Here is a 70,498-nt window from a genome sequence, read left to right on the forward strand (position 1 = left end):
CTATGCATAATACTTCCTTAGTGTGGTCTAAACAAATTGCTGTACAAGCTTAACATCTCTGATTTTCAATTCCAAATATGAACTTCAGTGCTAGGATTGTTATTTAGGATTGTTTATTAACCTGTGTGGCTGATTTTACTGATATGTGTACATGTACCCTTAGGGCTGGACCTTCCGCAGGCTTTGGGAACCCAATATCAGGATCAAATGAGGGTCTTGAGCCCGCACTAACTGGTAGCATGACCTTCCACAAGGCAGTCTCCTAATTCCCCAACTCTGCGCGAGATGTCCTCTAGGTGGACAGTCATGTTGCTAGCACAGTCAGAGGGCTGACAGCTCTGGAGGCGTGGCACCCCCACTGGGAGAGATAGGCACTGCTGAGACAGTTTGAGGGCAGAATCAAATGGAGGTTTGATGCGCGACAATCAAGCACGAGGTACAAGGCTTCAGCGATTGAAGGCTTTTATTGACAAACAATGGAACTATTTAAACATGAGTACACCATTCCAGACTGGAGGGGTCCCGCCTGAGCAGAGGGTCTTATACCTCTCCCAGGAGGCGGGGCCCGACCGGGATGTGCCATAACAGCATCCACCACAGGTATATTAATCCCACAGTGTAAACACCCTAGCCCAACAACAACATTATAACAACCCCACAGTGGCAACACCCTAACCCAACAGCAACATTGGAATAACCCCACAGTGGTAACCAACGATGGTTCACCACATTCATCCCTCCTTTGAAAACAAAGGCCGGCGGGGTGCGAAAACAGACTACATATATACAAAAAAATCTACAAGTCCAGACGGTCTGGAGGACCGCACCGTCGCTGTGATCTCCTCAACACCGGTTGTGACACCGGAGCAGGTGCTTGCGGTGGCGTTCTCTCCAAAACAGCGTCCGGCTGTCCCCTCGAGGACTCACGGGCCGGTTGACCCTGGTGAAGCGGTGGTGCAGGGGATCCCGGTACCTTCTGTGGTGGCGCCGATCTCCGAGTCTCAGGCAAGCTGTACATGGGAGTATAACTGTTATGCACTGGTCCCGGTGCTGACCGGGCCACGTCCGGGGAAGAAATAAGTGATAGGGGATTCGTGACAGGGGGTATGGGAGCGACAGGAGTTGCTACGTCCCCTGCGGGCGCCAGGTCTCGAATCGAGACTGTGTCCTCTCGCCCGTCAGGATATGCCACATAGGCATACTGAGGGTTGGCGTGGAGGAGTTGGACCGGTTCGACCAAGGGGTCGGACTTGCGGGCCCTTACATATCGCCGCAGAAGGACGGGTCCTGGGTACGTCAACCAGGCTGGTAAAGATATCCCCGAGGACGACTTCCGAGGGAATGAGAACATCCTCTCGTGGGGAGTAGCATTGGTTGCCGTACACAGGAGGGAGCGAATGGAATGAAGCGCATTTGGAAGGACCTCCTGCCAACGGGAGACTGGAAGGCCCCTGGACTTCAGCGCCAATAGGACAGCCTTCCAGACTGTAGCATTCTCTCTCTCCACCTGTCCGTTGCCCCTAGGGTTGTAACTCGTGGTTCTACTAGAGGCAATCCCGTATGAGAGCAGGAATTGCCTCAAGTCGTTACTCATGAACGACGAGCCCCTGTCGCTATGTATGTAGCAGGGGTACCCGAACAGGGTAAAAAGATCACGGAATGCCTTGATCACCGTGGCAGTCGACGTGTCCGCACAGGGGACAACAAACGGGAACCGGGAGTATTCATCTATGATATTGAGAAAGTACACGTTCCGGTCCGTTGAGGGAAGGGGGCCCTTAAAATCCACACTCAGCCTCTCGAAGGGGCGAGTGGCCTTGACCAATTGTGCCCGGTCAGGTCGGTAAAAGTGCGGTTTGCATTCCGCGCAAATCCGACAGCTTCTCGTTACTGACCTGACATCCTCCACCGAGTAGGGCAGGTTGCGGGCTTTTATGAAGTGGTAGAGCCGAGTGACCCCAGGATGGCACAGGTCATTATGGAGGGCGTTCAAGCGGTCCTCCTGCATGGTAGCGCATGTTCCGCGCGAGAGGGCATCCGAGGGCTCATTGAGTTTCCCTGGACGATACATAATATCGTAATTATAGGTGGAGAGCTCAATTCTCCACCGCAAGATCTTGTCATTCTTGATCTTGCCCCTCTGCGTATTACTGAACATAAACGCCACGGATCGCTGATCCGTGATCAGGGTGAACCGCTTCCCCGCCAGGTAATGGCGCCAGTGTCTGATGGCCTCCACAATAGCCTGGGCCTCCTTCTCCACCGCTGAATGCCGAATTTCGGGACCTTGAAGGGTGCGGGAAAAAACGCGACGGGCCTGCCTGCCTGGTTTAGTGTGGCGGCCAGGGCGAAATCCGATGCATCACTTTCCACCTGAAAAGGGATGGATTCATCCACCGCGTGCATCGTGGCTTTCGCAATGTCGCTTTTCAAAGCCTTGAAGGCCAATTGGGCCTCCGGCGTGAGTGGGAAAGTCGTGGACTTGATGAGCGGACGGGCTTTGTCCGCGTAGTTGGGGACCCACTGCGCATAATAAGAGAAGAAGCCGAGGCATCTCCTCAGTGCTTTTGCGCTAGCAGGCAAGGGACGTTCAGTAAGGGGGCGCATACGGTCTGGATCAGGGCCGATGACCCCGTTTTCCACCACGTATCCCAGGATAGCTAACCTGCGCGTACGGAATACGCACTTCTCCCTGTTATAGGTCAGATTCAGGCGAGACGCAGTGCGCAAAAAGTTCTGGAGGTTTGTGTCATGGTCCTGCTGGTCATGGCCGCAGATGGTGACATTATCCAGGTACGGGAAGGTAGCCCGCAACCCGTTCTGGTCCACCATTCGGTCCATAGCACGCTGGAAGACCGAGACCCCATTGGTGACACCAAATGGAACCCTAAGAAACTGATACAGACGACCATCCGCCTCAAAAGCCGTGTATTGTCGGTCCTCGGGGCGGATGGGGAGTTGGTGGTAGGCGGACTTAAGGTCTATGGTGGAGAACACCCGGTACTGCGCAATCTGATTGACCATATCAGATATGCGCGGGAGAGGATACGCATCCAGCTGCGTATAACGATTAATGGTCTGACTGTAGTCGATGACCATCCGCGGTTTGTTCCCGCTTTTAACCACCACGACCTGTGCTCTCCACGGACTAGCGCTGGACTGTATGATCCCTTCTTTGAGGAGCCGCTGAACCTCAGATCTGATGAAGATCCGCTCTTCAGCGCTGTAATGCCTACTTTTAGTAGCGATGGGCTTGCAGCCTGGTACCAGATTCTTAAATAAAGAGGGTGTGGTGATCTTTAGTGTGGAAAGATTGCATGCGGGGCGCTTTGGACGATTTGGAGGCTGCGGCTGATTCCCTACTGCCAGCGAAGGGAGTGGCCCACCGTACTGTAGGATCACACTCTTCATGTGGACCATAAAGTTTAGTCTGAGAAGAATTGGCGCGCAAAGATGCGGCAACACAAGGAGCCTGTATCGCTCGTAAATTGTGCCCTGCACCTTCAGAGTTACCACACAACGTCCTTGGATCGGTACAGACCGGGACCGTGATGCCATAGAAATTGTCTGTTTGGCAGGGAGAACCCGGAGTCCACACCTCTTTGCAGTGTCAGGGTGAATAAAACTCTCGGTGCTCCCACTGTCAAACAGACAATACACAGTACGACCATTTACCTTGATGTTCATCATTGAACAGTCAAGCCTGTGATGCTTAGCCTGGTCCAGGGTGATCGACGCCACCGTTGGCCCTTGGATGTCACTGCAGGCAGCTGAGGTTGATGCTGAGGACCCCTGCTGGTCGCTCCTGGTCGTCGTCGACCAAGATGGCCGCCCCCATGAATCGCACGTGGGTGAGGGCGCCAAGCGTAGTGACTCCTGGTGGTCATCCTCCTCCTCCGCCAGCCACAATGGCGTCGTCCTGGGTTCGCACGTGGTCGGACCTCGTGGGTACTGCGACGCCGATGGAGATTGTCTCCGTTCTGGAGGGTCACAGGCTGCACTGCCGTTCTTGGGCTTCGATCTGCAGACTTTCGCGTAGTGCCCCTTTTTACTGCACTGACTGCAGATCACCGTTTTAGCTGGACACTGTTGCCGTGGATGCTTGGCTCCTCCGCAAAAATAGCACCGCGGGCCGCCTGGGGCTGCCGCCGTCGTCGGGTCGATATGGGAGCGCGAGCCCGTGGGGCGAGGAGGAATTTGTGACTGCTCCTGCCACGTTGTCTCCACGTGGTCTTCTGGATACAGAGCCAAGCTTTTCGACGCTGCCTCCAGCATCTCAGCCATCTCCATCGCTTGGGTCAGGTTGAGATTCCCTTTCTCCAACAGCTTGAGCCGGATGTACGAAGACCCTACCCCTGCCACAAACGCATCTCGGGCGAGGTCGTACATGTACTGCTCAGCCGACACAGCTTTGCAGTCGCAGCCCCTGGCAAGCTGCAAGAGCTCATTGGCGTAGTCCTCCATGGTTTCGCCCGACTGCCGACGTCGTGTAGCGAGGAGGTAACGAGCGTGGATCTCGTTGGGTGGTCTCGTGTATCGCTTTTTCAAGAGCTCGAGGGCCCTCGGGTAAGTGGTGGCCGCACGAATCGCGAGGTAGACCGTGTCGCTTACCCTCGCATGGAGGACCTGGAGTCTGTCGTTATCCGTAGTAACTGCTGCAGAGGCTGCCAGGTAGTCCTCGAAACACTTCAGCCAGTGGTCGAAGGTGTTAGAGGCGCCGACCGCACGTGGGTCCAGCGTCAGACGCTCTGGTTTCAGCATTTGCTCCATACTCTCTTTACTGTCGAGAGTTTCGTGTTTGTCAATAAAATTGATGCGCGACAATCAAGCACGAGGTACAAGGCTTCAGCGATTGAAGGCTTTTATTGACAAACAATGGAACTATCTAAACACGAGTACACCAATCCAGACTGGAGGGGTCCCGCCTGAGCAGAGGGTCTTATACCTCTCCCCAGGAGGCGGGGCCCGACCGGGATGTGCCATAACAGCATCCACCACAGGTATATTAATCCCACAGTGTAAACACCCTAACCCAACAACAACATTATAACAACCCCACAGTGGCAACACCCTAACCCAACAGCAACATTGGAATAACCCCACAGTGGTAACCAACGATGGTTCACCACAAGGTTCCACTAGAAATGTCTATTTAAAGTTAAACTCACTAGGGGCGAAGAGGTTAGGCCCTATGGAATGGAGGGGCAAGCACTCCAGCGGAAGTATTTGGCTCAGATATGCAGCCCTCTCCTGCCCACATTGGTGCATGGAGCCTCTGGCTCTGATGGCCTCCTGCCATGCTATAAGAAGACTGCCTAGATGGCAGCCTCCGCACGCAATAGGAAGTCACTCACCTGGTGGTCAAATGCAGGCACACCATCAAAATCAGACCTATTTGGGTCTGTCATTAGCTTAATCTTCTGCCCGCCTCTGTGATGTGCTCATCTGATCCAGGACCCTGTGTAGACATGGAAAGCTTTCCTGGCAGAGGGACTGCGTTTGGGAGTTGTCCTGACATGGCTCCCTCCTATTTTCCCAAATCCCCCTCTCCTCCTCCAAGCCCACCGTCATTAGGGGCCCAGGAAAAATTAGCTCTTTGTCTTCCTTCAAAAGGGCCATGGAAGCACTGAACAGAATAACTGGATAAATCCTAAAAGACCAGAAAAATGATGGCCTGAATTTCAGTTGTGACAGAGCAGTGGCTGACCTTGCCATGACGCCCGAGGCTGAGTCAGGGTCAGGTAAATGAGCTGACTGGCCTAACAACTGTATCGTCCGCCATTCTACAATGAGAGAACAGCCCTGGGCCAGGAGGAGGGGATTCCCATTCGGGGGGCACACTCATTACTACAATAGAAATGGGAGGAGTTGGGACAAATGTTAAAAGAGGCACACAAGCTCTTAAGATATTCCTGGAGGAAAGTGGCTCCAAATAAACTCTCAGCTGATCTGCAACCAATAGCAGGGCTGGAGAGAGGGAAGGATTGGGCCCTGAACTAGGTTGCCCCTTGTAGCCAGCCCTCCATTCCTGCCTGGTTTCTGGGACTATTACTCACTCCGCTAGGGTTTTGGTGTGGGCTAGAAGGACAGGAGGAGGGAAATTGGACCCTTCCCCAAGCTGTACCCTTCCTATAGCAGGAAGGCACAACCTGATCTCTCTGTTGGGAAGGAGAGGATTAGGGAGAGGGAAGAGTGTTTTTATTGCCCGATTTAAGTGTGAAGATTTAGTAGTGGGTCTCCTTACACCCAATCCTCTTAAACCTCCCTGCTCCCTGTAGGGAAACATGGGAAGGAGGGATCAGCCACACCATTAGAAACAATGGCAAACCACTGCAAGACTTTGCCAAGTATAATCATGGACCAAGTGGAATTTCATGATCACTAGGTTATGGTACCATGGTACACTCCTAGCCCACTTCCTGTTGGTCACCCTCCCTAAACTGCAGCTTGTCCAAAACCTGCTGCACACCTGCTAACTTGCACCAAGTCCCATTCACCCACTCCTGGGTCAGCAATGCTGAGATTTTAAGATTCTCATCCTTACTTTCAAAACACTGCATGGCCCCCTCCCTGTCTACGTGACCTCCTCCAGCCTTACAAGTCTCTGAGGTGTCTGACTTCCTCTAACCTCTTCCACTGGTGTTTCCACTATTGGTGGCTTGGCCCTAAGCTCTGGGATTCCCTTCGTTAACCTCTCCAACTTGATCTCCTTTTCAAAATCCCACTCCTTAAAATTTACTGCTCTGACCAAGGTCGCCATCTTAATGCCTCCCTATATATGTCAATGTTTGTCTGATAATGAGCGGGATCTTCCAGCCCTTCCTGCCGGCGAGATCTTCCAGTCCTACCGAAGGTGACCCCTCTGTCAGGTCCCCCGGCAGCATGACAGGCGAGCCACACAAAACGGTGTAGATATGGGCAGGACCGGATGATTCCGCTGGTGGCCAATAGCAAGCTGCCTCCACCGCTGGAAAACACACTGCAGGGATCAGCAGAGTGGGTGGGGGCTGGAAAATCCCACCCAACCCTTCTGTCAAGCACTTGGAGCATTTTACTACAACAAAGGTGTTATATAAATGCAAGTTGTTGTTGAATCAAGAACATTTTACACAGAGGGTGGTGGGGGCCTGGAATGCGCTGCCAAGTAGGGTGGTGGAGGCAGGCACGCTGACATCGTTTAAGACTTACCTGGATAGTCACATGAGCAGCCTGGGAATGGAGGGATACAAACGATTGGTCTAGTTGGACCAAGGAGCGGCGCAGGCTTGGAGGGCCGAAGGGCCTGTTTCCTGTGCTGTACTGTTCTTTGTTCTTTGTTCTATTTCCCAGGGAGTCTGGCCTTCTGTATTATTAAGTGAAAGACATTTTCTATTACATGTGCACTCACAGGCTGAGTAGTGAGAAGGAGTAGGAAACCAAACTGACTTCTCTTAAAGAGAGATTTTAAACTTTATAATCCAGAAAAGCACCGAGACACACACACTTCTGAGTGAGAATGTTCCAGTGCACTGACTGTGGAAAGATCATTAAACAGCTACACAGCCTGATAAATGATTGCACCATTCACAGAGAGGAGAGACAGATTGGACCCGGGGGAGACACAAGGATACCCGCACCATGGAGAAACTAGGGAAATGTGGAGACTATGGGAAAGGACACAAATCCTCATCTGAGCTGGAAGCTCATCGGTGCAGTCACACTGGGGAGAGGCCATTCACCTGCTCCGAATGTGGGAAGGGATTCAGTAATTCATCTGACCTGCAGAAACACAAGCAAGTTCGATAAGAAACAATATCTGAGGTACTGGGAAAGACTGTCTCCCTCTCTGTGACCACATGCCCTCAATGATATTCCATGTCCTCAGTCATCTGACTAAGGTATCCCTGCGATTAATGAGATGTACAATATTTCATCTACCTGGAATGTGGACTGTAGGCTTGTTGGAGCAAGTTGTAACCAGATTATAATTGAGGGGTTGGAAAAGAGATGGAATGTGGGGGTCACAGCCTGTCATAGCACAGATAGCTGGGAGCCAGTATTTGGTTATGTAGATATTGCAGGATCATTCAAAGGGCTGAAAGCTTCTCTAAATTCACTCAGTCACCAGTAAAGCTGCCACTTATTGGCCATTCTGTTTTGTTTGCATCAACAACACAGACTAATATTATTACGCCACCAACATTTATGAATGAAACAGCATGGTGATAATGACCAGATAATCTGCTTTTTATGATGTCGATTGAGGGTTAAATATTCACCAGGGATAATTCTCCTTGTCTTCTTCAAAATAGTGCCATGGGATCTTTTACATTTCACCCAAATAGGCAGATAAGAGCTCGGTTTGATATCCATCCTTAGTTGCTGCTTGAGAAGATGATGGTGGGCCTTCCCCAAGAACTGTTTGGAAGGGGATTGGACTGAGCTGAGTTGCTTGCTAGAATATTTCAGAGGGTAGTTCAGAATCAACCACATCAACATGGAACTGGAATTACTTTGATTTGATTTGATTTATTATTGTCACATGTATTAGTATAGAGTGAAAAGTGTTGTTTCTTGCATGCTATACGGACAAAGCATATCGTTCATAGAGAAGGAAAGGAGAGAGTGCAGATCAGACTGGGTAAAGACAGCAGATTTCCTCCTCTAAAGGTCAGCAGCTGGATTTTCGTAACAGTTTGATAGCTTCATGGCCACTTGCAGAAATCTTTCATCCCACGGTGGAATTTGAACTCGCATTTCCCTGAATTACCAGTCCAGTAACAAAACTATGACAATTCCGCACTTTTGGTATGTTTCTGTCAGCTTGGTAGGCCTTGTTTTTGAGTAACCCTTGTCGAGCAGAGGGGAGACATGTTGCAGCAAAGGAACCCCTCGCACGATGAGACGATGGATACCGGTTTGTGATTCTCCTTGACTTTGCTCCACCGTCTCACTGGTTGAGGAGAAGGGAGGGCATTTCCTGTCGCACACAACCTGGGATCACCATGTTGACAGAGAGCACTGTGCTGTTTTTTTAATCTGTTCTTTACAGATTAAGTGTGAATGTAGGGCAGGATTGTTTAAGAACACTAGAATAATGTAGCCATGAATTATTAATTAAAGTTTCATATAAATCTCTGGAATATTTGATCAATAATATTTCAGTGAATCTGTTAGATTTTAAATGTTTGATAACACGGTGTAACCTGCATTATTCATTTATTACATACTTCTGTATTAAAGATTTAAAAATGTCAGTCCTGCCCCATAGCTCAATGAGTTTGTACACTGCTTGGCCTCAGATAGGGTCTGACTACACCAAGATGATCCCAAGTTTGGAGTGCAGCTTATGCTAAGTTTTCTGGGGCAGTGGTAGGCGAGCCTCATTGCCACTGGCTTCTGAATGCTAATCACTATCCAATTACCCCAACTTGAGATTGTGTGCGAGTTTGTGTCTGAGGGTGTGTTTCTGTGTTTGCATGTGAGTGCACGAGTGTTGACATGCCTATGTGTTTGTTCATGCATGTGTGAGTGTGTATAAGCAAGTGCATTCGTGTGTGCATGTCTGTCTATGTCTGCATGTGTTTGAGTGTGTGTCTATGCATGTGTATGTGCATCTGTCCTCTGTGCTTGTGCTGTGTGTGTGTGTGTGTGGGTGTGTGTGTGTGTGTGTGGGTGGGTGGGTGTGTGGGTGTGTGTGTCTGTTTGTATAGTGGGCAGGAATAGATCATATGGCCTGTCAATCCTTTAAAATTGGAATGTGAGCTTTGGGATATGAAGCATCAGGTTGGGCTAGCCCATCAGATTAAACAACAGGAGCATCCTCCCAGTTGCTCTGGCATGCCGCTGTTTCCCTATTCAGGCGATACGAAGGAAGAGGAGGAGTTGACCCCTAGAAACGCTCTTTGGGTTAAAAATCTCCTCGATGCTGTTCAGCTTCCTCGTCAATTGGCTGTTATTAAATGTGCTGCACACACGAAGGGGGACACTCCTGTGCAATTAGGGAATGCCCGTGCTGAATCAGCTGCCAAGGCAGCAGCTGTATTGGCCTCTGTGAGTGTTCCCACGGGGGGTAATCAGGCTCTAAATCGGGTACCTGCATTGGGGACGAAGGGCATGCCAGAGATAACTGAGGTTCAACAATTACAGAGGGACGCCTCTGATTCTGAGCGCAAACTATGTAAGTCAATGGGTTGTTCGCACTCCTTGGCGAGGGACCTCTGGCTTACTCCGGTTGGTCAAGTTTGTATTCCGGATTCTTTATTACCGGTACTTATTGACTATTTGCATTCTTGTACCCATCTTGGCAAGGAGGGAATGGTACCGCTACTTCTAAAGACTTGGTGGCACCCACATTTGAATATAGCAGCGCAAACGCAGCTGGATCGATGCCTCATTTGCATGAGAAATAATAAGGGTAAAGGCATTAAATGCCCTCCCGGAACCACTCCCTTGCCAGATGGACCTTTTGCCTGTATACAGCTTGATTTTATTGAATTACCAGAAGTAAATTGCTATAAATATTGTTTAGTAATAATCAATGTGTTTAGTAAATGGATTGAAGCCTTTCCCACCACGAATTGTACTGCACATACGGTGGTAAAGTTGTTGACAGAAGTTAGTTCCCGTACCCAAAATGGTGAGCTCAGATAATGGACCACATTTTGTGGCTCGGATCAACACTGAATTGTGCGAAGCACTCGTAATTAAACAACAACTGCACTGCGTGTATCACCCGCAGACAGCAGGAATTGTGGAAAGAGCCAACGGGACTTTAAAAGAAAAATGATCTAAATTGACTGAAGAAACTGGGTTAAATGGCTAAAGGTATTGCCCTTGGCACTGTTTCACATACGGGTGACTCCACATTCGCGGACCGGACTGTCAGCTGCAGAGATAGTCTACGGTCGGCCAATGAGGATTCCCTGGGATGCCCATGAAAAACCCCTGGATGGAGTAGACCTCCATGTGATGGGGGAACAGATGCAGAATTATTTGAAGCAATTAACACTTCCTCTGAAGTTTCTCCACTCACAGGTGAAACGGGCACACCTCCCCGTGACAGGATAGCCACCCCTCAATATCCAGTGATTGAACCCGGAGACTACGTATTGGTGAAGAACTGGGATAGAAAGAAGCTGGGACAACGCTGGAGCGGACCTTTTCAAGTACTACTGACCACACCAACTTCCGTCAAGCTTGAAGGATGTCCAAGTTGGATACACCTATCCAACTGCAGGAAGATAGTCTCCAACCCAGATACGAACACAGGATGAAGATCTTCATTATATTTTTTGGACTTTCTGGACTATTTGGCCTTAATTGCCACTCGGTAGTGAAAAAGCGAACTACCCGGGGACTGCATGCCAATACCTATCTATATATGTCATATATTTATGCTGAAAAATTAAATGTAAGCAAGTGTTGGGTTTGTACCCACATCCCCGTCCATTCGAGGGAAGGAATACCTCTCCAATCCCTCCCATTCCATATAGAAGAGACAGTTGAATGGATTCTATGTCAAAACCGAACAAGGTTCGAGGGAGATGAAAGAATGGAAATCGGCTGGCTATGAAATGACTAGGTTTTCGGCTTGGTACCAGCCTGCTTATAATCATGTCTTGCTTCCACCCTCCCTTACCGTCCCCTCGAGTGATGTGTGAGGTTCCCTATGTTTTAGTAAATCAGGGAAAGGAAAGTTGATGGGACAAAGTAGATGCAACCTTACAGCTGAGTGGCAAGGACGAGTAGCAAACCTATCCACCAAGGGTATGTTTATTCTTGATTTGTCCGGGGTATGGAATATAACCTCTAACAGTTCATGGGCACATACTTCCCCAATACCCTGGGTAACATTGGCTGATGATTTTACGGCCTATAATGGAACATATTTCATATGTGGCACTAAAGAATACTCATGGCTTCCTACCAATTGGATAGGATCCTGTTATCTGGGATATGTCATACCCTACATGCACCATCTACCCTCCCTTCAGCATCACCCCTCACGAGCCAAAAGGACCATTAGCGGAACCAAACGGTTCTTTATGATGGCCTTTCCACTATATGGAATGGGGAGGGCAGCCAACGAACTGATTCTTATGGCCTCAGCATTGGAACAACTGGCAAACGTAACAATGGCGGAAGCCAGGGCAACTGAACAGGCACTGGCCGAGGTCTCGGCTGAGCTGGTGGCTGTCCGGACCGTGGCATTACAAAATCGACTGGCTTTGGATTATCTGTTAGCCTCGCAGGGAGGAACATGCGCCATTGTAGGTCAGGAATGCTGTACTTATATCCCAGATGCTTCTGAAAAGATCACCAACCTAGCCGACCATATTAAGAGACAGGCTGATCAAATTCAAAAGATTGGCCGTGAATTTCATGATTATGACCCACCGGGTTGGTTAGGATGGCTGGGTCACAGATTATTCGATTGGATCTTTAAGGCCTTCATGTTACTACTACTACTGCTACTGAGGATAGGATTGCTTGGTTGCTTGTGCAAATGCATTAATCGGGTCATGGATATTAGTTGTCATGATATGACAAAAGGAGGGAATGTGAAGTTATACGAACTAAGGAATAGCCTGATGGGAAAATTGGTCAGCTATTTGGTACAATATAAGCAAGACTGACTCCGCATAACTTAAGGTTGTATGAGTAAATAAAACAAGATAAGATCAGGGATGACGGAGTCACCGACCTTCTTCTGTTACATCAAAGGACAAGATAAGGGTATGAATAATGAGACAAAGAGTTCTAGGAGGTCAGCAAGTTATGACATGATTAATGACATTGCTTATGATTCTATTACTAATCGAATTCCTGAATATGCTCTGGTCACGCAAACTGATAATGATTATGTATAAATACTGAACTGATTCTTTGTGTAATTGCAGACTTGAGGAGGAATTAGCAAGTTGTACCAACTGCTCTCTGAACTCAAGTTTTCAGCCAAAACTGCATGCAGTCTTTCGTAAATAAAGACAAAGTTATTTAGTCGAAACAAATTTTGTTGAGTCTTTCTATCACAGTCAAGAAGCAGGAAAGTTTCCACTTCAACACTGTCCCATACAGTGATGATTCCTGAAGCATTGTGATGATGTCCCCTACACACTAAAGGTCCTGTAATCCTCTGGGAGAGGCTGAATATCAGATCAATGAATCCAGGGTAAACTAGGGGAACTGGAACAGTTAAAAACCCGTGTGAATGTGCTGGATATTGCTGGGTGGGAGTGTAAATATTGTCTTTACTGCTTGGCAGTGTGGACCAACCAGTGGCAAAGTATGATCGCACTAAGCAGTGATGTCTTAACGGGGTGAGAATGTAGTGGGGCTTGATAACCCCACAGCTGGCCAACATTCACAAAGAGAGAAACAGGCCTGAGGCTTCCCCTGCCTCTTCATGTAATGTTTCTGAACTTCTATCTGACATTCTTCCTTTTCCAGTACTGAAGGTTCTGTCAGGCTCCAGCACAGCTTCAAAGGAACATCATGATACAACTCAGCAACACAGTTAGATATATTTCTTGGGGTGAAAAGGATCAAAGGATATGGGGGCCAGGGAGGGGGGGGGGGATACGGTGTGTGGTGTTGGGTTCAGTGTATTGGTGGATAATCAGCCATGACCATGATGAATGGCAGAGCATGCTTGTAGGGCCAAATGACCTACCCCCGCTCCTATTTCTCATCAGGCAACTAAACTGGAATTGGACTTATTTTGGAACAATAAACCAGTGGCTCCACACTGATGCCTTAGTCATAAGGTTGAGGATTTGAGTCCACTCCATAACCTTGATCGTGAAGTTTAGGCTGGTGCACATTTCTGAGGAGGTGCTGCATAGCCAGAGGTTGTATCTTTCAGAGGAAATGTTAGACCCAGGTCCTATCTGCCCTTCAGGTGGATGTAAAATACCCCACGGCTCTACTCCAAAGAAAAGCCGGGGGCAATTCACCCAGTTGTCCAGGCAAATATCTATCCCACAACTGCCATCACTGAAAGATTTGGCCATTGTCACATTGCTGATTGTGGGATCTTGCTGTGTGCAAAGCAATTGATGTGTTTCCGACATTGCAAGTGACCAATCTTCAAAAATACTTTATTGACTTTGGGTTGTCCTGAGATTGGAACTGGTGCTTTATAAAGGTTGGTCTTCAGTGTCCTGACAATTGTGGCCTGTTCCTTTAAGTTACTCTTCTTGTAATTGTTAATGTGGCATTCATTCCATTACTTTTCCAATATACTACAAAAAGCAATAACTGAAATGCCTGAAGGGTCCCAGGATGTCAACTGACTAACTGTTTTCAAAATAAACCCTTTTTTCAAAATGACAAGTTTTTGCTGGTCATGGTGAGGAATGTGATGGTGGTTATGGTGAGGAATGTGATGGTGGTTATGGTGAGGAATGTGATGGTGGTTATGGTGAGGAATGTGATGGTGGTTATGGTGAGGAATGTGATGGTGGTTATGGTGAGGAATGTGATGGTGGTTATGGTGAGGAATGTGATGGTGGTTATGGTGAGGAATGTGATGGTGGTCATGGTGAGGAATGTGATGGTGGTTATGGAGAGGAATGTGATGGTGGTTATGGTGAGGAATGTGATGGTGGTTATGGTGAGGAATGTGATGGTGGTTATGGTGAGGAATGTGATGGTGGTTATGGTGAGGAATGTGATGGTGGTTATGGTGAGGAATGTGATGGTGGTTATGGTGAGGAATGTGATGGTGGTTATGGAGAGGAATGTGATGGTGGTTATGGTGAGGAATGTGATGGTGGTTATGGTGAGGAATGTGATGGTGGTTATGGAGAGGAATGTGATGGTGGTTATGGTGAGGAATGTGATGGTGGTTATGGTGAGGAATGTGATGGTGGTTATGGAGAGGAATGTGATGGTGGTTATGGAGAGGAATGTGATGGTGGTCATGGTGAGGAATGTGATGGTGGTTATGGTGAGGAATGTGATGGTGGTTATGGTGAGGAATGTGATGGTGGTTATGGAGAGGAATGTGATGGTGGTTATGGTGAGGAATGTGATGGTGGTTATGGTGAGGAATGTGATGGTGGTTATGGTGAGGAATGTGATGGTGGTTATGGAGAGGAATGTGATGGTGGTTATGGTGAGGAATGTGATGGTGGTTATGGTGAGGAATGTGATGGTGGTTATGGTGAGGAATGTGATGGTGGTTATGGTGAGGAATGTGATGGTGGTTATGGTGAGGAATGTGATGGTGGTTATGGTGAGGAATGTGATGGTGGTTATGGAGAGGAATGTGATGGTGGTTATGGTGAGGAATGTGATGGTGGTTATGGTGAGGAATGTGATGGTGGTTATGGAGAGGAATGTGATGGTGGTTATGGTGAGGAATGTGATGGTGGTTATGGTGAGGAATGTGATGGTGGTTATGGTGAGGAATGTGATGGTGGTTATGGAGAGGAATGTGATGGTGGTTATGGAGAGGAATGTGATGGTGGTTATGGTGAGGAATGTGATGGTGGTTATGGAGAGGAATGTGATGGTGGTTATGAGGTGGTGTGAATGTGATGGTGTTATGGAGAGGAATGTGATGGTGGTTTGGGAGGAATGTGATGGTGGTTATGGAGAGAATGTGATGGTGGTTATGGTGAGGAATGTGATGGTGGTTATGGAGAGGAATGTGATGACCTACCCCACCCCACCCACCAAACTCAACCAACAACCCACATCCCCCACCCCAACACCACACCCCAACCCCAACCATATGGAGAGGAATGTGATGGTGGTTATGGAGAGGAATGTGATGGTGGTTATGGAGAGGAATGTGATGGTGGTTATGGTGAGGAATGTGATGGTGGTTATGGAGAGGAATGTGATGGTGGTTATGGAGAGGAATGTGATGGTGGTTATGGAGAGGAATGTGATGGTGGTCATGGTGAGGAATGTGATGGTGGTTATGGTGAGGAATGTGATGGTGGTTATGGTGAGGAATGTGATGGTGGTCATGGTGAGGAATGTGATGGTGGTTATGGTGAGGAATGTGATGGTGGTTATGGTGAGGAATGTGATGGTGGTTATGGAGAGGAATGTGATGGTGGTTATGGAGAGGAATGTGATGGTGGTTATGGAGAGCAACAGTTAAAGTCTTCTCAACATTGCCCCAACAACATGTCTCAGTCTCAATCTGAGAACCAGGGCCTTTATTTCACCAATGTGACTTTTGTGGTTAGTCTCTCTGAGCAACGCGGCCAAGTTACACAAAAATAAAGATAGAATTGCATTTGTATAGCCCCTTTCATGACCTCAGGGTGCCCCGAAGTGCTTCCCAGATAATCAAGTACTTTTCAACTGTAGCCACTGTTGTAATGTTGTCTACAGCACAGAGACAGACCATTCAGCCCAAATCAGTCTGTGCTAATGTTTAAGATTCACATCACCATAGAAACGTTACAGTGCAGAGAGAGCCATTCAGACTATCGTGTCTGCACTAGTCAAAGAGAAAAAGAAACTAGCCGCACATTTTAATCCTGTTTTCCAGCACTTGGTCCACAGCCTTGCAGGTTCCAGCACTTCAGATGTAGGTGCCTTTTAAATGAGTTTTAGCCTCAACCACCAACTTAGGCCCCTCCCACACTATTTCATTGCACTCGAGCAATACATTCCTTGAATCCTTTTCCCTCCTGTATTTTGTAACTGTTCTATAACAGCCTCTGTACTTTTCACCTCACCCCACTCTATGTGATAGTGACCTTCACATTCCCAACGCTCTCAAGCTAAACAAATACCTCCTACATTCCTTGTTGGATTTATTAATTATTTTCTTATGTTTATGACCCTTAGTTTTTGACACCTTCAAAGGTGAAAACATTTTCTCTACATCCACCCAATCAAACTCCTTTGCAACGTCTATTAGGTCAAGAGAATAGAACCCCAGTCTACTCAGACACCCCTGGTAGTTGTTCCATTTTAGTTCTGCTATCTGTCAGGTATTTAATGGTGTCCTTAGGGATTCACGTTACAGATGTCGAGTGTGGACCACGAGCCGTGCTTACTGGGAAATGTCAATCTGTTTGGCACAGAATGAGAATCACTTTTGTGATGTTCACTGTGGTAATTGCAATGTTTGGCCACCATCAGTTAGTATAACAACCTATAACGGTTTATTTACAAGCAGATAAATATACAGAGTACCTTCATGATGTCAACACTTCTGTAATGACCTCAACAAGGCTCATGAGGTTGGCCTCTTGGAGTATGGGTCCCTGATTGAGGTAATGATTGACTGCCCAATCAGGGAGTCTCACCTGCATATATTGTGAGGAGTGTCAGGTCCACTGGCACTCCGGGTTCTGACTTTGTACCTGAAGCAATATTAGGAGTGGAGACAAATTTGTAAATAAAGGGAATCTGGTTAAGGAACACTGGCCTCTGAGGAGTTATATAGAACATAGAAAAGCTACAGCACAAACAGGCCCTTCGGCCCACAAGTTGCGCTGAACATGCCCCTACCTACTAGGCTTACCTATAACCCTCTATCTTACTAACTTCCATGAACTTATCCAAATGTCTCTTAAAAGACCCTATCGAATCCGCCTCCACCACCACTACTGGCAGCCAATCACACCCTCTGAGTGAAAAACTTACCCCTAACATCTCCTCTGTACCTACTCCCCAGCACCCTAAACCTGTGACCTCTTGTGGCAACCATTTCAGCCCTGGGTAAAAGCCTCTGAGAATCCACTCTATCAATACCCCTCAACATCTTATACACCTCTATCAGGTCACCTCTCATCCTTCGTTTCTCCAAGGAGAAAAGACCTAGCTCTGTCAACCTATCCTCATAAGGCACGCCACCTAATCCAGGCAACATCCTTGTAAATCTCCTCTGCACCATTTCTATGGCTTCCACATCCTTTCTGTAATGAGGCGACTAGAACTGGGCACAGTTCTAGTCGCCTCATTACTAGAGGCGACTAGAACTGTGCCCTCTAGTTCTAGTCGCCTCTAGTAATGATTTCTAGTAATCTCCCGATTTCTAAACTCAATTCCTCTATTGATGAAGGCCAGTATTCCATACGCCTTCTTAACCACAGCCTCCACCTGCGACGCTGCTTTGAGCGTCCTATGAACCCGGACCCCAAGATCCTTCTGATCTTCCACACTGCCAAGCGTCTTACCCTTAATATTATATTCTTTCATCCTATTCGACCTGCCAAAATGAACCACCACACACTTATCTGGGTTGAAGTCCATCTGCCACTTCTCCGCCCAGTCTTGCATCTTATCTATGTCTTGTTGCAACTGCTGACATCCCTTTACACTATCCACAACCCCACCAACCTTTGTGTCAGTTATTTCAACTTTCAGCCCTAGGATCTTCTCTGACTGCAAAAGCCTGCACTCTGCACCGAGGTCCCCACGCTCATTCCCCATTGGGTTACATGACCCTCCTGATGTAAAGGTAAATCCACATGGGATACAGGGTAATTTGATAAAGTGGATTCAAAATTGGCTCAATTGTAGGAGACAGAGGATGATGACAGAAGGCTGCTTTAGTGACTGGAAACCAGTGTCCAGTGGCGTACCACAGGGATCTGTGTTTGGCCCACTATTATTTGTCATTTATTTAAATGACATTGATGACTATGTAGGGATAGGATTAGTAAGGTTGCGGATGACACAAAGATTGGCCGGGTGGTTAACAGTGAGGCGGAGTGTCTTGGACTACAAGAAGATATAGACGGAATGGGCAGATAAATGGTAGATAAGTGGCAGATGGAATTGAACCCTGAAAAGTGTGAGGTGATACACTTTGGAAGGAGCAATTTGACAAGAAAGTACTCAATGAATGGTAGGATACTAGGTAGTTCTGTGGAACAAAGGGACCTTGGCGTGTTTGTCCACAGGTCTCTGAAAGTGGATGGGCATGTTGGTACGGTGGTGAAAAAGGTATATGGGAAACTTGCCTTTATCAATTGAGGCATAGATTACAACAGCAAGGAAGTCATGTTGGAGTTGTGTAGACCTCGAGCCGCAGCTAAAGTAGTGTGTGCAGTTCTGGTCGTCACATTATCGGAAGGATGTGATTGTACTGGAGGGAGTGCAAAGGAGATTCACCAGGATGCTGCCTGGGATGGAACATTTAAGCTATGAAGAGAGGTTGTGCAGTCTTAGGTTATTTTTGTTGGAGCAGAGAAGACTGAGGGGCGACCTGATCGAGGTGTACAAGATTATAAGAGACATGGACAGAGTGGATAAGGAGCAGCTGTTCCCCTTAGTTGAAGGGTCAGTCATGAGGGGACATAGGTTCAAGGTTAGGGGCAGGAGATTTAGGGGGGATGTGAGGAAAAGCTTTTTTACCCAGACAGTGATGATGTCTGGAATGCATCGCCTGGGAGGGTGGTGGAGGCGGGTTGCCTCACATCCTCTAAAAAGTATCTGGATGAGCACCTGCACATCATAACATTTAGGGTTATGGGCCAAGTGCTGACAGATGGGATTAGGTGGGAGTTCAGGTGTTTCTGGTGTGTTGGCGTGGATTTGATGGGCCGAAAGGCCTCTTCTGCACTGTATGATTCTATGATTCTATGTACATCCTTTAAAGGGGCCAGCTACTACATTCACCCAGTTTGCTGATCTGAGACCACCCAAACTCCTCAGACTGCCGTAGCTAATTGATGAAGGAGGTCTCCACCTCCAGATTCTCGCTCTGGGTTGCGACCTGGGTCACAGAGGTGAAAGGCTATTTATTGTCTAACCAGTGTCCATTTATAGTTTTTCTTGTTTAATGACAGGCAAGAGACAACTGTGTAACATCAAATAGCAGAACCCAAAAACCAGGAACCAAGAAACAGTGTCAGGGGCACAGACTGAGAGCATGGTCCCCATTACTGAGACTCGCGCATAATTCCAGATATTATTCATTGAATTTTAATTCCATCAACTGCCATGATGGGATTTGAACCCATGTCCCCAGAGCATTAACCTGAGCTTCCGCATTACTAGCCCAGTGACATTACCAATATTACATCGCCTTCCCCTACAAGTAGGGGATACTCAGGGATAGAGAGAGGGCCATGGAGGGTGAGAATTTTAAATAGAGGTGTTCGGGGACTGGGTGTCAATGTATGTCAGGGGATATAGGGGCGATGAGCAGAATAGAAATCCTGGATGACTTTTCACCCTCTCCCTGACTTAGGCCAATTGTAGGGACTGAAAACTGCTCTTCAGGATGAGATCAGCTAACATGGGACAAACCAATGGTTTCTATAGAGACCTTTGCAAGTTTATATGAAGAGATCCATTGGGGCAGTTCAGCAATAGGTTTATTACTGTCATACCAACCAAAGAATTTCATCAAAAATTGCCACCTTTCCTCTGCCATAACTTTGCCAGAAACCCGGGTTTACCCAGGAGATTGGGGGTGTTCCTGCTGCAATCTGGTGAGGTTACAGTGACCGAGGGAGAACAGCTACAAGGAAATGCCCGCGTTCTCTGACCATCTTGTGATTTCACTGTATCGTAACTGCCTGAAATTGAACCAGAAGTTCTTTACATCAGAAAAAAATATGACCTTTCTTTCACAACCTCAGGATCTCTCAAAGCGATTTACTATCATTTACTCTGAAGCAGAGTCACTGTTGTAATGTAGGAGGCTCAGCAGCCTAATTGCGCACAGCAAGATCCCACCAACAGTGAGGAGACAATGATATCAGCACGCATTCTTGTCAATTTGATGAAACAGCTTCCGTCTTGTGCAATGCAGAAGCAGCTGATTATCATTCATCGACCTTGCAATTGCTGTTGGGACCCTCTTGTGTGAACTCTCTGCCAGAGTTCAAATACCTGAAAGATAGCCCTGGGTGCTATGTATGCACACCAATTTGATAGTGATCATGGTGTGTTATGGCTGTGGAAGATTTTTGCACTGAGCAGCCATGCATAGCTGAAGAGCCAGATAGAGGCTAGTTATCAGTCGGTACAGACTCGCTGCAGGTGCTGACAAGTCAAGATGTTTGCAGGGCTGTGCAATAAGAGGCGACACGGCCTTGAGTTGTTCAACTCCTCCACGAGAAAATGTGTTCTGTTAACTCCGGCAGTCATAACATCAGGGCTGTGGGAAACTTGTCGGCCGAAAATCAAACACCAACCTCATAAAATCTAACGGGTTTCAGCTGGACTGCTGCACATTCATTAACCCACGGATGGCTGTAAATCAGAGGCTGGAATCTATCCAGTGATGATTTCCAAATGCCACATTAACTCAATCCTCCCTTCAGCCCAACCCACGTCACACTGGGTGGTTAACAGATTTCTCTTTTTTCATAAAAGAAAGAACTTGCATTCATATAGCACCTTTCACCATCTCAAGACATCCCAAAGCATTTTACAGCCAGTTAAGTAATTTTGAAACGTGGTCACTGCTGCAATGTGGGAAATGTGATAACTAATTACTCTCCTTCAAACTATTGCCATGGCAATATTTAGAGAGCAGATGGAGCCTTCATTTAATGCAGTGGTGGATAACCTGCGGCCCAGGGATCACATGAGGCCCACCAGACATTCTGCTGACTGTTGCCCACATGCAGAATTGCCACATTCACTGATTTCCATCCCTGTAGTTTTTTTCCTATCAGTATGACTGAAGTGATACACATGTAAAGCAAGGGCAAATGAATGCTGATTGCTCACAACATTGACTGTGAGAGCCGTGCGCTCCCTCTGTATCCAAAGTGCAAATATTTATTTTGTTTTTGCCATTTGAAGTTGATGATAATTCTATTAATATATCAATGATTAATTGATATATTAAGGGTTTTTTATAGCTTGTTATAAAATATTTGGCGCATATTACATGTCACATTTAATCTTGTTCATGGAGTCATGATTAATGAATAAGCCTTATTTCAATCTTGTGGCCTACTGAGATAAAGGAGGGTCACTCATATGGCCCATTCACTAGCCTAGGCTGCCCATCACTGGTTTAATGTCTCAACTCAAAGATGGCACCTTTGTCAGTGTAGCAGTCCTCAGTACTGGGGTGTCAGCCTGGATTTGGGACTGGTGTCTCTACAGTGGGATTTGAACCCAAGGCCATAATTTTCCATGACCCGGCGAGAAGGGGAAGACAGGACCGGTATTGGCGCTCGCTGTTCTCAGTAGAATTTTGTGCCCGCTCTCCATTCAGGGACTGAGGCAGAGGCTGCATCGCCAGCTGGTGCAGTCAGATGTGATAGTGCCATCTTTAAAAAGGCCAGCATTGGAGCATTGGTTCGGGCCTTCTGCCCAGCAGCTTCTGACCAACTCCACAGCTGCCTCACACCTTTTCCTTTGAGTCCAGCAGTGCAGCCCTACCAGTGGAAGAAGGTAAAGAGGTCAGTGAGGTGTTTGTCAGCATGGCAGAAGGGTGGCATGGTGGCACTGTCGACCCTCTCAAGGTCACTCCAGAATAATGCCACATACATACAGTGGCCACAGAAGTAGCAGCTGGCACATAAAGGTTGAGTAAGATTCTAACATTCCTCTTCCTTTATCTTCCACTGTAATGGACAGTATCACATAGTTCCCCATTGCTTCCTCAATGTGCCCATGCTCCCCCCTCCCCCAGCCGCCTCTCAGCCCTTTCTGAATGGATGCCCATACCAGAAGCTGGCAACTAGGGGGAATCGATCCTAGATCCATGGGACGTGAACTCCCCCTGCTCGACACAGATCACTCTCAATACATTGGCCCAGTCTTCCTGTGAAGGTGAACTGCCTGACCCTACAGCAGCCGAGTGCAGCAATGATCCGCTGCCTTTAAAAACCTGCTTTCTGCAGTCGGTGTTGCCAACTCTGATGGATGCTATTCCTGGGGGGTTCAATCCGATGATCTTCCGCCCGCTCACACAATATTTTCACCTATGTTTTCATAACTAACAAATAGACATTAAAGATAAGAAGACATGCACAATTGGCATTTCTATCCTGCAGGTGCTTCATCTTCCATTCCTGGAGACTCCAGGGTTATCTTGGAGGGTTGGTAACCCTCTCTGCCCTCCATTGGACTTCCCCAGCTAAAATCCTAGGCTCTTTGCTTGCTTATTTATTCAACTGATGGAAGTGAGTGAAAGAAAGGAAGGAGCATTCTTTGATCTCGCACTGCCTTCCACTTTGGGCTCATTCACTTTCCGATTGTAACGGTTGTTTTATTTTTTTACGAGTTGGTCTATTCACAGCAGACATTGGACAGAGGGCATTGAGCTGACACATTCCAGTGAGCTGATTCATGGCAGCAGCTGCTCTCTGCAGGACACCAGGCCACTGTTTGGCCTATCAATCTCTCAGTCTCGACCTTAACATCCAGACCGGTATATGTCAAGGCCCCAATAGGGAGACTAGTAGATTTATTGGAGGCTCCCTCACTCCCCCCACATTTTGCAGATGTCGGAAGGATTGTTGATCTCATAGGGAAAGCAGCCCTGGGAGTTGATAAGCCCGGAAAGCCATCCCCTCAATACCCATGCCCAGCCCCCGGGTTCAACCTCAAAAGTGAGCTGTCCTCAGCAGGGGTGACCATCAGAGAACTGGCCTCCCTGCCTCAGGAGGAGGACACGGAAGGATCAGTCCAGTTTCCAGCTCCTCTCTGCTGTCGGGTCCCTCCGTGGACAGGGTCAGGCCCAGCTGTGATGCCCCACATGGCCCAATAGCTGGAAGGTAGCGGAGAGTGACCGGTGTTTGTGCAGACATCCAGCAGTGCGCCCTGACCCTCAGGAGAGGAGCAGGAAACCCTGCAGTGAGGAGCAAGTGGTTTGAATAATGTTGGAGATGTGGAGGACAGCTGAGCAAATAAAAATTTCCACCAGGAAAGGGTAAAGATAGAAAGGGAATTGGTGAGGTGGATAATGGGAGAGGCCCAGAAAAAGGATTTAAAGAAGTCACAAGCTAAACAAATTTAAAGGGACGCTGTCCCCAGGGTGGCCCTGAGTGATTCCTTTCTGTTTCTTTACAAACAATTAAAGTGACATAAATCTCACTGCGGCACTCCTTTCTGCCTGCTATTATCCACGCTGTATTAGCATAACCAGACTAAGCTGCTTTTCCCCTGAATGAAATCAACCAGCTTCCTCAGTCAGGAAGGAGAGTTTTAACCCCCACTGGGCAGGCTGTTGAGGTGAGCTGGAAACTCTCCTGAAGCTGCTAGTATGAGACCGAGTGGGTTATTCTAATATCCCCACTCAGACCTGAATTAAAGTTACTGATATCACGGGCATCCAACAGGCAGGTGCAAAGGAGGATTTCACAGGCTTTGCGGAGTGCTGGGAGTGACCTGTTGGGGTGGAGTGTCGGGGTCAGAGTGTCGGGTTCAGAGTGTCGGGGTTCAGAGTGTCGGGTTCAGAGTGTCGGGTTCAGAGTGTCGGGGTTCAGAGTGTCGGGTTCAGAGTGTCGGGGTCAGAGTGTCGGGTTCAGAGTGTCGGGGTTCAGAGTGTCGGGTTCAGAGTGTCGGGGTCAGAGTGTCGGGGTCAGAGTGTCGGGTTCAGAGTGTCGGGGTTCAGAGTGTCGGGGTCAGAGTGTCGGGGTCAGAGTGTCAGGATCAGTGTGTCGGGGTCAGAGTGTCGGGGTCAGAGTGTCGGGGTCAGAGTGTCGGGGTCAGAGTGTCGGGGTCAGAGTGTCGGGTTCAGAGTGTCGGGTTCAGAGTGTCAGGATCAGAGTGTCGGGGTCAGAGTGTCGGGGTCAGAGTGTCGGGGTCAGAGTGTCGGGGTCAGAGTGTCGGGTTCAGAGTGTCAGGATCAGAGTGTCGGGGTCAGAGTGTCGGGGTCAGAGTGTCGGGGTCAGAGTGTCGGGGTCGGAGTGTCGGGGTCGGAGTGTCGGGGTCGGAGTGTCGGGGTCAGAGTGTCGGGGTCAGAGTGTCGGGGTCAGAGTGTCGGGGTCAGAGTGTCGGGGTTCAGAGTGTCGGGGTTCAGAGTGTCGGGGTCAGAGTGTCGGGTTCGGAGTGTCGGGGTCGGAGTGTCGGGGTCGGAGTGTCGGGTTCAGAGTGTCGGGGTCAGAGTGTCGGGGTCGGAGTGTCGGGGTCGGAGTGTCGGTGTCAGAGTGTCGGGGTCGGAGTGTCGGGGTCGGAGTGTCGGGGTCGGAGTGTCGGGGTCGGAGTGTCGGGTTCAGAGTGTCGGGGTCGGAGTGTCGGGGTCGGAGTGTCGGGGTCGGAGTGTCGGGGTCGGAGTGTCGGGGTCGGAGTGTCGGGGTCAGAGTGTCGGGGTCGGAGTGTCGGGGTCGGAGTGTCGGGGTCAGAGTGTCGGGGTAGGAGTGTCGGGGTAGGAGTGTCGGGGTCAGAGTGACGGGTTCAGAGTGTCGGGGTTCAGAGTGTCGGGGTCGGAGTGTCGGGGTCAGAGTGTCGGGGTAGGAGTGTCGGGGTAGGAGTGTCGGGGTCAGAGTGTCAGGTTCAGAGTGTCGGGGTTCAGAGTGTCGGGGTCGGAGTGTCGGGGTTCAGAGTGTCGGGGTCGGAGTGTCGGGGTCGGAGTGTCGGGGTTCAGAGTGTCGGGGTCAGAGTGTCGGGGTTCAGAGTGTCGGGGTCGGAGTGTCGGGGTCGGAGTGTCGGGGTTCAGAGTGTCGGGGTCAGAGTGTCGGGGTCAGAGTGTCGTGGTCAGGGTGTCGGGGTTCAGAGTGTCGGGGTCAGAGTGTCGGGGTCAGAGTGTCGGGGTTCAGAGTGTCGGGGTCAGAGTGTCGGGGTCGGCGTGTCGGGATCAGGGTGTCGGGGTTCAGAGTGTCGGGGTCAGAGTGTCGGGGTCAGAGTGTCGGGGTCAGAGTGTCGGGGTCGGAGTGTCGGGGTCAGAGTGTCGGGGTCAGAGTGTCGGGGTCAGAGTGTCGGGGTCGGAGTGTCGGGGTCGGAGTGTCGGGGTCGGAGTGTCAGGTTCAGAGTGTCGGGGTCAGAGTGTCGGGGTCGGAGTGTCGGGGTCGGAGTGTCAGGTTCAGAGTGTCAGGATCAGAGTGTCGGGGTCAGAGTGTCGGGGTCGGAGTGTCGGGGTCGGAGTGTCGGGGTCAGAGTGTCGGGGTCAGAGTGTCGGGGTCAGAGTGTCGGGGTCAGAGTGTCGGGGTCGGAGTGTCGGGGTCAGAGTGTCAGGATCAGAGTGTCGGGGTCAGAGTGTCGGGGTCAGAGTGTCGGGGTCAGAGTGTCGGGGTCAGAGTGTCGGGGTCAGAGTGTCGGGTTCAGAGTGTCGGGGTCGGAGTGTCGGGGTCGGAGTGTCGGGTTCAGAGTTTCGGGGTCGGAGTGTCGGGGTCGGAGTGTCGGTGTCAGAGTGTCGGTGTCGGAGTGTCGGGATCGGAGTGTCGGGGTCGGAGTGTCGGGTTCGGAGTGTCGGGGTCGGAGTGTCGGGGTCGGAGTGTCGGGTTCAGAGTGTCGGGGTCAGAGTGTCGGGGTCAGAGTGTCGGGGTCAGAGTGTCGGGGTCGGAGTGTCGGGGTCAGAGTGTCGGGGTCAGAGTGTCGGGGTCGGAGTGTCGGTGTCAGAGTGTCGGGTTCAGAGTGTCGGGGTCAGAGTGTCGGGGTCAGAGTGTCGGTGTCGGAGTGTCGGGATCGGAGTGTCGGGGTCGGAGTGTCGGGTTCAGAGTGTCGGGGTCGGAGTGTCGGGTTCAGAGTGTCGGGGTCGGAGTGTCGGGGTCGGAGTGTCGGGTTCAGAGTGTCGGGGTCAGGGTGTCGGGTTCAGAGTGTCGGGGTCGGAGTGTCGGGTTCAGAGTGTCGGGGTCGGAGTGTCGGGTTCAGAGTGTCGGGGTCGGAGTGTCGGGGTCGGAGTGTCGGGTTCAGAGTTTCGGGGTCGGAGTGTCGGGGTCGGAGTGTCGGTGTCAGAGTGTCGGTGTCGGAGTGTCGGGATCGGAGTGTCGGGGTCGGAGTGTCGGGGTCGGAGTGTCGGGGTCGGAGTGTCGGGGTCGGAGTGTCGGGGTCGGAGTGTCGGGTTCAGAGTGTCGGGGTCAGAGTGTCGGGGTCAGAGTGTCAGGGTCGGAGTGTCGGTGTCAGAGTGTCGGTGTCGGAGTGTCGGGATCGGAGTGTCGGGGTCAGAGTGTAGGGGTCGGAGTGTCGGGGTCAGAGTGTCGGGTTCAGAGTGTCGGGGTCGGAGTGTCGGGGTCGGAGTGTCGGGGTCGGCGTGTCGGGGTCGGCGTGTCGGGGTCAGGGTGTCGGGTTCAGAGTGTCGGGTTCAGAGTGTCGGGTTCAGAGTGTCGGGGTCAGAGTGTCGGGGTCAGAGTGTCGGGGTCGGAGTGTCGGGTTCAGAGTGTCGGGGTCAGAGTGTCGGTGTCGGAGTGTCGGTGTCGGAGTGTCGGGGTCAGAGTGTCGGGGTCGGAGTGTCGGGGTCGGAGTGTCGGGGTCGGAGTGTCGGGGTCAGAGTGTCGGGGTCAGAGTGTCGGGGTCGGAGTGTCGGGGTCAGAGTGTCGGGGTCAGAGTGTCGGGGTCAGAGTGTCGGGGTCGGAGTGTCGGGGTCGGAGTGTCGGGGTCGGAGTGTCAGGTTCAGAGTGTCGGGGTCAGAGTGTCGGGGTCGGAGTGTCGGGGTCGGAGTGTCAGGTTCAGAGTGTCAGGATCAGAGTGTCGGGGTCAGAGTGTCGGGGTCGGAGTGTCGGGGTCGGAGTGTCGGGGTCAGAGTGTCGGGGTCAGAGTGTCGGGGTCAGAGTGTCGGGGTCAGAGTGTCGGGGTCGGAGTGTCGGGGTCAGAGTGTCAGGATCAGAGTGTCGGGGTCAGAGTGTCGGGGTCAGAGTGTCGGGGTCAGAGTGTCGGGGTCAGAGTGTCGGGGTCAGAGTGTCGGGGTCAGAGTGTCGGGGTCGGAGTGTCGGGTTCAGAGTGTCGGGGTCGGAGTGTCGGGGTCGGAGTGTCGGGGTCGGAGTGTCGGGGTCGGAGTGTCGGGGTCGGAGTGTCGGTGTCAGAGTGTCGGGATCAGAGTGTCGGGGTCAGAGTGTCGGGGTCGGAGTGTCGGGGTCAGAGTGTCGGGGTCATTGTGTCGGGGTCAGAGTGTCGGGTTCAGAGTGTCGGGTTCAGAGTGTCGGGGTCAGAGTGTCGGGGTCGGAGTGTCGGGGTCGGAGTGTCGGGGTCGGAGTGTCGGGGTCGGAGTGTCGGGATCGGAGTGTCGGGGTCGGAGTGTCGGAGTCGGAGTGTCGGGGTCGGAGTGTCGGGGTCAGGGTGTCGGGGTCGGAGTGTCGGGGTCGGAGTGTCGGGGTCGGAGTGTCGGGATCGGAGTGTCGGGGTCATTGTGTCGGGGTCAGAGTGTCGGGTTCAGAGTGTCGGGTTCAGAGTGTCGGGGTCAGGGTGTCGGGGTCGGAGTGTCGGGGTCGGAGTGTCGGGGTCGGAGTGTCGGGATCGGAGTGTCGGGGTCGGAGTGTCGGAGTCGGAGTGTCGGGGTCGGAGTGTCGGGGTCAGGGTGTCGGGGTCGGAGTGTCGGGGTCGGAGTGTCGGGGTCAGAGTGTCGGGGTCGCAGTGTCGGGATCGGAGTGTCGGGGTCGGAGTGTCGGGGTCAGAGTGTCGGGGTCAGAGTGTCGGGGTCAGAGTGTCGGGGTCGGAGTGTCGGGGTCAGAGTGTCGGGGTCAGAGTGTCGGGTTCAGAGTGTCGGGGTCAGGGTGTCGGGGTCAGAGTGTCGGGGTCAGAGTGTCGGGGTCGGAGTGTCGGGGTCGGTGTGTCGGGGTCGGAGTGTCGGGGTCGGAGTGTCGGGTTCAGAGTGTCGGGTTCAGAGTGTCGGGGTCGGAGTGTCGGGGTCGGAGTGTCGGTGTCAGAGTGTCGGTGTCGGAGTGTCGGGATCGGAGTGTCGGGGTCGGAGTGTCGGGTTCGGAGTGTCGGGGTCGGAGTGTCGGGGTCGGAGTGTCGGGTTCAGAGTGTCGGGGTCAGAGTGTCGGGGTCAGAGTGTCGGTGTCGGAGTGTCGGGATCGGAGTGTCGGGGTCGGAGTGTCGGTGTCAGAGTGTCGGTGTCGGAGTGTCGGGATCGGAGTGTCGGGGTCGGAGTGTCGGGTTCGGAGTGTCGGGGTCGGAGTGTCGGGGTCGGAGTGTCGGGTTCAGAGTGTCGGGGTCAGAGTGTCGGGGTCAGAGTGTCGGGGTCGGAGTGTCGGTGTCAGAGTGTCGGTGTCGGAGTGTCGGGATCGGAGTGTCGGGGTCGGAGTGTCGGGTTCAGAGTGTCGGGGTCAGAGTGTCGGGGTCGGAGTGTCGGGTTCAGAGTGTCGGTGTCAGAGTGTCGGGGTCGGAGTGTCGGGTTCAGAGTGTCGGGGTCGGAGTGTCGGGGTCGGAGTGTCGGGTTCAGAGTTTCGGGGTCGGAGTGTCGGGGTCGGAGTGTCGGTGTCAGAGTGTCGGTGTCGGAGTGTCGGGATCGGAGTGTCGGGGTCGGAGTGTCGGGTTCGGAGTGTCGGGGTCGGAGTGTCGGGGTCGGAGTGTCGGGGTCGGAGTGTCGGGGTCGGAGTGTCGGGTTCAGAGTGTCGGGGTCAGAGTGTCGGGGTCAGAGTGTCAGGGTCGGAGTGTCGGTGTCAGAGTGTCGGTGTCGGAGTGTCGGGATCGGAGTGTCGGGGTCGGAGTGTCGGGTTCAGAGTGTCGGGGTTAGAGTGTCGGGGTCGGAGTGTCGGGTTCAGAGTGTCGGGTTCAGAGTGTCGGGGTCAGAGTGTCGGGATCGGAGTGTCGGGGTCGGAGTGTCGGGTTCAGAGTGTCGGGGTTAGAGTGTCGGGGTCGGAGTGTCGGGGTCAGAGTGTCGGGGTCGGAGTGTCGGGGTCAGAGTGTCGGGGTCAGGGTGTCGGGTTCAGAGTGTCGGGGTTCAGAGTGTCGGGTGCAGAGTGTCGGGTTCAGAGTGTCGGGTTCAGAGTGTCGGGTTCAGAGTGTCGGGGTCGGAGTGTCGGGGTCGGAGTGTCGGGGTCAGAGTGTCGGGTTCAGAGTGTCGGGGTCAGAGTGTCGGGGTCGGAGTGTCGGGGTCAGAGTGTCGGGTTCAGAGTGTCGGGGTCAGAGTGTCGGGGTCGGAGTGTCGGGATCGGAGTGTCGGGGTCGGAGTGTCGGGGTCAGAGTGTCGGGGTCGGAGTGTCGGGGTCAGAGTGTCGGGGTCGGAGTGTCGGGGTCAGAGTGTCGGGGTCGGAGTGTCGGGTTCAGAGTGTCGGGGTCGGAGTGTCGGGTTCAGAGTGTCGGGGTCAGAGTGTCGGGGTCAGGGTGTCGGGTTCAGAGTGTCGGGGTCAGAGTGTCGGGGTCAGAGTGTCGGGGTCGGAGTGTCGGGGTCAGAGTGTCGGGTTCAGAGTGTCGGGGTCGGAGTGTCGGGGTCGGAGTGTCGGGGTCGGCGTGTCGGGGTCGGCGTGTCGGGGTCAGGGTGTCGGGTTCAGAGTGTCGGGTTCAGAGTGTCGGGTTCAGAGTGTCGGGGTCAGAGTGTCGGGGTCAGAGTGTCGGGGTCGGAGTGTCGGGTTCAGAGTGTCGGGGTCAGAGTGTCGGTGTCGGAGTGTCGGTGTCGGAGTGTCGGGGTCAGAGTGTCGGGGTCGGAGTGTCGGGGTCAGAGTGTCGGGGTCAGAGTGTCGGGGTCGGAGTGTCGGGGTCGGAGTGTCGGGGTCAGAGTGTCGGGGTCAGAGTGTCGGGGTCGGAGTGTCGGGGTCAGAGTGTCGGGGTCAGAGTGTCGGGGTCAGAGTGTCGGGGTCGGAGTGTCGGGGTCGGAGTGTCGGGGTCGGAGTGTCAGGTTCAGAGTGTCGGGGTCAGAGTGTCGGGGTCGGAGTGTCGGGGTCGGAGTGTCAGGTTCAGAGTGTCAGGATCAGAGTGTCGGGGTCAGAGTGTCGGGGTCGGAGTGTCGGGGTCGGAGTGTCGGGGTCAGAGTGTCGGGGTCAGAGTGTCGGGGTCAGAGTGTCGGGGTCAGAGTGTCGGGGTCGGAGTGTCGGGGTCAGAGTGTCAGGATCAGAGTGTCGGGGTCAGAGTGTCGGGGTCAGAGTGTCGGGGTCAGAGTGTCGGGGTCAGAGTGTCGGGGTCAGAGTGTCGGGGTCAGAGTGTCGGGGTCGGAGTGTCGGGTTCAGAGTGTCGGGGTCGGAGTGTCGGGGTCGGAGTGTCGGGGTCGGAGTGTCGGGGTCGGAGTGTCGGTGTCAGAGTGTCGGGATCAGAGTGTCGGGGTCAGAGTGTCGGGGTCGGAGTGTCGGGGTCAGAGTGTCGGGGTCATTGTGTCGGGGTCAGAGTGTCGGGTTCAGAGTGTCGGGTTCAGAGTGTCGGGGTCAGGGTGTCGGGGTCAGAGTGTCGGGGTCGGAGTGTCGGGGTCGGAGTGTCGGGGTCGGAGTGTCGGGGTCGGAGTGTCGGGATCGGAGTGTCGGGGTCGGAGTGTCGGAGTCGGAGTGTCGGGGTCGGAGTGTCGGGGTCAGGGTGTCGGGGTCGGAGTGTCGGGGTCGGAGTGTCGGGGTCGGAGTGTCGGGATCGGAGTGTCGGGGTCATTGTGTCGGGGTCAGAGTGTCGGGTTCAGAGTGTCGGGTTCAGAGTGTCGGGGTCAGAGTGTCGGGGTCGGAGTGTCGGGTTCGGAGTGTCGGGGTCGGAGTGTCGGGGTCGGAGTGTCGGGTTCAGAGTGTCGGGGTCAGAGTGTCGGGGTCAGAGTGTCGGGGTCGGAGTGTCGGTGTCAGAGTGTCGGTGTCGGAGTGTCGGGATCGGAGTGTCGGGGTCGGAGTGTCGGGTTCAGAGTGTCGGGGTCAGAGTGTCGGGGTCGGAGTGTCGGGTTCAGAGTGTCGGTGTCAGAGTGTCGGGGTCGGAGTGTCGGGTTCAGAGTGTCGGGGTCGGAGTGTCGGGGTCGGAGTGTCGGGTTCAGAGTTTCGGGGTCGGAGTGTCGGGGTCGGAGTGTCGGTGTCAGAGTGTCGGTGTCGGAGTGTCGGGATCGGAGTGTCGGGGTCGGAGTGTCGGGTTCGGAGTGTCGGGGTCGGAGTGTCGGGGTCGGAGTGTCGGGGTCGGAGTGTCGGGGTCGGAGTGTCGGGTTCAGAGTGTCGGGGTCAGAGTGTCGGGGTCAGAGTGTCGGGGTCGGAGTGTCGGGGTCAGAGTGTCGGGGTCAGAGTGTCAGGGTCGGAGTGTCGGGGTCAGAGTGTCGGGGTCAGAGTGTCAGGGTCGGAGTGTCGGTGTCAGAGTGTCGGTGTCGGAGTGTCGGGATCGGAGTGTCGGGGTCGGAGTGTCGGGTTCAGAGTGTCGGGGTTAGAGTGTCGGGGTCGGAGTGTCGGGTTCAGAGTGTCGGGTTCAGAGTGTCGGGGTCAGAGTGTCGGGATCGGAGTGTCGGGGTCGGAGTGTCGGGTTCAGAGTGTCGGGGTTAGAGTGTCGGGGTCGGAGTGTCGGGGTCAGAGTGTCGGGGTCGGAGTGTCGGGGTCAGAGTGTCGGGGTCAGGGTGTCGGGTTCAGAGTGTCGGGGTTCAGAGTGTCGGGTGCAGAGTGTCGGGTTCAGAGTGTCGGGTTCAGAGTGTCGGGTTCAGAGTGTCGGGGTCGGAGTGTCGGGGTCGGAGTGTCGGGGTCAGAGTGTCGGGTTCAGAGTGTCGGGGTCAGAGTGTCGGGGTCGGAGTGTCGGGGTCAGAGTGTCGGGGTCAGAGTGTCGGTGTCGGAGTGTCGGGATCGGAGTGTCGGGGTCGGAGTGTCGGTGTCAGAGTGTCGGTGTCGGAGTGTCGGGATCGGAGTGTCGGGGTCGGAGTGTCGGGTTCGGAGTGTCGGGGTCGGAGTGTCGGGGTCGGAGTGTCGGGTTCAGAGTGTCGGGGTCAGAGTGTCGGGGTCAGAGTGTCGGGGTCGGAGTGTCGGTGTCAGAGTGTCGGTGTCGGAGTGTCGGGATCGGAGTGTCGGGGTCGGAGTGTCGGGTTCAGAGTGTCGGGGTCAGAGTGTCGGGGTCGGAGTGTCGGGTTCAGAGTGTCGGTGTCAGAGTGTCGGGGTCGGAGTGTCGGGTTCAGAGTGTCGGGGTCGGAGTGTCGGGGTCGGAGTGTCGGGTTCAGAGTTTCGGGGTCGGAGTGTCGGGGTCGGAGTGTCGGTGTCAGAGTGTCGGTGTCGGAGTGTCGGGATCGGAGTGTCGGGGTCGGAGTGTCGGGTTCGGAGTGTCGGGGTCGGAGTGTCGGGGTCGGAGTGTCGGGGTCGGAGTGTCGGGGTCGGAGTGTCGGGTTCAGAGTGTCGGGGTCAGAGTGTCGGGGTCAGAGTGTCAGGGTCGGAGTGTCGGTGTCAGAGTGTCGGTGTCGGAGTGTCGGGATCGGAGTGTCGGGGTCGGAGTGTCGGGTTCAGAGTGTCGGGGTTAGAGTGTCGGGGTCGGAGTGTCGGGTTCAGAGTGTCGGGTTCAGAGTGTCGGGGTCAGAGTGTCGGGATCGGAGTGTCGGGGTCGGAGTGTCGGGTTCAGAGTGTCGGGGTTAGAGTGTCGGGGTCGGAGTGTCGGGGTCAGAGTGTCGGGGTCGGAGTGTCGGGGTCAGAGTGTCGGGGTCAGGGTGTCGGGTTCAGAGTGTCGGGGTTCAGAGTGTCGGGTGCAGAGTGTCGGGTTCAGAGTGTCGGGTTCAGAGTGTCGGGTTCAGAGTGTCGGGGTCGGAGTGTCGGGGTCGGAGTGTCGGGGTCAGAGTGTCGGGTTCAGAGTGTCGGGGTCAGAGTGTCGGGGTCGGAGTGTCGGGGTCAGAGTGTCGGGTTCAGAGTGTCGGGGTCAGAGTGTCGGGGTCGGAGTGTCGGGATCGGAGTGTCGGGGTCGGAGTGTCGGGGTCAGAGTGTCGGGGTCGGAGTGTCGGGGTCAGAGTGTCGGGGTCGGAGTGTCGGGGTCAGAGTGTCGGGGTCGGAGTGTCGGGTTCAGAGTGTCGGGGTCGGAGTGTCGGGTTCAGAGTGTCGGGGTCAGGGTGTCGGGGTCAGGGTGTCGGGTTCAGAGTGTCGGGGTCAGAGTGTCGGGGTCAGAGTGTCGGGGTCGGAGTGTCGGGGTCAGAGTGTCGGGTTCAGAGTGTCGGGGTCGGAGTGTCGGGGTCGGAGTGTCGGGGTCGGCGTGTCGGGGTCGGCGTGTCGGGGTCAGGGTGTCGGGTTCAGAGTGTCGGGTTCAGAGTGTCGGGTTCAGAGTGTCGGGGTCAGAGTGTCGGGGTCAGAGTGTCGGGGTCGGAGTGTCGGGTTCAGAGTGTCGGGGTCAGAGTGTCGGTGTCGGAGTGTCGGTGTCGGAGTGTCGGGGTCAGAGTGTCGGGGTCGGAGTGTCGGGGTCAGAGTGTCGGGGTCAGAGTGTCGGGGTCGGAGTGTCGGGGTCGGAGTGTCGGGGTCAGAGTGTCGGGGTCAGAGTGTCGGGGTCGGAGTGTCGGGGTCAGAGTGTCGGGGTCAGAGTGTCGGGGTCAGAGTGTCGGGGTCGGAGTGTCGGGGTCGGAGTGTCGGGGTCGGAGTGTCAGGTTCAGAGTGTCGGGGTCAGAGTGTCGGGGTCGGAGTGTCGGGGTCGGAGTGTCAGGTTCAGAGTGTCAGGATCAGAGTGTCGGGGTCAGAGTGTCGGGGTCGGAGTGTCGGGGTCGGAGTGTCGGGGTCAGAGTGTCGGGGTCAGAGTGTCGGGGTCAGAGTGTCGGGGTCAGAGTGTCGGGGTCGGAGTGTCGGGGTCAGAGTGTCAGGATCAGAGTGTCGGGGTCAGAGTGTCGGGGTCAGAGTGTCGGGGTCAGAGTGTCGGGGTCAGAGTGTCGGGGTCAGAGTGTCGGGGTCAGAGTGTCGGGGTCGGAGTGTCGGGTTCAGAGTGTCGGGGTCGGAGTGTCGGGGTCGGAGTGTCGGGGTCGGAGTGTCGGGGTCGGAGTGTCGGTGTCAGAGTGTCGGGATCAGAGTGTCGGGGTCAGAGTGTCGGGGTCGGAGTGTCGGGGTCAGAGTGTCGGGGTCATTGTGTCGGGGTCAGAGTGTCGGGTTCAGAGTGTCGGGTTCAGAGTGTCGGGGTCAGGGTGTCGGGGTCAGAGTGTCGGGGTCGGAGTGTCGGGGTCGGAGTGTCGGGGTCGGAGTGTCGGGGTCGGAGTGTCGGGATCGGAGTGTCGGGGTCGGAGTGTCGGAGTCGGAGTGTCGGGGTCGGAGTGTCGGGGTCAGGGTGTCGGGGTCGGAGTGTCGGGGTCGGAGTGTCGGGGTCGGAGTGTCGGGATCGGAGTGTCGGGGTCATTGTGTCGGGGTCAGAGTGTCGGGTTCAGAGTGTCGGGTTCAGAGTGTCGGGGTCAGAGTGTCGGGGTCGGAGTGTCGGGTTCGGAGTGTCGGGGTCGGAGTGTCGGGGTCGGAGTGTCGGGTTCAGAGTGTCGGGGTCAGAGTGTCGGGGTCAGAGTGTCGGGGTCGGAGTGTCGGTGTCAGAGTGTCGGTGTCGGAGTGTCGGGATCGGAGTGTCGGGGTCGGAGTGTCGGGTTCAGAGTGTCGGGGTCAGAGTGTCGGGGTCGGAGTGTCGGGTTCAGAGTGTCGGTGTCAGAGTGTCGGGGTCGGAGTGTCGGGTTCAGAGTGTCGGGGTCGGAGTGTCGGGGTCGGAGTGTCGGGTTCAGAGTTTCGGGGTCGGAGTGTCGGGGTCGGAGTGTCGGTGTCAGAGTGTCGGTGTCGGAGTGTCGGGATCGGAGTGTCGGGGTCGGAGTGTCGGGTTCGGAGTGTCGGGGTCGGAGTGTCGGGGTCGGAGTGTCGGGGTCGGAGTGTCGGGGTCGGAGTGTCGGGTTCAGAGTGTCGGGGTCAGAGTGTCGGGGTCAGAGTGTCGGGGTCGGAGTGTCGGGGTCAGAGTGTCGGGGTCAGAGTGTCAGGGTCGGAGTGTCGGGGTCAGAGTGTCGGGGTCAGAGTGTCAGGGTCGGAGTGTCGGTGTCAGAGTGTCGGTGTCGGAGTGTCGGGATCGGAGTGTCGGGGTCGGAGTGTCGGGTTCAGAGTGTCGGGGTTAGAGTGTCGGGGTCGGAGTGTCGGGTTCAGAGTGTCGGGTTCAGAGTGTCGGGGTCAGAGTGTCGGGATCGGAGTGTCGGGGTCGGAGTGTCGGGTTCAGAGTGTCGGGGTTAGAGTGTCGGGGTCGGAGTGTCGGGGTCAGAGTGTCGGGGTCGGAGTGTCGGGGTCAGAGTGTCGGGGTCGGAGTGTCGGGTTCAGAGTGTCGGGGTTAGAGTGTCGGGGTCGGAGTGTCGGGGTCGGAGTGTCGGGGTCAGAGTGTCGGGTTCAGAGTGTCGGGGTCAGAGTGTCGGGGTCGGAGTGTCGGGGTCAGAGTGTCGGGTTCAGAGTGTCGGGGTCAGAGTGTCGGGGTCGGAGTGTCGGGATCGGAGTGTCGGGGTCGGAGTGTCGGGGTCAGAGTGTCGGGGTCGGAGTGTCGGGGTCAGAGTGTCGGGGTCGGAGTGTCGGGGTCAGAGTGTCGGGGTCGGAGTGTCGGGTTCAGAGTGTCGGGGTCGGAGTGTCGGGTTCAGAGTGTCGGGGTCAGAGTGTCGGGGTCAGGGTGTCGGGTTCAGAGTGTCGGGGTCAGAGTGTCGGGGTCAGAGTGTCGGGGTCGGAGTGTCGGGGTCAGAGTGTCGGGTTCAGAGTGTCGGGGCGGAGTGTCGGGGTCGGAGTGTCGGGGTCGGCGTGTCGGGGTCGGCGTGTCGGGGTCAGGGTGTCGGGTTCAGAGTGTCGGGTTCAGAGTGTCGGGTTCAGAGTGTCGGGGTCAGAGTGTCGGGGTCAGAGTGTCGGGGTCGGAGTGTCGGGTTCAGAGTGTCGGGGTCAGAGTGTCGGTGTCGGAGTGTCGGGGTCAGAGTGTCGGGGTCGGAGTGTCGGGGTCAGAGTGTCGGGGTCAGAGTGTCGGGGTCGGAGTGTCGGGGTCGGAGTGTCGGGGTCAGAGTGTCGGGGTCAGAGTGTCGGGGTCGGAGTGTCGGGGTCAGAGTGTCGGGGTCAGAGTGTCGGGGTCAGAGTGTCGGGGTCGGAGTGTCGGGGTCGGAGTGTCGGGGTCGGAGTGTCAGGTTCAGAGTGTCGGGGTCAGAGTGTCGGGGTCGGAGTGTCGGGGTCGGAGTGTCAGGTTCAGAGTGTCAGGATCAGAGTGTCGGGGTCAGAGTGTCGGGGTCGGAGTGTCGGGGTCGGAGTGTCGGGGTCAGAGTGTCGGGGTCAGAGTGTCGGGGTCAGAGTGTCGGGGTCAGAGTGTCGGGGTCGGAGTGTCGGGGTCAGAGTGTCAGGATCAGAGTGTCGGGGTCAGAGTGTCGGGGTCAGAGTGTCGGGGTCAGAGTGTCGGGGTCAGAGTGTCGGGGTCAGAGTGTCGGGGTCAGAGTGTCGGGGTCGGAGTGTCGGGTTCAGAGTGTCGGGGTCGGAGTGTCGGGGTCGGAGTGTCGGGGTCGGAGTGTCGGGGTCGGAGTGTCGGGGTCGGAGTGTCGGTGTCAGAGTGTCGGGATCAGAGTGTCGGGGTCAGAGTGTCGGGGTCGGAGTGTCGGGGTCAGAGTGTCGGGGTCATTGTGTCGGGGTCAGAGTGTCGGGTTCAGAGTGTCGGGTTCAGAGTGTCGGGGTCAGGGTGTCGGGGTCAGAGTGTCGGGGTCGGAGTGTCGGGGTCGGAGTGTCGGGGTCGGAGTGTCGGGGTCGGAGTGTCGGGATCGGAGTGTCGGGGTCGGAGTGTCGGAGTCGGAGTGTCGGGGTCGGAGTGTCGGGGTCAGGGTGTCGGGGTCGGAGTGTCGGGGTCGGAGTGTCGGGGTCGGAGTGTCGGGATCGGAGTGTCGGGGTCATTGTGTCGGGGTCAGAGTGTCGGGTTCAGAGTGTCGGGTTCAGAGTGTCGGGGTCAGGGTGTCGGGGTCGGAGTGTCGGGGCCGGAGTGTCGGGGTCGGAGTGTCGGGGCCGGAGTGTCGGGGTCGGAGTGTCGGGGTCGGAGTGTCGGGGTCGGAGTGTCGGGATCGGAGTGTCGGGGTCGGAGTGTCGGAGTCGGAGTGTCGGGGTCGGAGTGTCGGGGTCAGGGTGTCGGGGTCGGAGTGTCGGGGTCGGAGTGTCGGGGTCAGAGTGTCGGGGTCGCAGTGTCGGGATCGGAGTGTCGGGGTCGGAGTGTCGGGGTCAGAGTGTCGGGGTCAGAGTGTCGGGGTCGGAGTGTCGGGGTCGGAGTGTCGGGGTCAGAGTGTCGGGGTCAGAGTGTCGGGTTCAGAGTGTCGGGGTCAGGGTGTCGGGGTCAGAGTGTCGGGGTCAGAGTGTCGGGGTCGGAGTGTCGGGGTCGGTGTGTCGGGGTCGGAGTGTCGGGGTCGGAGTGTCGGGTTCAGAGTGTCGGGTTCAGAGTGTCGGGGTCGGAGTGTCGGGGTCGGAGTGTCGGTGTCAGAGTGTCGGTGTCGGAGTGTCGGGATCGGAGTGTCGGGGTCGGAGTGTCGGGTTCGGAGTGTCGGGGTCGGAGTGTCGGGGTCGGAGTGTCGGGTTCAGAGTGTCGGGGTCAGAGTGTCGGGGTCAGAGTGTCGGGGTCGGAGTGTCGGTGTCAGAGTGTCGGTGTCGGAGTGTCGGGATCGGAGTGTCGGGGTCGGAGTGTCGGGTTCAGAGTGTCGGGGTCAGAGTGTCGGGGTCGGAGTGTCGGGGTCAGAGTGTCGGGGTCGGAGTGTCGGGGTCAGAGTGTCGGGGTCAGGGTGTCGGGTTCAGAGTGTCGGGGTTCAGAGTGTCGGGTGCAGAGTGTCGGGTTCAGAGTGTCGGGTTCAGAGTGTCGGGGTCGGAGTGTCGGGGTCGGAGTGTCGGGGTCAGAGTGTCGGGTTCAGAGTGTTGGGGTCGGAGTGTCGGGGTCGGAGTGTCGGGGTCAGAGTGTCGGGGTCGGAGTGTCGGGATCGGAGTGTCGGGGTCGGAGTGTCGGGGTCAGAGTGTCGGGGTCAGAGTGTCGGGGTCAGAGTGTCGGGGTCAGGGTGTCGGGGTCAGAGTGTCGGGGTCAGAGTGTCGGGGTCGGAGTGTCGGGGTCGGTGTGTCGGGGTCGGAGTGTCGGGGTCGGAGTGTCGGGGTCAGAGTGTCGGGGTCAGAGTGTCGGGTTCAGAGTGTCGGGGTCAGGGTGTCGGGGTCAGAGTGTCGGGGTCAGAGTGTCGGGGTCGGAGTGTCGGGGTCGGTGTGTCGGGGTCGGAGTGTCGGGGTCGGAGTGTCGGGGTCGGAGTGTCGGGTTCAGAGTGTCGGGGTCGGAGTGTCGGGGTCGGAGTGTCGGGTTCAGAGTTTCGGGGTCGGAGTGTCGGGGTCGGAGTGTCGGTGTCAGAGTGTCGGTGTCGGAGTGTCGGGATCGGAGTGTCGGGGTCGGAGTGTCGGGTTCGGAGTGTCGGGGTCGGAGTGTCGGGGTCGGAGTGTCGGGTTCAGAGTGTCGGGGTCAGAGTGTCGGGGTCAGAGTGTCGGGGTCGGAGTGTCGGTGTCAGAGTGTCGGTGTCGGAGTGTCGGGATCGGAGTGTCGGGGTCGGAGTGTCGGGTTCAGAGTGTCGGGATCGGAGTGTCGGGGTCGGAGTGTCGGGGTCGGAGTGTCGGGGTTAGAGTGTCGGGGTCGGAGTGTCGGGTTCAGAGTGTCGGGATCGGAGTGTCGGGGTCGGAGTGTCGGGTTCGGAGTGTCGGGGTCGGAGTGTCGGGGTCGGAGTGTCGGGTTCAGAGTGTCGGGGTCAGAGTGTCGGGGTCAGAGTGTCGGGGTCGAAGTGTCGGTGTCAGAGTGTCGGTGTCGGAGTGTCGGGATCGGAGTGTCGGGTTCGGAGTGTCGGGGTCAGAGTGTCGGGATCGGAGTGTCGGGGTCGGAGTGTCGGGGTCAGAGTGTCGGGGTTAGAGTGTCGGGGTCGGAGTGTCGGGGTCAGAGTGTCGGGGTCAGAGTGTCGGGGTCAGAGTGTCGGGGTCAGAGTGTCGGGGTCGGAGTGTCGGGTTCAGAGTGTCGGGGTCAGAGTTTCGGTGTCAGAGTGTCGGGGTCGGAGTTTCGGTGTCAGAGTGTCGGTGTCGGAGTGTCGGGATCGGAGTGTCGGGGTCGGAGTGTCGGGTTCAGAGTGTCGGGGTTAGAGTGTCGGGGTCGGAGTGTCGGGGTCAGAGTGTCGGGGTCGGAGTGTCGGGGTCAGAGTGTCGGGGTCAGGGTGTCGGGTTCAGAGTGTCGGGGTTCAGAGTGTCGGGTGCAGAGTGTCGGGTTCAGAGTGTCGGGTTCAGAGTGTCGGGGTCGGAGTGTCGGGGTCGGAGTGTCGGGGTCAGAGTGTCGGGTTCAGAGTGTCGGGGTCGGAGTGTCGGGGTCGGAGTGTCGGGGTCGGAGTGTCGGGGTCGGAGTGTCGGGGTCAGAGTGTCGGGTTCAGAGTGTCGGGGTCGGAGTGTCGGGGTCAGAGTGTCGGGGTCGGAGTGTCGGGGTCAGAGTGTCGGGGTCGGAGTGTCGGGGTCAGAGTGTCGGGGTCGGAGTGTCGGGTTCAGAGTGTCGGGGTCGGAGTGTCGGGTTCAGAGTGTCGGGGTCAGAGTGTCGGGGTCAGGGTGTCGGGTTCAGAGTGTCGGGGTCAGAGTGTCGGGGTCAGAGTGTCGGGGTCGGAGTGTCGGGGTCAGAGTGTCGGGGTCGGAGTGTCGGGGTCAGAGTGTCGGGGTCGGAGTGTCGGGATCGGAGTGTCGGGGTCGGAGTGTCGGAGTCGGAGTGTCGGGGTCGGAGTGTCGGGGTCAGGGTGTCGGGGTCGGAGTGTCGGGGTCAGAGTGTCGGGGTCGGAGTGTCGGGGTCAGAGTGTCGGGTTCGGAGTGTCGGGATCGGAGTGTCGGGGTCGGAGTGTCGGGGTCGGAGTGTCGGGGTCAGAGTGTCGGGGTCAGAGTGTCGGGGTCAGAGTGTCGGGGTCGGAGTGTCGGGGTCAGAGTGTCGTGGTCGGAGTGTCGGGTTCAGAGTGTCGGGGTCGGAGTGTCGGTGTCAGAGTGTCGGGGTCAGAGTGTCGGGGTCGGAGTGTCGGGGTCAGAGTGTCGGGGTCAGAGTGTCGGGGTCAGAGTGTCGGTGTCAGAGTGTCGGGTTCAGAGTGTCGGGTTCAGAGTGTCGGGGTCGGAGTGTCGGTCTCAGAGTGTCGGGGTCGGAGTGTCGGGGTCGGAGTGTCGGGGTCGGAGTGTCGGGGTCAGAGTGTCGGGTTCAGAGTGTCGGGGTCGGAGTGTCGGGGTCAGAGTGTCGGGGTCGGAGTGTCGGGGTCGGAGTGTCGGGGTCGGAGTGTCGGGGTCAGGGTGTCGGGGTCGGAGTGTCGGGGTCAGAGTGTCGGGGTCGGAGTGTCGGGGTCAGAGTGTCGGGTTCGGAGTGTCGGGATCGGAGTGTCGGGGTCGGAGTGTCGGGGTCGGAGTGTCGGGGTCAGAGTGTCGGGGTCGGAGTGTCGGGGTCGGAGTGTCGGGTTCAGAGTGTCGGGTTCAGAGTGTCGGGGTCAGAGTGTCGGGGTCGGAGTGTCGTGGTCGGAGTGTCGGGTTCAGAGTGTCGGGTTCAGAGTGTCGGGGTCAGAGTGTCGTGGTCGGAGTGTCGGGTTCAGAGTGTCGGGGTCGGAGTGTCGGGGTCAGAGTGTCGGGTTCAGAGTGTCGGGGTCGGAGTGTCGGGGTCAGAGTGTCGGGTTCAGAGTGTCGGGGTCGGAGTGTCGGGGTCAGAGTGTCGGGGTCAGAGTGTCGGGGTCGGAGTGTCGGTGTCAGAGTGTCGGGGTCAGAGTGTCGGGGTCGGAGTGTCGGGGTCAGAGTGTCGGGGTCAGAGTGTCGGGGTCAGAGTGTCGGTGTCAGAGTGTCGGGTTCAGAGTGTCGGGTTCAGAGTGTCGGGGTCGGAGTGTCGGTCTCAGAGTGTCGGGGTCGGAGTGTCGGGGTCGGAGTGTCGGGGTCGGAGTGTCGGGGTCAGAGTGTCGGGTTCAGAGTGTCGGGGTCGGAGTGTCGGGGTCCGAGTGTCGGGGTCAGAGTGTCGGGTTCAGAGTGTCGGGGTCGGAGTGTCGGGGTCAGAGTGTCGGGGTCGGAGTGTCGGGTTCAGAGTGTCGGGGTCGGAGTGTCGGGGTCGGAGTGTCGGGGTCGGAGTGTCGGGGTCAGGGTGTCGGGGTCGGAGTGTCGGGGTCAGAGTGTCGGGGTCGGAGTGTCGGGGTCAGAGTGTCGGGTTCGGAGTGTCGGGATCGGAGTGTCGGGGTCGGAGTGTCGGGGTCGGAGTGTCGGGGTCAGAGTGTCGGGGTCGGAGTGTCGGGGTCGGAGTGTCGGGTTCAGAGTGTCGGGTTCAGAGTGTCGGGGTCAGAGTGTCGGGGTCAGAGTGTCGTGGTCGGAGTGTCGGGTTCAGAGTGTCGGGGTCGGAGTGTCGGTGTCAGAGTGTCGGGGTCGGAGTGTCGGGGTCAGAGTGTCGGGGTCGGAGTGTCGGGGTCGGAGTGTCGGGGTCAGAGTGTCGGGGTCGGAGTGTCGGTGTCAGAGTGTCGGGGTCAGAGTGTCGGGGTCGGAGTGTCGGGTTCAGAGTGTCGGGGTCGGAGTGTCGGTGTCAGAGTGTCGGGGTCAGAGTGTCGGGGTCGGAGTGTCGGGGTCAGAGTGTCGGGGTCGGAGTGTCGGGGTCGGAGTGTCGGGTTCAGAGTGTCGGGGTCGGAGTGTCGGGTTCAGAGTGTCGGGATCAGGGTGTCGGGGTCGGAGTGTCGGTGTCAGAGTGTCGGTGTCAGAGTGTCGGGGTCAGAGTGTCGGTGTCAGAGTGTCGGGGTCAGAGTGTCGGGGTCGGAGTGTCGGGGTCAGAGTGTCGGGGTCAGAGTGTCGGGGTCGGAGTGTCGGGGTCAGAGTGTCGGGGTCAGAGTGTCGGGGTCAGAGTGTCGGGGTCGGAGTGTCGGGGTCGGAGTGTCGGGTTCAGAGAGTCGGGGTCGGAGTGTCGGGGTCAGAGTGTCGGGGTCAGAGTGTCGGGTTCAGAGTGTCGGGGTCAGAGTGTCGGGTTCAGAGTGTCGGGGTCAGAGTGTCGGGTTCAGAGTGTCGGGTTCAGAGTGTCGGGTTCAGAGTGTCGGGGTCGGAGTGTCGGTGTCAGAGTGTCGGGGTCGGAGTGTCGGGGTCGGAGTGTCGGGGTCGGAGTGTCGGGGTCAGAGTGTCGGGTTCAGAGTGTCGGGGTCGGAGTGTCGGGGTTCAGAGTGTCGGGTTCAGAGTGTCTGTTTCAGAGTGTCGGGGTCGGAGTGTCGGGGTCGGAGTGTCGGGTTCAGAGTGTCGGGTTCAGTGTGTCAGGGTCAGAGTGTCGGGGTCGGAGTGTCGGGTTCAGTGTGTCAGGGTCAGAGTGTCGGGTTCAGAGTGTCTGGTTCAGAGTGTCGGGGTCAGAGTGTCGGGGTCGGAGTGTCGGGGTCGGAGTGTCGGGTTCAGAGTGTCGGGTTCAGTGTGTCAGGGTCAGAGTGTCGGGGTCGGAGTGTCGGGTTCAGTGTGTCAGGGTCAGAGTGTCGGGTTCAGAGTGTCAGGGTCAGAGTGTCGGGGTCAGAGTGTCGGGGTCAGAGTGTCAGGGTCAGAGTGTCGGGTTCAGAGTGTCAGGGTCAGGGTGTCGGGTTCAGAGTGTCGGGTTCAGAGTGTCAGGGTCAGAGTGTCGGGTTCAGAGTGTCGGGTTCAGAGTGTCGGGGTCGGAGTGTCGGGGTCAGAGTGTCGGGGTCAGAGTGTCGGGGTCAGAGTGTCGGTGTCAGAGTGTCGGAGTCAGAGTGTCGGGGTCAGAGTGTCGGGTTCAGAGTGTCGGGGTCGGAGTGTCGGTGTCAGAGTGTCGGGTTCAGAGTGTCGGGTTCAGAGTGTCGGGTTCAGAGTGTCGGGGTCAGGGTGTCGGGGTCAGAGTGTCGGGGTCGGAGTGTCGGGGTCAGAGTGTCGGGGTCGGAGTGTCGGGGTCGGAGTGTCGGGATCGGAGTGTCGGGGTCGGAGTGTCGGGGTCAGCGTGTCGGGGTCGGAGTGTCGGGGTCAGAGTGTCGGGGTCGGAGTGTCGGGTTCAGAGTGTCGGGGTCGGAGTGTTGGGGTCGGAGTGTCGGTGTCAGAGTGTCGGGGTCGGAGTGTCGGGGTCGGAGTGTCGGAGTCAGAGTGTCGGGTTCAGAGTGTCGGGGTCGGAGTGTCGGGGTCAGAGTGTCGGGGTCGGAGTGTCGGGGTCGGAGTCAGAGTGTCGGGGTCAGAGTGTCGGGGTCAGAGTGTCGGTGTCAGAGTGTCGGGTTCAGAGTGTCGGGTTCAGAGTGTCAGGGTCAGAGTGTCGGGTTCAGAGTGTCGGGGTCGGAGTGTCGGGTTCAGAGTGTCGGGGTCATAGTGTCGGGGTCGGAGTGTCGGGGTCGGAGTGTCGGGGTCGGAGTGTCGGGGTCGGAGTGTCGGGGTCGGAGTGTCGGGGTCGGAGTGTCGGAGTCAGAGTGTCGGGGTCGGAGTGTCGGGGTCAGAGTGTCGGGGTCGGAGTGTCGGGGTCGGAGTGTCGGGGTCGGAGTGTCGGAGTCAGAGTGTCGGGGTCAGAGTGTCGGGGTCGGGGGGTCGGAGTGTCGGTGTCAGAGTGTCGGGGTCGGAGTGTCGGTGTCAGAGTGTCGGGGTCGGAGTGTCGGGGTCAGAGTGTCGGGGTCGGAGTGTCGGGGTCGGAGTGTCGGGATCGGAGTGTCGGGGTCGGAGTGTCGGGGTCAGAGTGTCGGGGTCGGAGTGTCGGGGTCAGAGTGTCGGGGTCGGAGTGTCGGGTTCAGAGTGTCGGGGTCGGAGTGTTGGGGTCGGAGTGTCGGTGTCAGAGTGTCGGGGTCGGAGTGTCGGGGTCGGAGTGTCGGAGTCAGAGTGTCGGGTTCAGAGTGTCGGGGTCGGAGTGTCGGGGTCAGAGTGTCGGGGTCGGAGTGTCGGGGTCGGAGTCAGAGTGTCGGGGTCAGAGTGTCGGGGTCAGAGTGTCGGTGTCAGAGTGTCGGGTTCAGAGTGTCGGGTTCAGAGTGTCAGGGTCAGAGTGTCGGGTTCAGAGTGTCGGGGTCGGAGTGTCGGGTTCAGAGTGTCGGGGTCATAGTGTCGGGGTCGGAGTGTCGGGGTCGGAGTGTCGGGGTCGGAGTGTCGGGGTCGGAGTGTCGGGGTCGGAGTGTCGGGGTCGGAGTGTCGGAGTCAGAGTGTCGGGGTCGGAGTGTCGGGGTCAGAGTGTCGGGGTCGGAGTGTCGGGGTCGGAGTGTCGGGGTCGGAGTGTCGGAGTCAGAGTGTCGGGGTCAGAGTGTCGGGGTCGGAGTGTCGGGGTCGGGGGGTCGGAGTGTCGGTGTCAGAGTGTCGGGGTCGGAGTGTCGGTGTCAGAGTGTCGGGGTCGGAGTGTCGGGGTCAGAGTGTTGGGGTCGGAGTGTCGGGGTCAGAGTGTCGGGTTCAGAGTGTCGGGTTCAGAGTGTCGGGGTCGGACTGTCGGGGTCAGAGTGTCGGGTTCAGAGTGTCGGGGTCGGAGTGTCGGGATCGGAGTGTCGGGGTCGGAGTGTCGGAGTCGGAGTGTCGGGGTCGGAGTGTCGGGGTCAGTGTGTCGGGGTCGGAGTGTCGGGGTCAGAGTGTCGGGGTCGGAGTGTCGGGGTCGGAGTGTCGGGGTCGGAGTGTCGGGGTCGGAGTGTCGGGGTCGGAGTGTCGGGATCGGAGTGTCGGGGTCGGAGTGTCGGAGTCGGAGTGTCGGGGTCGGAGTGTCGGGGTCAGTGTGTCGGGGTCCGAGTGTCGGGGTCGGAGTGTCGGGGTCGGAGTGTCGGGGTCAGAGTGTCGGGTTCGGAGTGTCGGGATCGGAGTGTCGGGGTCGGAGTGTCGGGGTCGGAGTGTCGGGGTCAGAGTGTCGGGGTCGGGGTGTCGGTGTCAGAGTGTCGGGGTCGGAGTGTCGGGTTCAGAGTGTCGGGGTCGGAGTGTCGGGGTCGGAGTGTCGGGGTCGGAGTGTCGGGGTCGGAGTGTCGGGGTCGGAGTGTCGGGTTCAGAGTGTCGGGTTCGGAGTGTCGGGTTCAGAGTGTCGGTGTCAGAGTGTCGGGGTCGGAGTGTCGGGGTCAGAGTGTCCGGGTCAGAGTGTCGGGGTCAGAGTGTCGGGTTCAGAGTGTCGGGGTCGGAGTGTCGGTGTCAGAGTGTCCGGGTCAGAGTGTCGGGGTCGGAGTGTCGGGGTCGGAGTGTCGGGGTCAGAGTGTCCGGGTCAGAGTGTCGGGGTCAGAGTGTCGGGTTCAGAGTGTCGGGGTCAGAGTGTCGGGGTCAGAGTGTCGGGGTCAGAGTGTCGGGGTCGGAGTGTCGGTGTCAGAGTGTCGGGTTCAGAGTGTCGGGTTCAGAGTGTCGGGGTCGGAGTGTCGGTGTCAGAGTGTCGGTGTCAGAGTGTCGGGGTCGGAGTGTCGGGGTCGGAGTGTCGGGGTCGGAGTGTCGGGGTCAGAGTGTCGCGTTCAGAGTGTCGGGTTCAGAGTGTCAGGGTCAGAGTGTCGGGGTCAGAGTGTCGGGTTCAGAGTGTCGGGGTCGGAGTGTCGGTGTCAGAGTGTCGGGGTCAGAGTGTCGGGGTCGGAGTGTCGGGGTCGGAGTGTCGGGGTCAGAGTGTCGGGGTCGGAGTGTCGGGGTCGGAGTGTCGGGGTCGGAGTGTCGGGGTCAGAGTGTCGGGGTCAGAGTGTCGGGGTCAGAGTGTCGGGGTCGGAGTGTCGGGGTCGGAGTGTCGGGGTCAGAGTGTCGGGGTCGGAGTGTCGGGGTCAGAGTGTCGGGGTCGGAGTGTCGGGGTCAGAGTGTCGGGGTCGGGGGGTCGGAGTGTCGGTGTCAGAGTGTCGGGGTCGGAGTGTCGGTGTCAGAGTGTCGGGGTCGGAGTGTCGGGGTCAGAGTGTCGGGGTCAGAGTGTCGGGGTCGGAGTGTCGGGGTCAGAGTGTCGGGGTCGGAGTGTCGGGGTCAGAGTGTCGGGGTCAGAGTGTCGGGGTCAGTGGGGTGTTGGGCTTTGATGACATTATTTTGGGTGGTGTGTTGGGCCAGTTTGGTGTTAAAGATGAAAAGCAGTGAGGTAACGAGGTGGAATCTGTGCGGATTCCTCCTCCCCACCCCTGTTTGATATTTGCAAAGTGGATGTGCAGCAGCATTCGGTCAGTGCACAGGTTATTGTTGGGCATTTTCGCTGGAGCAAGAGGTGGTGGCAGCCAAGGTGAACACTATTCATTCCCAGAATGTAGGCATCGTTAGCAAAGCCAGCATTTATTGCCCATGCCTCATGGCCCTTGTGGAAGTGGTGCTGAGTTTCCTTCTTGAACCGCTGCAATCCATGTGGTGTAGAAACACTCAGTGCTGTTAGAAAGGATGTTCCAGGATTTTGACCCAGTGCCAGTGATATATTTCCAAGTCTGGATGGTGTGTGACCTGCAGCAGCAGAAGAGTTTAATGCATAAAGTTTACCCTGTGGGGAAATTGAGGGCATCATCACTGAAGCATGGCAGGAGCAGTCAGAGGTGACGGCTGTGGTAAGGGAGCAGTCCATGTACTAGAGAGTCCGGCTTGCTGTCTGTTTGTCGATTCCAGGCAAACTGTTCATCCAGTCTTCACCCTCCAGCTCTGTCACTCTCAATAAACTGCAGTCACGAACCCACCAACCTGCCTCCCAGATCCTCTGATCACAGGATGTGCTGTCTTTGGCAACACTGTAAAAATCCCTTAGAAAACCACTTCCCTCAACAACTGAAGCTCCCAACTGATGTTTCTGCATATTTGCTGAATGTTCTACATTTGAGCATTGGTTGCAGGGTCTGAATTTCATATTGCCACAACTGTTTCAGTAAATGTTCAGACTTATCTTTTGAATGAGAAGTTAAACTCAGACCCCTCTCGGGTGGAATAATCAATCCCTTGGCACTATTGGAAGGAAAAAGTTCTCTCTCTGTTTCTGACCAATTCTTCAACCAACAGCACAAAATAACAGGCGATCTGGTCATTGTCCATTCCTGTGTTTAAAAAGCTGCCCTGGTTCCTGTATTACAACAGTGACTACATTTCAAAAAGTACTTAATTGGTTATTAGGGGTTTTGAAACATCTTAAAGTTGTGAAAATGTAAATATCAGTCCTTTTTCTTTCTAGCATAGTATAGATTCTAGAGAGTAACACTTTGCCACAACTGTTCCTGGATGGATCAAAGATCTTGGGAATCAACCTACAAAGGGCAAAGAAGGAGGCAGTGAGAGAAAATAAAATAGTGCACAGAAAGCTAGTCTTCAGGATTAGAAATCTATTCTGCTACTCCTTGTTTCTGGATGAGCAAACAGTCCAATTTGGAGCATGATTTACTAGACTTGCCTCGAGCACCAGAAACAGGTTGTGCCAGCAGTCAATAAAGGGCTGCTGTTACCACGTTTTACCCTCCTCCCACCAGCTCTTTATCCAGCAGAGTTGTGTGGGGAGTGGGGAAGAGACACTGGGCAGGCTCATGCAAGGGTGAGCACCAAGTATGGGGACACTGATGCCAAATAAGTAAAGGGTCAGGGTAAAGGGCAGGGATGCCTGAATTAAAAAGAAGTCACTCTTTCCCACAAAACCCGTTTTCTTCAGGGTTGCTGAGATACTCCAAGTGCATTTTGGGATAGTGGCCTCATTTAGAAAGGAATTAGGGTCCTTCTTTTGCACTGGTCACATGATCTTAGTCCCTCAACAATTTTTTAAAATTCATTCATAGGGTGTGGGTGTCACTACTAGTCTTGAATCCATTATTAGGGAAGTTATAGCAGGATACTTAGAAAATCATAATTTAATCAGGCAGAGTCATTTTGAGAAAGGGAAGTCATGTTTAATTTATTAGAGTTTTTTGAGGAAGTAACATTCAAGGTGGATAAAGGTGGGAAGAGTAGAAATTCAGAGAGATCTGGGTGTCCTGGTACATGAATCACAAGATGTAAGTTTGCAGATACAGCAAGTGATTAGGAGGCAAATGAAATGTTGGTGCTTATTGCAATAGGAATGGAATTTAAAAGTCGGGAAGTTTTATTGTAGCTGTACAATGGACTTGGTCAGACCACACCAGGAGTACTGTGGATAGTTTTGGTCTCCTTATTTGAAAAAAAGATATAATTGCATTAGAAACTGTTTACTTGAATGAGGAACTTATCTTATGAAGAAAGGTTTGAACGGGTTGGGCTTACTTTGGAGTTTAGAAGAATGAGAGGGGATCCTATTGAAGCATAAGATCTGGAGGGGTTTTGATAAAGTAGAAACTGGGAGGATTTTCCACCTGTGGGTGAGATTGGAACCTGGAGACAGTGTTTAAGAATCAGAGGTCTACAATCTAAGACTGAGATGAGAGGAATTCTTTCTCTCAAAGAGTTGTTGAATTTATTCAAGGCAGAGTTAGACAGATTTTTGATAGATAAAGGGAATCAGGGTTATGGGGGGGGAGGGGGGGTGCAGGTGGAGGGGTGGATAGCAGAGTGAAGCTGAGACCACAGTATGATCAGCCATGATCTAATCGAATAGCAGAGCAGGCTCAAAGAGCTGAATGACCTACTCCTCCTCCTATGTCCTAGGTTCCTATATTGCCCAACCCTGTAGAACTGAGTGGCTTGCAGGCTCAAAGAGCTGAATGACCTACTCCTCCTCCTATGTCCTAGGTTCCTATATTGCCCAACCCTGTAGAACTGAGTGGCTTGCTGAGGCCATTTCAAAGCGCAGTTGAAAGTTGACCACATTGTTGTTGTAGATCTGGAGTCATGTGTAAGCCAGACCAGGTAAGGACGGCAGATTTCCTTCCCTAAAGGACATTAGTGAACCAGATGGGTTTTAATGACAATTTGGTAATTGGATGGTCACCATTACTATGAGTAGCTTTTTATTCCAGGATTTATTTACTAACTGAATTTAAATTCCCCCCAGCTCCCATGGTGGGGTTTGAACTCAGTCTCCAGCCCATTAGTCCAGGTCTCTGGATTATGAGTTCAGTAACGTAAAAACATTCAGACCAATATTCTTATTTCCCCATTTACTAGTCTTCCATTTTAAAGTATACAAGACCAGTGCAGACCAGTATTCTTATTTCCCCATTTTACTGTCTTTTTCCTTCTGGTATCCTGTTCATACTAGGCCTCAGGCTTTTGTGCCAGATTTCTCGGGTTGACTGCCTGTTATCTGAGTCCAGAGAAAATTGAAAGACACAAGGTGGATTCTGGAATCTCTGTACTTCTCGCCTCACGCCAGAAAGACTCATTTAAGATCAATTAAAAGTTCAGGTGCTGTCAGATCTGTTGTAAAATGCCAGCATTTTTCATGTTTATTAGCTTCTCAGTGTTTGTGGTTTGGCTTGTTCTATCTCTGCAGTGAGATCATGTCTGAATGAGGAATGAGTGAAGGTACTTGGTGCAATTGGTGATTGACTATGTCTGCAATATTCAAGGACTATGTTTGTGCTTTAAGAGCAAGTGTTGTATTTCAGTGGAGCCTGAATCATAAGACCATAAGACATAGGAGCGGAAGTAAGGCCATTCGGCCCATCGAGTCCACTCCACCATTCAATCATGGTTGATTTCAACTCCATTTACCCGCTCTCTCCCCATAGCCCTTAATTCCTCGAGGAAATCAAGAATTTATCAATTTCTGTCTTGAAGACGCTCAACGTTTCGGCCTCCACAGCCCTCTGTGGCAATGAATTCCACAGACCCACCACTCTCTGGCTGAAGAAATTTCTCCTCATCTCTGTTCTAAAGTGACTCCCTTTTATTCTAAGGCTGTGCCCCCGCGTCCTAGTCTCCCCTGTTAATGGAAACAACTTCCCTACGTCCATCCTATCTAAGCCGTTCATTATCTTGTAAGTTTCTATCAGATCTCCCCTCAACCTCCTAAACTCCAATGAATATAATCCCACGATCCTCAGACGTTCATCGTATGTCAGGCCTACCATTCCTGGGATCATCCGTGTGAATCTCCGCTGGACCCGCTCCAGTGCCAGTATGTCCTTCCTGAGGTGTGGGGCCCAAAATTGCTCACAGTACTCCAAATGGGGCCTAACCAGTGCTTTATAAAGCCTCAGAAGTACATCCCTGCTTTTGTATTCCAAGCCTCTTGAGATAAATGACAACATTACATTTGCTTTCTTAATTACGGACTCAACCTGCAAGTTTACCTTTAGAGAATCCTGGACTAGGACTCCCAAGTCCCTTTGCACTTTAGCATTATGAATTTTGTCACCGTTTAGAAAATAGTCCATGCCTCTATTCTTTTTTCCAAAGTGTACGACCTCGCACTTGCCCACGTTGAATTTCATCAGCCACTTCTTGGACCACTCTCCTAAACTGTCTAAATCTTTCTGCAGCCTCCCCACCTCCTCAATACTACCTGCCCCTCCACCTATCTTTGTATCATCGGCAAACTTGGCCAGAATGGCGGCACGGTAGCACAGTGGTTAGCACTGCTGCTTCACAGCTCCAGGGTTCCGGGTTCGATTCCCGGCTCGGGTCACTGTCTGTGTGGAGTTTGCACATTCTCCTTGTGTCTGCGTGGGTTTCCTCCGGGTGCTCCGGTTTCCTCCCACAGTCCAAAGATGTGCGGGTTAGGTTGATTGGCCAGGTTAAAAATTGCCCCTTAGAGTCCTGGGATGCATAGGTTAGAGGGATTAGCGGGTAAAATATGTGGGGGTAGGGCCTGGGTGGGATTGTGGTCGGTGCAGACTCGATGGGCCGAATGGCCTCCTTCTGCACTGTAGGGTGTCTATGTCTGTCTATGTCTATGCTCCCAGTCCCGTCATCTAGATCGTTAATATATAAAGAGAACAGCTGTGGCCCCAACACTGAACCCTGCGGGACACCACTTGTCACCGGTTGCCATTCTGAGAAAGAACCTTTTATCCCAACTCTCTGCCTTCTGTCTGACAGCCAATCGTCAATCCATGTTAGTACCTTGCCTCGAATACCATGGGCCCTTATTTTACTCAGCAGTCTCCCGTGAGGCACCTTGTCAAAGGCCTTTTGGAAGTCAAGATAGATAACATCCATTGATGTTGGAAAAAATGTTAAGGGATAGGATTTATAGTTATTTGGAGAGTAATGAATTGATAGGTGATAGTCAGCATGGTTTTGTGGCAGGTAGGTCGTGCCTTACTAACCTTATTGAGTTTTTTGAGAAAGTGACCAAGGAGGTAGATGGGGGCAAGGCAGTGGACGTGGTATATATGGATTTTAGTAAGGCGTTTGATAAGGTTCACCATGGTAGGCTTCTGCAGAAAATGCAGATGTATGGGATTGGGGGTGATCTAGGAAATTGGATCAGGAATTGGCTAGCGGATAGGAAACAGAGGGTGGTGGTTGATAGTAAATATTCATCATGGAGTGCGGTTACAAGTGGTGTACCTCAGGGATCTGTTTTGGGGCCACTGCTGTTTGTAATATTTATTAATGATCTGGATGAGGGTATAGTTGGGTGGATTAGCAAATTTGCTGATGACACCAAAGTCGGTGGTGTGGTAGACAGTGAGGAAGGGTGTCGTAGTTTGCAGGAAGACTTAGACAGGTTGCAAAGTTGGGCCGAGAGGTGGCGGATGGAGTTTAATGCGGAGAAGTGTGAGGTAATTCACTTTGGTAGGAATAACAGATGTGTTGAGTATAGGGCTAACGGGAGGACTTTGAATAGTGTGGAGGAGCAGAGGGATCTAGGTGTATGTGTGCATAGATCCCTGAAAGTTGGGAATCAAGTAGATAAGGTTGTTAAGAAGGCATATGGTGTCTTGGCGTTTATTGGTAGGGGGATTGAATTTAGGAGTCGTAGCGTTATGTTGCAACTGTACACAACTCTGGTGCGGCCGCACTTGGAGTACTGTGTGCAGTTCTGGTCCCCACATTACAGGAAGGATGTGGAGGCTTTGGAGAGGGTGCAGAGGAGGTTTACCAGGATGTTGCCTGGTATGGAGGGGAGATCCTATGAGGAGAGGCTGAGGGATTTGGGATTGTTTTCGCTGGAAAGGCGGCGGCTAAGAGGGGATCTTATTGAAACATATAAGATGATTAGAGGTTTAGATAGGGTGGATAGTGATAGCCTTTTTCCTCTGATGGAGAAATCCAGCACGAGGGGGCATGGCTTTAAATTGAGGGGGGGTAGTTATAGAACCGATGTCAGGGGTAGGTTCTTTACCCAGAGGGTGGTGAGGGATTGGAATGCCCTGCCAGCATCAGTAGTAAATGCGCCTAGTTTGGGGGCGTTTAAGAGATCCGTAGATAGGTTCATGGACGAAAAGAAATTGGTTTAGGTTGGAGGGTCACAGTTTTTTTTTTTAACTGGTCGGTGCAACATCGTGGGCCGAAGGGCCTGTTCTGCGCTGTAATGTTCTATGTTCTATGTTCTATGTTCTATTGGCTCTCCTTGGTCTAACCTATTTGTTATCTCTTCAAAGAACTCTAACAGGTTTGTCAGGCACGACCTCCCCTTACTAAATCCATGCTGACTTGTCTTAATCCGACCCTGCACTTCCAAGAATTTAGAAATCTCATCCTTAACGATGGATTCTAGAATTTTGCCAACAACTGAGGTTAGGCTAATTGGCCTATAATTTTCCATCTTTTTTCTTGTTCCCTTCTTGAACAGTGGGGTTACAACAGCGATTTTCCAATCCTCTGGGACTTTCCCTGACTCCAGTGACTTTTGAAAGATCATAACTAACGCCTCCACTATTTCTTCAGCTATCTCCTTTAGAACTCTAGGATGTAGCCCATCTGGGCCCGGAGATTTATCAATTTTCAGACCTTTTAGTTTCTCTAGCACTTTCTCCTTTGTGATGGCAACCATATTCAACTCTGCCCCCTGACTTTCCTGAATTGTTGGGATATTACTCATGTCTTCTACTGTGAAGACTGACGCAAAGTACTTATTAAGTTCCTCAGCTATTTCCTTGTCTCCCATCACTAGATTACCAGCGTCATTTTGGAGCGGCCCAATGTCTACTTTTGCCTCCCGTTTGTTTTTAATGTATTTAAAGAATTTAAAGAATCCCTCTGTGGTTCAGTTCCATGAGAGGAAGCTTCTGTAACCAGGGTGCCCAGGATCACTCTCAGATTCTGTTTCCTAGTTTCTTCCTTTCTATGGGCAAGATCCCAGGAGAAAAGACAGCGGCCCCTGGTGGCACCATGCCCCTGTCGGAATTGGCACCTTTAAGGGAGAGGGAAAGAAATTTGGAAGAAATGACTGAAGATAACTGACTTGCAAGGAGAAGCACGGTTCACACATTGACTGAGAGATCAGTCAAGAAAATAAAGACCTTGCATTTACTTTGTGTTTTATGGTCTCTGTTCATCCCAAGGACTTTACAGCCAATTAAGTACTTCAGAAGCTTAATCACTAGGCTTGTATCCACTGGAGTTTGAGAGGCGACTTGATTGAAACATTTAAGGGGTCTTGACAGGGTGGATGTAGAGAGGATGTTTCCTCTTGTGAGAAAATCTAGAACTAAGGCAGAGGGTCATAGGTCTGTGGAATTCTCTTCATCAAAAGGCAGTGGAAGAAAAGTCTTTGAATATTTTTAAGGCAGAGCTATAGATTCTCGATCAACAGGGGGTGAAAAGTTATTGGGGGTAGACAGAAATGTGGGGTTGAGGTTACAATCAGATCAGCCATGATCTTACTGACTGGAGCAGGCTCGAGGGGTCGAGTGGCCTACTCCTACTTCATATTTGTTACTGTTGTAATATAAGAAACAAAGCAGATAATTTGTACACAGCAAACTCTCAAACAGAAATGCAATAATGAACCAAAAATCTGTTTTGGTGCAGTTGGATGAGTGATAAATATTAGCCAGGATGTTGGAAAGAACTCCCCTAATATTTAGGATATTTTCTATCACCTTAGGCTAGAGGACTTCAGTTTAACACCTCATCTGAAAAATTGCACCTCCGGCAGTGCAACCCTCCCTCAGTACTGCACCAGATTGTGACTTGAACTCACGCCCTCAGGCTCAGAAGTAAGAATGGTACCAACTGAAACCATAGCTGATGTACATTCGGTTCACTGATTGGCTTGGTTTGTGTAACTAATTGGAATAACATGCCTGTGTATAGATATATAACAGTGCCTTGCACAATCCCACACACAGTCAGAAGCTTTTGAAGAGTAGCGACTGTTTTATTTGAAAGGGAAACCTTTTCCCAAGTTGAATTTTTCCACTAATCTTGTGCCTGATCCCCACACGATACACAATTCCCGAATCACGTGGGCTGTTTGGGAAGCAGAATCTCTGACCAAATGCACAGTCAACCTGGCAGCAGTGGAGCTGTTCAGTAACAGGGTGCCAGTTCCCTCTACCCGCTTCTTCCAATGAATGGAGGTGGCTTAATAGTTCAACAGCTGTATGAAATCTGCTTCTCTCGCTGAAATGCAGACACAAAGCTGTGCTTTATTATTACAATCCAGTTTCTCACGGGAACACTTTTATTAAAATATTTTTCTTTGGTTTTCCCACTCCTACTTTCCCCTGGAGCTTTTTGGCATCCTGAGATCTCAGACTTGTTTCCGGGTTTCTCTCTGTAGGAAGCTTCCTGATTTAGGTGCCTTTCCCCCAATTTGCGAAATGTACAGTGTGATGTTCCCGTGTGATCTCAGGCAGCGAGTGGCGTGGTACTGCTTGACTGGTGCCAGGTGTGACGCACAAGCCCTGTTCTTCACCCCATGACAATGGGGGAGCTATTCAACTGGATCACCCTCCTACTGATGCCCATTTGGGGGCCGTACCCACCATGTTGGCCTCAGTCGGTGGCTGCCATTTGACGATTGGAATGCCCATTTTGGAAATCTCTGGACAACTTTCACCAATGAGACCATCCAAAATCCAACTACAAATTCCTTTGGACATTAACCTCAGTATTACATTAGGGTCACCCCTACATTGTGTTTCTGTAGCTCCTTTCGTAACCTCGGGACAACCCAGAGTGCTTTACAACAATGACCATATTTGAAGTGTAGTGTAATGTGGTGAATGTCCTGTTAAGGATCAATCTTCAGAGTAAGGATCCCTTAAAGAGACAATCACCATATGTAGTCACTGTTGTCATGAAGGAGAGCATGACAAAATCAAACTGCATAGCAACATCTCACAAATAGTGACAAAAAGATGACCAGATTAACGATTTTAGGTGTTGCTTGAGGGATAAGTATTGGCCAGGACTTTAGGGCAAACTCCCCTGTTCTTATACAAAACAGCACCATGGAATCTTTCGTATCCACCTGAAGGGACAGACAGGCCATCAGTTCAAAAACTCACCCAACAGATGACACCTCCGACAATGCAGCACTCCCTCAGTGCTGCATTAGAGCGTCAACCTGGATTATGTGCTCAAATCTTTGGAGTGGACTTAGACATACAATCTTCTGATTCAGAAGCAGAAGTGTTATCGCTGAGCCACAGCTGAGATCACTCAGACAAGAAGTGAACGACCCAGCTTAATCAGCTCTTGGGGTGTGTCCTAGACCCTGCCATCTTCAACTGCTTCATCAATGACTTTCCCTCCATCATAAGGTCAGATGTGGGGATGTTCATTGATGACTACACAATGTTTAGCACCATTCGTGACTCCTCAGATACTTAAGCAATCCATGTCTAAATACAGCAAGATCTGGACAATATCCAGGCAAGTAACATTCGTGCCACACTAGTGCCAGGCAATGACCATCTTCAACAAGAGAGAATCTAACCATTGCTCCTTGACATTCAGTGGCATTACCATCACTGAATACCCCGCAATCAACATCCTGAGGGTTACCATTGACCAGAAACTGAACTGGACTAGCCATATAAATGCTGTGGCCACAAGATCAGGTCAGAGGCTAGGAATCCTGCAGTGAGTAACTCACCTCCTAACTCCCCAAATCCTGTTCACCGTCAAAAATGCAGAGGTCCGGATTGTGATGAAACACTCTCCACTTGTCTGGATGAATGCAGCTCTAATAACACTTGAGAGGCTTTGTCCATCCAGGACAAAGCAGCCTGCTTGATTCGCATTCCATCTACAAACATTCAATCCCTCCACCACCGACGCACAGTGGCAGCAGTGTGTACCATCTACAAGATGCACTACTGAATACACCAAGGCTCCTTAGACAGCACCTTCCAAACCTATGACCACTTCCAGCTAGAAGGGAAAGGGCAACAGACATAAGGTAACACCACCACCCTGGAAGTTTCCCTCTGAGGTGCTCACATCCTGACTTGGAAATATATTGCTGTGGCTGAGTCAAAATCCTGACATTTTCTCTCTAACAGCACTGTCGGTGTACCTATAGTAAGAAGTCTCACAACACCAGGTTAAAGTCCAACAGGTTTATTTGGTAGCAAAAGCCACTAGCTTTCGAAGCGCTGCTCCTTCATCAGGTGAGTGGGATTTCAGTTCACAAACAGGGCATATAAAGACACAAACTCAATTTACAAAATAATGGTTGGAATGCGAGTCTTTTCAGGTAATCAAGTCTCAAAGGTACAGACAATGTGAGTGGAGAGAGGGTTAAGCACAGGTTAAAGAGATGTGTATTGTCTCCAGCCAGGACAGTTAGTGAGATTTTGCAAGCCCAGGCAAGTCGTGGGGGTTACAGATAAAGAACAAAGAACAAAAAACAATACAGCACAGGAACAGGCTCTTTGGCCCTCCATGCCTGCACCGATCATGTGTTCCTAACCAGACCATCCGTTTGTATCCCTCTATTCCCAATCTATTCATGTGGCTATCTAGATAAGTCTTAAATGATCCTAGCGTCTGCCTCAACCACCTTGATAGTGTGACATGAACCCAATATCCCAGTTGAGGCCGTCCTCATGTCTACCTGGTGTGTACCTACACCTCAAGGATTGCAGCAGTTCAAGAAGGCAGCTCACCACCATCTTCTCAAGGGCAACTAGAGATGGCCCAGCAGCGAGGCTCACATCCCAAGAATTAATTTTTAAAAAATCTTTAGGTCCCATTAGCTCAGGGGTACCAAGACGCAGTGTAGCATTCCCTGCTCAAACTGCAGGCCACGTACACTAACTCATCACAGGATAGAGCCAGAATTGCTAATTCTGATTAAATGTATTCCTGGAAGTTTCATCACATGACTTGCCCCCCCATTCAGGCCACTAGCCAACAAACACATTCATCCTTGTGACATACTGACTTCCTAAACCACCTGGAAAGAAAAAAGACTCATTACCCATTGGATGATGCTTGACTGTCAGCCAAACAGTCCCACATCCCATGGCAAAGAGAAATGTTCAAAGAAAATGGAAAAATACAAATAATGTTTTAATGTCCTGGTGATTTTTCTCTGGGGTTGAACACAGCAGTGTCCTGGAGATTGATCTTCAATTTCTGGAGACTCCAGGCCAACCCTGGAGGGTTGGCATTCCAAGACAGATCCAGAGACCTGCAGTCTGCATGCTGAATTCTGAAAAGTCTTTGAAGAGAGTTTAAAAGACCCAGCGTGGTAATGAGGTAAATCCAGCTGCGGAGAGGGACCTTCTTTCCCACTCCAGACACTCTCTAGTTAAAATGATTCTGGACAGAGATTCCTTTCATGTCTCATCATCTCCTAATAATAGGCCTGCTGCCAACGTGGGAAGCCTACTCAAGCCTCACCAAGGCCTCTCCAAAATCCATTTGTTCTGCCTCTTGTCCAGCTGCAACACCAGCTTCACAACAACCCCCCCTCTCTCTGTCAATCCAGGGGCTTTGTCTCTGAGTCTAATTGCAAAGGATTACTGTATCCTTCTTGAGAATGATCTCACAGCATTAATATTATTCAGATTTTTTCCCAACATCCTAATGTACAGTAATTGTGCTGTAATGATGGGGCAGCACAGTGGCACAGTGGTTAGGACTGCTGCCTCACAGCACCAGGGACCTGGGTTCAATTCCCAGATTGGGTCACTGTCTGTGCAGAGTCTGTATGTTCTCCCCGTGTCTGCCTGGATTTCCTCCGGGTGCTCCGGTTTCGTCCCACAGTCCGAAAGATGTGCTGGTTAGGTGCATTGGCCATGCTAAATTCTCCCTCAGTGTACCCGAACAGGTGCAGGAGTGTGGCGATTAGGGGATTTTCACAGTAACTTCATTGCAGTGGGAATGTGAAGCCTACCTGTGACGAATAATATAGAACATAGAACATTACAGCGCAGTACAGGCCCTTCGGCCCTCGATGTTGCGCCGACCAGAAACCAATCTAAAGCCCATCTAACCTACACTATTCCAATATCATCCATATGTTTATCCAATGACCATTTAAATGCCTTTAATGTTGGCGAGTCCACTCCTGCTGCAGGCAGGGCATTCCACGCCCCTACTACTCTCCGAGTGAAGAACCTACCTCTGACATCTGTCCTATATCTATCACCCCTCAATTTAAAGCTATGTCCCCTCGTGCTAGCTATCACCATCCAAGGAAAAAGGCTCTCACTATCTACCCTGTCTAATCTCTGATCATCTTGTATGCCTCTATTAAGTCACCTCTTAACCTTCTTCTAACGAAAACAACCTCAAGTCCCTCAGCCTTTCCACATAAGACCTTCCCACCATACCAGGCAACATCCTGGTAAATCTCCTCTGCACCCTTTCCAATGCTTCCACATCCTTCCTATAATGCGGTGACCAGGACTGTACACAATACTCCAAGTGCGGCCACACCAGAGTTTTGTACAGTTGCAGCATGACCACATGGCTCCGAAACTCAATCCCTCTACCAATAAAAGCTAACGCACCGTACGCCTTCTTAACAACCCCTATCAACCTGGGTGCCAACTTTCAGCGATCTATGCACATGGACACCGAGATCTCTCTGCTCATCCACACTACCAAGTATCTTACCATTAGCCCAGTACTCTGTAATCCTGTTACTCCTTCCAAAGTGAATCACCTCACACTTTTCCGCATTGAACTCCATTTGCCACCGCTCAGCCCAGCTCTGCAGCTTATCTATGTCCCTCTGTAACCTGTCACTTCCCTCCGCACTGTCCACAACTCCACCGACTTTTAGTGTCGTCCGCAAATTTACTAACCCATCCTTCTACGCCCTCATCCAGGTCATTTATAAAAATGACAAACAGCAGTGGCCCCAAAACAGATCCTTGAGGTACACCACTAGTAACTGAACTCCAGGATGAACATTTCCCATCAACCACCACCCTCTGTCTTCTTACAGCTAGCCAATTCCTGATCCAAACCGCTAAATCACCCTCAATCCCATGCCTCCGTATCTTCTGCAATAGCTTACCGTGGGGAACCTTATCAAACGCTTTACTGAAATCCATATACACCACGTCAACTGCTTTACCCTCATCCACCTCTTTGGTCACCTTCTCAAAGAACTCAGTAAGGTTTGTGAAGCACGACCTACCCTTCACAAAACCGTGCTGACTATCCCTAATCAAATTATTCCTTTCTAGATGATTATAAATCCTATCTCTTATAATCTTTTCCAAAACTTTGCCCACAACAGAAGTAAGGCTCACTGGTCTATAATTACCAGGTTTGTCTCTACTCCCCTTCTTGAACAAGGGGATAACATTTGCTATCCTCCAGTCTTCTGGCACTATTCCTGTAGACAATGACAACATAAAGATCAAAGCCAAAGGCTCTGCAATCTCCTCCCTAGCCTCCCAGAGAATCCTAGGATAAATCCCATCTAGCCCAGGGGACTTATCTATTTTCACACTTTCTATAATAAATCAACTTTAAACTTTAAAGGTGTTGCTGCATCAGTGTTGACTTTACCTCAATGGATTTAGAATCTCAATATAAATTGGCTAAACACATACAAGATATTAGAAGTGACGAACATGTCCGATATCGCAGCTACAGTCAGGCATTAGACAAAAATCACTGAATTAGCAGAATGGTGGTTGCTGCATTTCGGCACAGATTGATTGTAATGATCCACAAACTGGGGAGGAAAACATAGCAGTTAAAGGGGGCATTGAAGGAGACACTGAGGTATTAAGCTCAGCATTTTACAGCCTAGGTTTTCTTCTCAAAATGAATGGGTTAAAGTCATATAATTAGAAAATACAGGCCCAAACACTGGAAGTAGCCATAGCGCAAACAAAATATTGCCTTGGATAACCAGATTCAGTGAGAACGGAGTCACATTTATGTAGCACTTTCCACATCCTCAGGGATGAAATACTTCTGAAATATAGTCATTGTTGTAAGATAGTCATGATAATCCAAGTGGTAGGGGATTTCATAATTAGGGGACAGATAGCATCCTTTGTAAGCAGGATAAAGAGTCTGCATGGTATGTTGCCTACCCGGTGCCAGAGTAAGGGACATCTCTGACCGGCTTGAAAGGATATTGGAATGGGAGGGGGAGGATCCAGTTGTTGTGGTCCACGTTCGGACAAACAACATAGGCAGGAGTTCCTGTTTAGGGAATATCAGGGTCGGACGGTGTAGATTCTGTGTGGGTAGAGTTGAGGAATCGCAAAGGGAAAAAGACCCTGATAGGAATTATGTCCAGGCCCTCTAGCAATAGTCAAGAGGTCAGACAGAAAATAAATCAGGAGATAGAAAAGACATGTAAGAAAGGTAATATTACAGTAATCATGGGGGATTTCAATATGCAGGTGGACTGGAAAAATCAAGTTGGTAGCAGACCTCAAGATAAAGAATTTGTGGAATGACTACAGGATGGTTTTTTGGAGCAGCTTGTGCTAGAACCCCCTAGGGAACTGGCACTTCCGGATCTGGTGATGTGTAATGAAGCAGACTTGATCAAGGAATTTAAAGTGAAGGAACCCCTAGGAGGCAATGACCACAATATGATAGAATTCACCTTGCAGTTTGAGAGGGAGACTTTGGAATCGTATATAACGGTGCTACAGTTGAGTAAAGGAAACTACAAGGCCATGAGGGAGGAGTTGGCCAGATTTGATTGGAAAGGGAGCCTAGCAGGAAGACTGTGGAACAACAGTGTTTTGGGGGATAATTCAGAAGGCACAACATAAATTCATTCCAAGGAAGAGGAAGCATATTAAGGAGAAAACGAGGCAACCATGGCTGACAAAGGAAGTCAGTGATAGCATAAAAGCAAAGGAAAGAGCATACTGTGAGGTGAGGAATAGTGGGAACCCAGAGGATTGGGAAGCCTTTAAAAGCAAGCAGAGGACAGCTAAAAAAACAATAAGGATGGAGAAGATGAAATATGAGGGGAAGCTAGCTACTAATGTAAAAGAATATTGCAAGAGCTTTTTTAGATATATATAGGGTAAGAGAGAGGCAAGAGTGGACATTGGACTGCTGGAAAATGAGGCTGGAGAAGAAGTAATGGGGGACAAAGAAATGGCAGAGGAACTGAATGGGTACTTTGTATCAGTCTTCACGATGGAAGACACCACTAACATGCCAGAACTTCAAGAGAGTCAGGGGGCAGAGGTAAATGTAGTGGCCATCACTAAGGAGAAGGCGCAAGGGATGCTGAAAGGTCTGAAGGTGGATAAATTACCTGGACCAGATAGTCTACACTCCAGGGTCCTGAAGGAGATAGCTGAGGAGATAGTGGAGGCATTGATGGTGATCTTTCAGGAATCACTGGAGTCAGGGAAGGTGCCAGAGGACTGGAAAAAGGCTAATGTAACACCCCTGATTAAGAAGGGAGGAAGGCAGAAGATGGGAAATTATAGGCCAGTTAGCCTGACCTCGGTCATGGGTAAGATCTTGGAGTCCATTATTAAGGATGAAATTGCGGAGTACTTGGAAATGCATGGGAAAATAGGGCTGAGTCAGCACGGCTTCGTCAAAGGCAGGTCATGTCTGACAAATCTGTTAGAATTCTTTGAGGAATTGACAAAGAAGTTAGACAAAGGAGAACCAGTGGATGTGATTTATTTAGATTTCCAGCAAGACTTTGACAAGGTGTCTTACAGGAGGCTGCTAAATAAGCTAAAAGCCAATGGTACTAGAGGCAAGGTACTGGCATAGATAAAAGGTTGGCTGACAGACAGAAGACAGAATAAGAATCAGGGGGTCCTTTTCAGGATGGGAACTGGTGACTAGTGGTGTTCCACAGAGGTCAGTGTTGGGACCACAACTTTTCACTATATACACTAACAATCTGGAAGATGGAACTGAGGTCATGGTTGCTAAATTTGCAGATGATACCAACATATGTAGAGGGACAGGTAGTGTTGAGGAGGTGAGAAGGCTGCAGAATGACTTGGACAGGTTAGGAGAGTGGGCAAAGAAGTGGCAGATGGAATACAATGTGGGAAAGTATGAGGTTATGCCCTTTGGTAGGAAGAATAGAGGCATCGACTATTGCTAAATGGAGAAAGGCTTCCGAAATCTGAAGCACAAAGGGACTAGGGAGTCCTGATTCAGGACTCTCTTAAGGTTAACATTCAGGTTCAGTTGGCAGTTAGGAAGGCAAATTCAATGTTAGCATTCATTTCTGGTGGGCTAGAATACAAGAGCAGGGATGCACGGCTGAGGCTGTATAAGGCTCTGGTCAGACCCCATTTTGGAATATTGTGAGCAGTTTTGGACCCCATACCAAAGAAAGGATGTGGGAATTATTCCAGGAATGAAGAGTTTGTCATATGAGGAGCGGTTGAGGAATCTGGGTCTATACTCAGTGGCGTTGAGAAGGATGAGAGGGGATCTAATTGAAACTTACAGAATACTGAGGGGTCCAGATAGAGTGGACATGGAGAAGATGTTTCCACTAGTGGGAGAGACTAGAACTCAAGGGCACAACCTCAGAGTGAAGGGACACTCCTTTAAAACTGAGATGAGGAGGAATTTCTTCAGCCAGAGAGTGGTGAATCTGTGGAACTCATTGCCACAGAGGACAGTGGAGGCCAGGTCATTGAGTGTCTTTAACAGGGAGAGATAGATAGGATCTTGATCAATAAGGGGATCAAGGATTACAGGGAGAAGGCAGGATAATGGGGATGAAAATCATATTAGCCATGACTGAATGGAGGAACAGATTCAATGGACTGAATGGCCTAATTCTGCTCCCACAACTTAAGGTCTTATGGTCTTATAACAGATAGCCTCAAATTACGTATGGACATATTGAATTTCGGACATTTGGTTTTTTAAAAAAAAAACATACAAGCAAAAATTGGTTGAGACAACAAAGTAACTCTTTGTTTAACTGGAGTGAGAGTGGGGGAGAGAGTCTTAGCAGGAGTGCTGAGAGTAAGCTAAGAAGTGATTTAATTATTCATTTATTCATTTAAGGGTATTCCTAGTATATTTCGCGGGCTTTTTTCAGGGTTTTGAATTGAGGAAGTGAGGTCAGCTGAAGGGGATTCTGGGAGGTTGAGTCTTAGTATAAAAGGCAGTTACTTGGGGGGTTCGCCGGGAGCATAAAAAGCCGTCTGCACTATACAGCGGGCAGCGTCGGGAGCGGGCAGTGGAGTGAGTGGGGAGCAGAGTGTGCATTATAAGGGCTTTGGCTCACAGGGCTTGGGCTAAAAGGGCAAGGCAAGGCTAGTAATTTTTTACCCAACCCTATAAAGGATAAGGGCAGGTATGACTGATCGGCCAGTTCAGTGCTTCCGATGTGGGATGTGGGAGTTTCTGCAAACACCGAGCTTCCCAGAGGTTCACATATGTGCCAGGTGCGTGGAACTGCAGCTCTTGAGAGACCGTGTTAGGGAACTGGAGCTGCAGATCGCTGACCTTAGCCTAATCAGGGAAAATGGGAGAAAAATTGACAGCAGTTATAGGCAACTAGTTACACCGGGGCATCGGGAGAATGACACGTGGGTCACAGTTAGGAGGAGTAAAGGGCAGAAGGGTAAAGTACAAGGGAGGTCTCCAGAGGTGTCTCAAAATAGGAAGGGCTTGGTGACAGGTGTGAGAGGGGAGGGGAGTGGACAGTTAGAAGAAGGGTCACCTGTGGTTGTCCCACTCCAAAACAGGTACATTGTTTTAGATAGTGTGGAGGAGTGTGCCTCTCCAGGGGTAAGACACAGTGACCAGGTCACTGGCACACAGTCAGGCTCTGTGGCCCGGAAAGGGAAGAGAGGGGTTAGGAGAGCGATAGTGGTGGGGGATGCGTCAGTTAGAGGGACAGACAGGCGATTCTGTGGGGGCGAACGGGACTCCAGGATGGTAGTCTGCCTACCTGGTGCTGGGGTCACGGATGTCTCCGAGCGGATAGGAGGCATTTTAAAAGGGGAAGATAAAGAAACGGATGTCATTATACACATTGGTGGAAATGACGTAGATAGGAAGAGTAGGGGGGTCCTAAGGGAGCAATTCAGGGAGTTGGGAAATAGGTTAAAAAGTAGGGTCACTAGGGTGGCCATCTCTGGGCTGCTCCCAATGCCTCGTGCCAGTGAGGATAAGAATAGGGAGTTGGTTCAAATGAATGCCTGGCTAAAGGACTGGTCCAGGAGGGAGGGCTTTATTTTCATAGACCAATGGGAGGTTTTCAGGAGAGGATGGCACCTGTACAAGAGGGAGGGGTCACAACTAAGTTGGAAGGGCACAAATATCCTGGCTGGGAGCTTTGCTAATGCAGTTCGGGGGGGTTTAAACTAGTGTGGCAGGGGGGTGGGGATCAAACTATTAGGTCTATAAGTGTGGTGGCTGGGGACGAGCTTGGGGCTGGGACAAGGCTGGCAAAGAAGAAGAGCACTCTGGGGGAGGACGACCTCACTGAGCCTGGGGGTCTGGAGTGCTTATACTTCAATGCAAGGAGCGTAGCAGGTAAAACAGACGAACTTGGGGCCTTAATGCGCACGAGGAATTTGGATGTGGTTGCGGTGACGGAGACTTGGTTGAAAGAGGGACAGGACTGGCAGCTGAATATTCCAGGGTACAAGTGTTTTAGGCGAGACAGAGGAGGGGCCAAAAGAGGTGGGGGAGTAGCGGTATTGGTTGGAGAGCATATTACAGCGGTGCAGAGGGAGGACAATTCGGAGGAGTCGTGTAGCGAGTCACTCTGGGTGGAGCTTAGAAACAGGAAAGGCGCAGTCACTATGTTGGGGGTGTACTACAGGCCCCCCAACAGCCCAAGGGAAGTGGAAGAATGGATATGTCAGGAGATACTGGATAGGTGCAGGAAATATAGGGTTGTTGTAGTGGGAGACTTCAATTTCCCTGGTATAGACTGGAAATCGCTGAGGGCAGGGACTCTGGATGGTGAGGCATTTGTAAAATGTGTACAGGAGGGTTCGTTGGAACAATATGTGGACAGCCCAACTAGAGAGGGGGCTATACTGGACCTGGTGCTGGGGAATGAACCCGGTCAGGTCTTCAAAGTTTTGGTCGGGGAACATGTGGCAAATAGTGACCACAATTCTGTTAGCTTTAGGATAGTGATGGAAAAGGATGAGTGGTGTCCCAAGGGTAAGGTGTTGGATTGGGGGAAGGCTAACTTTATTGGGATCAGGCAGAAATTGGCAGCTCTTGATTGGGAGAGGCTGTTTGAGGGTAAATCCACATCTGGTATGTGGCAGTCTTTTAAGGAATGGTTGTTAGGGCTACAGGACAAGCATGTGCCTGTAAAAAAGAAGGATAGGAAGGGTAGGATTAGAGAACCGTGGATAACCAGGGAAATTGAGGGACTGGTCAAAAGGAAAAGAGAGGCGTATGTTAGGTCCAAGCAGCTAAAAACGGAGGGAGCTCTGGAAGAGTATAATGAAAGTAGGAAAATACTCAAACGGGGAATTAGAAGAGCAAAAAGGGGTCACGAAATGTTCTTGGCAGACAGGATTAAGGAGAATCCCAAGGCATTTTATTCATACGTTAGGAACAAAAGGGTTGTAAGGGAAAAAATCGGACCTCTCAGGGACAAAAGTGGGGACTTATGCTTGGAGCCCAAAGAGGTAGGGGAGATCCTAAATGAATACTTTGCGTCGGTATTCACTAAGGAGAGGGATGTGTTGACTGGGAGTGTCTCGGAGGGGAGTGTTGAACCGTTGGAGAAAATCTCCATTACAAAGGAGGAAGTGTTAGGTTTGTTAGAGAATATAAAGACTGACAAATCCCCAGGGCCTGATGGAATCTATCCAAGGCTGCTCAGGGAGACGAGAGGTGAAATAGTTGGGCCTCTGACGCAAATCTTTGTCTCGTCACTGGACACAGGTGAGGTCCCAGAGGATTGGAGGATAGCCAATGTGGTCCCGTTATTTAAGAAGGGTAGGAAGGATAACCCGGGTAATTATAGGCCGGTGAGCTTGACGTCCGTGGTGGGGAAGTTGTTGGAGAAGATTCTTAAAGATAGGATGTGTGCGCATTTAGAAAGGAATAAACTCATTAACGATAGTCAACATGGTTTTGTGAGAGGGAGGTCATGCCTCACGAACCTGGTGGTGTTTTTTGAAGAAGTGACCAAAATGGTTGACGAAGGAAGGGCCGTGGATGTTGTCTATATGGACTTTAGTAAAGCGTTTGACAAAGTCCCTCATGGTAGGCTAGTGAAAAAGGTTGGATCCCATGGGATAAAGGGGGAGGTGGCTAGATGGGTGGAGAACTGGCTTGGTCATAGAAGACAGAGGGTGGTAGTGGAAGGGTCTTTTTCCGGCTGGAGGCCTGTGACTAGTGGTGTACCGCAGGGCTCTGTATTGGGACCTCTGCTGTTTGTGATTTATATAAATGATCTGGAAGAAGGAGTAACTGGGGTGATCAGTAAGTTTGCGGACGACACAAAACTGGCAGGACTTGCAGATAGTGAGGAACATTGTCAGAGGCTACAGAAGGATATAGATAGGCTGGAAATTTGGGCAAGGAAATGGCAGATGGAGTTCAATCCTGATAAATGCGAAGTGATGCATTTTGGTGGGAATAATGTAGGGAGGAGCTACACGATAAATGGAAGAACCATAAAGGGTGTAGAGACGCAGAGGGACCTGGGTGTGCAAGTCCACAGATCTTTGAAGGTGACGTCACAGGTGGAGAAGGTGGTGAAGAAGGCATATGGCATGCTTGCCTTTATAGGACGGGGCATAGAGTATAAAAGTTGGGGTCTGATGTTGCAGATGTATAGAACGTTGGTTCGGCCGCATTTGGAATACTGCGTCCAGTTCTGGTCGCCACACTACCAGAAGGACGTGGAGGCTTTGGAGAGAGTACAGAGGAGGTTTACCAGGATGTTGCCTGGTATGGAGGGGCTTGGTTATGAGGAGAGATTGGGGAAACTGGGGTTGTTCTCCTTGGAAAGACGGAGGATGAGGGGAGACTTAATAGAGGTGTATAAAATTATGAAAGGCATAGATAGGGTGAACGGTGGGAAGCTTTTCCCCGGGTCGGTGGTGACGTTCACGAGGGGTCATAGGTTCAAGGTGAAGGGGGGGAGGTTTAACACAGATATCAGAAGGACATATTTCACACAGAGGGTCGTGGGGGCCTGGAATGTGTTGCCGGGCAAGGTGGTGGAGGCGGACACACTGGGAACGTTTAAGACTTATCTAGACAGCTATATGAACGGAGTGGGAATGGAGGGATACAAAAGAGTGATCTAGTTTGGACCAGGGAGCGGCGCGGGCTAATTGTTCCTGGTTTCTCGTTTCAAGGCTTCATTCTACGATCATCTTGCTGGTGCCAGTACAGAGTGATACTGCGGATAGTTGGGAACCTGTCTCGGGGGCAGGGGATTCATATGGTGTTCGTGGAAGTGGAAATGACTAGGGTTGGGAAGCATTTTCCGATCGGGGCCATTGTGATCTCCTGGACTCGTTTCGATCGCCTCAGGGGGTCGGAGAGGAATTTCCCAGATTTTTTTTTCCCCATATTGGCCCTGGGGTTTTTCACTCTGGGTTTTCGCCTCTCCCTGGAGATCACATGGTCTGGAATGGGGGGGTGGGGGTAAGTTAATAGGTTGTAATGAACAAAGCATCGTAGCTGTGAGGGACAGCTCGGTGGATAGGATATTGGTATGTAGATAGGCTGGAAAATTGGGTGGGGATCCTGGATTCAGGATTCAATCCTGGACTGGGGAGCGGCGCGGGCTTGGAGGGCCGAAGGGCCTGTTCCTGTGCTGTATTGTCCTTTGTTCTTTGTTCTAACCACTTGCTGGAATTCCTCTGTGAATTATACTCAGTCCTGAGAGAGAACAGAATGTCATACCTTTGTTTCTGACAGAGAAACTTCAAAGGATGAGATGCAATGCAAAGTTTAACCTGTAATCTCCTGTGGAGATAATGGAAGCTGGTTGCCATCTCAACAGAAACCATCTCCTCTGAGTTATATACCACAGCAAGAAGTTTAACAACACCAGGTTAAAGTCCAACAGGTTTTAAACCTGTTGGACTTTAACCTGGTGTTGTTAAACTTCTTACTGTGTTTACCCCAGTCCAACGCCGGCATCTCCACATCAGTTATATACCGGACAGGATTGTATTTTTCCCTTTCAGGAATACACACTGGTTGTGTGCTAGTCTGGTGTTCAAGCTCTACCGAGTTGGTGTATGCCGTGTAGGCAACAGCTGAAGAACATTGTGTAGGCATCAATGCTCTTGCAGGTTAAAAGTCTATCTCTGATTGCTGGAAACAAGACAAGTCAGCAAAGCCACAGTTGAAAAGAAAGCAGGACAACTCCTTTCAGCTAACCTGTAGGACCAAGAATCTCCAAACTATTCATTTACCCACTGTGCCACCCACGCCCCCTCACCCACTGTGCCAAACACTCTCTCTCACCCACTGTGCCATCCATTTTTTCTGTATCATTCAATTCCTTCTTAAGCCCCTACTATGTACAGCTAGTCCTGTCCATGAGCTCTCCTGTAACTGAGCAGGGAATAAATAATTCTGAACATCTGTGTTGAGGATCATGAACCATTCGTTATTCACTCCGTGTCCTCAGAGCGCAGGAATATTACCAACGATTAAAGCCGCCTCCTTATTATGTATCTTTCCCTTAAGTGACAGCTCTATAAATGAGTCAGTCGATGGTCGGTGCTCTGGCGAGTTTCCACATTATATCCCATCCCTAAACAGCTGTTAGTAGCAGACTGTTGAGCAGATTGCACTGGCTGGAGCTATGGTAATCAATTCTCTTCTTTACTTAATCAGTCCATTGATTATTGTTGTAATTTTCAGACTATTTTTCCAACGATAGCAATGCCATCATTCATTTACCCAGCGATGTCGGTAAATGGCCAATTACTGCATCAATATGCATTCATGTGGAACGGCTCTGTGCTCAGTGATGGTCACTGACTGTGCACCGTTTCACTGTCCTGAGATATTACAGCAAGACACACATGGCCCGAGATTGAAACCCTCATTTGAACCAAGAGTACAAGGGTGAGCATCAGCCTGGCTTGACAAGCTGGAATCCGGCCTATTTATCTCCCAGGTCTTGTTTAACCGTAAAATCCCTACAGTACAGAAGGAGGCTATTTAGCCCATCAATTCTGCACTGACTCTCCGAAAGAGCCCTCTCCTCTGCCCTATCCTCATAACACTGCACATTTATCATGGCCAATCCACTTAATCTGCACATCTTGGGACACTGAAGGATCATTTAACATGGCCAATGCACCTAACCTGCGCATCTCTGGACTGTGGGAGGAAACTGGAGCACCCGGAGGAAACCCACGCAGATACAGGGAGAATGTGCAAACTGCACATAGACAGTGACCCAAGCCAGGAATCGAACTGAGGGCCCTGGCACTGTGAGGCAGCAGTGTTAACCACTGTGCCACCATACCACCCGATTTTTGTACTCATGTCTCTCGAGTGGGCTTGAACCCACAAGTCCTACCCTTCTCATAGGTTGGAGGGTTACTCTGGAACACTCTTGTATGACCCTGTGGCCAACCACTGTGCCACCGTGCTGCCTTAAGTGGAGTAGGCCTGACTCGCGGCCAAACTGAGTGTTGATGATGCCAGGTCAGATGGGCATGAGTCAGTCTGGAGGCTGCAGCCCTGTGGAAACAGTGTCTGGCAGGTAAATGGTGGGAAGTAGGGTAGATGGTGGCAGGGAGGGTAGACCTGGACACTAGGTTCCCTCGTGGGACCCAGAAGAAAACTCCCACTTCTCTGTGGCACACAGGAAAACTTATTAAATAAGGTTATTACTG

The sequence above is a fragment of the Mustelus asterias genome, chromosome 3, assembly GCF_964213995.1.
Source record: "Mustelus asterias chromosome 3, sMusAst1.hap1.1, whole genome shotgun sequence".
Lineage (NCBI taxonomy): Eukaryota > Metazoa > Chordata > Chondrichthyes > Carcharhiniformes > Triakidae > Mustelus > Mustelus asterias.